General features: G+C 41.9%; 1 protein-coding gene and 3 long non-coding RNA genes across 5 annotated transcripts in view; all 4 read left to right on the top strand.

The window, feature by feature from the left end:
• LOC137163643 (uncharacterized) overlaps nucleotides 1-875 on the top strand; it is a 2,583-nt gene extending 1,708 nt beyond the window's left edge. The window contains exon 2 of the long non-coding RNA XR_010922752.1: nucleotides 744-875. This is a non-coding gene — a long non-coding RNA (uncharacterized lncRNA). The remainder of the gene's footprint in view (nucleotides 1-743) is intronic.
• A 45,577-nt stretch (nucleotides 876-46,452) lies between these two features.
• LOC137163642 (uncharacterized) lies at nucleotides 46,453-53,567 on the top strand. Of its 2 annotated transcripts, none has more exons than XR_010922751.1 (3): nucleotides 46,453-46,525; nucleotides 52,475-52,566; nucleotides 53,403-53,567. It is a non-coding gene; the product is annotated as an uncharacterized lncRNA (long non-coding RNA). The 2 variants fall into 2 exon arrangements; XR_010922750.1 differs by lacking the exon at nucleotides 46,453-46,525 and adding an exon at nucleotides 46,697-46,964.
• A 2,914-nt stretch (nucleotides 53,568-56,481) lies between these two features.
• LOC137163641 (uncharacterized) lies at nucleotides 56,482-63,433 on the top strand. The gene is made up of 2 exons (XR_010922749.1): nucleotides 56,482-56,549; nucleotides 63,173-63,433. It is a non-coding gene; the product is annotated as an uncharacterized lncRNA (long non-coding RNA).
• Nucleotides 63,434-72,010: 8,577 nt separating this feature from the next.
• The window catches only part of RXYLT1 (ribitol xylosyltransferase 1), a 16,135-nt gene continuing 16,056 nt past the window's right edge, over nucleotides 72,011-72,089 (top strand). Inside the window, exon 1 of the mRNA XM_067564116.1 lies at nucleotides 72,011-72,075. The gene's annotated coding sequence lies outside the window, so the exon portion shown is untranslated. The remainder of the gene's footprint in view (nucleotides 72,076-72,089) is intronic.

Here is a 72,089-nt window from a genome sequence, read left to right as displayed (position 1 = left end):
TCTGAGTCTCTGCTTCAGAAGATCCTCATGAAACAGATCAGCAGAACCTCACTATAATCCACATTAAGAATTAGGGGCTAGATCCACAAAAGTAGTTAGGCACCTAACTGCTATTTTGTGCCTAAGCCAACATTTAGGCACCACTGAGCTCCTTGAACCCACATGCAGCCAGCACCTAACTCTGTAGGTGCCTAATAGTCTCCCATTAAAGTCCCCTAGGCATCTAAGCTATTGCTAGTGAACGCATGCACATCTGCCTCAGTCTAGGCACACGTGTCATGTCATAGCCCCAGTGGGACCCTCAAACTAGAAATTCCCTGCCAAGCTTGTCTTTGGTTCCTGCTCTGGTAAGTGTTCTCAGAGCACTGAAAATTATCAGTAGGATCCAAATAGTGTATAGGAAATTCTCACCAATTCTGTGAACTCAAATACTTTTTTTTCACTGTGCTTGTGGAGATGCCTGGAATGAATAAAGTAGGAAAAATATTTGCAAAGGATAAAAGATTTCCCATGAACAAACAGATATTGTGGATGACGCCTACCTGGGTTTCTAAAGTCATATCCCGGTTGCATTATTTTACTGAACCACACATGCAACACAACAATAACTAACCGCTATTAACATTGGACATATGTTTGAGGAATTCTCAAGGTTGTTTTTCCTGAAGTTCCCAATGAGTTATCCCTAAGATCTCTGTCTAGCAACAGACACTCATAAATGTCATCTCAAATCTCCTTTTCAGGATGGGATACAGAGACACATTCCTGGCAACAGCAGAAGTGGATGTGACAGAATAGGAAATGAAGCTAAACCATACACCATGAAATGCATAAGCCTCTTCAGCTTATAAACTCACTTGTAAACACATAGAAAATGGAAGAGATGGATCACCAACTGATATAAATTAACATAGCTTCATTGAGTTGGCTGTTATGCCAATTTAGACCAGTTGATAATCTGAATGGTAAATACATAGTATAAAGGAGCAAAGCATGAAAGAAGTTAGACTTTCTGTTGGAGAAATAAAAAATATTTAAATATGCTGGCCAAGAACATAATGGAACAGTATGTGAAAAAATTATATATAGTAGGTATGGTACTCTACTAAGACATTGCTAATTTGAAGGCTTTATGCCTGGTATTGTTTGAGTCAATAGTGGTGTCTCCTAGTCGATTCATAACAAGAGCTTAAACATGTCCCTTTCCTTGCCTTCATTGTCTAATTCTATAACACTATGATTATACACCTTATAACAAGATAAAGGGAGCATGTACTTATAGTGCTTAAAACTACCTCTCTCATAAAGAATAATATTTCTGTCAACAGATCTCTAGCTGCATCCTCAAGTTCAACTTTTTTCTTTTGCTTAATTGTCCATGTGCTATGGACCCTGCACCCACTGTTGTGAAGCCATAAATCCTCTATTGTCTTCCCTGCTCTTTCAATTTAAATATCATTTGAGTACATTATTTCTTCTGGACCTCTTCTTTTAATTAAATCTTTAATCTCCAGTTGAATCCTTTACAATTAACTTTAATCTCCAATCCTGTTTACAGTATACTGTATTGTATATTTCATCTTTCATGCATGTACATGCATAAATCTTCCAAGCTTTTCTGATGCAAATGTTTGCCTCAAACGTTAGGAGCCTCGGAGCCTGGAGGAAATCTACGAGAAATAGTGGCTAACCTGTGACCTATGATACTCCCAAGTAATCTGCTGATACAAACACACTAAGGGGTATCTGGAGTGTTTATTAGCATATGACAGATACATATCTCACTGGCTGCAACTGTGATGAAAAAGAATCTGACTACAGTCATCGACAATATAACAGCTCCAAGTCTGAGATCGCAAATCAGTTCCTATTTTTATTCAGCATTTGTTTCAGAACTCTGTGCTTGGCAAAGTATTGTATTTTTTTATTTGCTCATAATTTTTTAACACTAACATCAATATGTCACCATCAAATATCTACCTCTTATAGAAGATCTTTCAGCAGTAGATCTCAAAGTGCTTTACAAAGACATCAGTATCACTATCCCCATTTTACAGATGGGGAAAGTGAGGTACAGGGAGGTAAAATGACTTGCCCATGGTCACACTGCAGACCAGTGACAGAGCTGGGAGAAGAATGCAGGGCTCCTGCATCCCAGCCCAGTGTTCTGTCTACTAGGCTGCACTACTTCTGCAATCAAGATAAAAACCACATAATAAAACTGAACTATTTTTAAAAGTTGGACAAAACAAACAGGTCTGGACTGGCACCTTGCAAACCAGCGCCAGTAAGGGGCACTGCCCCAAGAGCAGGGTAGGGAGCAAACTGTAATTTTGAGAGTCCCAGTTCTGTTCTTGATTCCACAAGGAAAGGAAGATCACCATCAGTCCTTCTCCTGGCACAAGCCTACTTCTCCCCCCACTTTGTGCCAACTCAGCTGAGTTGAATGATGCACTCAGGAGTTAGTGCCAGGGCTCCACCTGCTCCCTGCCCATCCAATCTCCATCCTCCTGTGTGGGAAGAGGAATAATAGCCAAGTGACTGCTTTCCCCATCACTCACACACACTGGGAATGCAGGTAACCTATGCAGGCGAGTAAGGGGCCACTTTACATTCCCTTACTCTCCTACTCAGGTGAAAAGACAACCTTGTGACTGAGTCACCAATATGTACCCATGTAATTTAACAGAGCCATCCTTCAGGTTTCTGAGCATTCCCAATTTTCCACCTGGCTCCTTACAGAATCACTCTGGGCAATTAAGCCCCAAAGTAGGATTTCCATATTGTCTCAAAAGTCATGGAGAAGCCTGTTACTCTATAAACAGCTTTTTCCACTGAGAAGCAGTCGAGGATATGTAATCCATTCCTCTACTGATTACACTGATTTTCTCCAGTACAGTATAATATAGTTCCTAGCTATTGATAAGGCATCTCCAATTTATTTGGCTTGGTTTATACCTGTTTAATCCAAGTTTGGATAGATCAATAACAATGCAAACCATTGTCAGCCTAGCATGTCCACAATGCCTTCAAGGATTTCAGACACTGCAGTCCAAAACTTTTTAAAAACTCAGCTGTTCCAGGCATCATGCATCAAGTCACCAACCTCTGTTTTAGGGTAAATATGTGTGTGACTGTTCTATGTATCTATTTCGCAAGGATCCTTTTCTGACTTAGAAAAATTCTACTGTTTTAAGTCTCTTTATATTTTAATTTATTCTGGTTCTATATAATGAGTTATTGCTTTTGAATTTAGAAAAGAGACATTTGTAGCTTGCTCTACCTCAGGTCGTTAATGAATAACATTGCTTCAGTAACTTCTCTCATATTTGAAACATCAGCTAATGTATGAGAGGAAGGTGCTAGATTTATGCTGATATAAATATCTGCTGTGTACTATTAATTAGCATACAATCTCTTTTTTTGTGTTTTTTAAATCTAAACACAGGCTATCAGGTCTGAACTACAATGACTGCCAAGATTAAGCATAATCAGGATAGTCATACAGTCATAGAATTAAAGGGCTGGAAGGGACGTCAAGAGGCAGGACCAAGTATATCTAGACCATCCCTGGCAGTTGTTTGTCTAATCTGTTCTTAAAAACCTCCAATGATGGGGATTTCACAACCTTCTTTGGAAGCCTATTCCAGAATTTAACTACTCTTATAGTAGAAAACTTTTCCTAATGTCGAACCTAAATCTCTCTTGCTGCAGATTAAGCCCATTACTACTTGTCTTACTTTCAGTGGACACAGAGAACAATTGAGCATCATCCTTTTTATAACAGCACTTAACATATTTAATGACTTATCAGGTCCCCCCGCCTCAGTTTTCTTTTCTCTTTTCAGGACCAAATATGCCCAATTTTTTTAACCTTTCCTCAGAGGTCAAGTTTTCTAAATTTTTGCTGTATTTGTTGCTCTCCTCTGGACACACTCCAATTTATCCACATCTTTCCTAAAGTATGGCAGCACCAAAACTGGGTATAGCGATACTGTGTCACCAGTTCCAAGTAGAGCAGAACAATTACATCCTGTGTCTTAGGTACGTCTTCACTGACTGGCAAATTTTGCCACCATCAGATCGATCTATCCAGATCAATTGAGCAGTCAGTGAAGACCCGCTCAATTGATCCAGAAGTCGACTTGTTAAAACCACCCTCTCAAGTGGTGCAGCACAATGAAGATGCCACGCACAACGGAAGTTAAGTCTACAGGAGTTACTCAAGCTACTCTGCGTAGCTTGCGTAACTCCTGTTGACAGCCGCCAAATTTTAAGGTAAGTATAGGCCAGGCCTTATATATGACTCTTCTGTTAATACATCCCAGAATATTTGCCTTTTTCACAACTGCATTACATAGTTGGCTCATAATCAATTTGTGATCCACCAGAATCCTCAGATCCTTTTCTACAATATCGCTGCCTATCCAGTTATTCCCCATTTTGGAATTGTGCATCTGATTTTGCATTTATCTTGTTTGAATTTCATCTTGTTGATTTCAGACCAATTTTCCAATTTGTCAAGGCCATTTTGAATTCCAAACCTGTCCTCCAAAGTGTGTGAAACCCCTCCATCTTGGTGTCATCTACAAATTTTATAAGTGTACTCTGCAGTCATTTGCTGAAAATCATTAATGAAAATGTTGACTAGTACCAGACCCAGGAGAGACCCCTGTGGGGCCCCACTAACTAGGTCCTTCCAGTTTGACAGGGAACCATTGATACTTAGGTCAGGTCTACCCTGCCACTTACTTCAGTATAACTTACTTTGCTCAGGGGGAGGGGAGGAGGATATTCAGACCCCTGAGCGATGTAAGTTACACTGACCAAGCACTGTCCACAATGATGCTTATGTTGGCAGGAGAGCTTCTCCTGCCATCATAGCTACCATGTCTCATGGAGGTAGATTTATTATGCCCGTGAGAGCGCTCTCTTCTGTTGGCATACAGCGTCTTCACCAGATGCAATACAGCAGCATAGCTGCATCGGTAAAACTGCACTGATGTAGCACTTCTAATGTAGACTAGCCTTTATTCTTTGAGTATGGTTTTTCAACCAGTTGTGCACCCACCTTATAATAATTTCATCTAGGCCAGTGTTTCTCAATCTTTTTGATACCAGAGACCAGCTTCCTATACTGTGTCAGGGAGATCTCAGGGACCGGTACTGGTCCATGGACTGGTCATTGAGAAACACTGATCTAGACCACATTTCCCTAATTTGCCTGTGATGGTCATGTGGGACTGTATCAAAAGCCTTAATGAAATCAAGATAAATCACGTTTACTGCTTTTCCCCTGTCCATAGGCCAGTAACCCTATCAGAGAAAGAGATGAGGTTAGTCTGGCATGATTTGTTCTTGACAATTCCGTGTTGGCTATTACTTATCACTCTATCTTCTAGGTGCTTACATACTGATTGTTTAATAATTTGTTCCAGTATCTTTCAAGGTATCAAAGTTAAATTGACTGGCTGTAATTCCCTTGGTCCTCTTTTATCCTTTTTTTAAAAATAGGTACCATGTTAATACTACATAAATTGCTGTGAAGGCAAACACATATGTGTTAATCTGTTAGAAGTTGGATGTGAGCAGCAAAAATTGGGTGTGGATTTCAATCTCACTCTTTCAAAGAGTGGAGATGATGAGTTTGGGGTATTGGTTCAAGCCCATCTCTGGTACCAATAAATATAGTTTCCAAACAGTTGTCAAGACTTAAACCACAGACACATACTTCTATTTTCTAAGTGGTTGCCTTATAGTGATTACTCCTATCTGTCTAAAGAGCAGTAGTCTATGGTAGTTACATGTAATGATCCCACCAAAAACTAGCTAAACCCAGTAAGATTTAATGTACTCTAATTAGCAAACACAAATCTAAAATTCTGTGCTTTCACATTAAATGATTCTGCAGGATTGGGTTTTTTAAAACCTATCATTTATCAATTTTCTTATTAAAATTTTCACATTTTTATTGATCTGACCTTTTTTGAAAGAACACAAGCAGCTGTTTCTTGAAATTTTTTAAGACAGATTTAGAGTATGATGATGCAGAGAACCAGTGAAATATTTGAAACATGCTAGTGTTTTATTAGTTCAAAATAAATGTTGATATACAATTAAAAATATCTGACCATTTAGGAGATGATCCTGTAGGCTACTGAAGGTTCATGAAAATGGTATGGAGAACAGTCAAACCCGAGTACTCAGATTTTGCTCAGCATCTGCAGGCTTCCATATTGTAAAGAAATATGCCTGCAGCTCAGCAATACAGATAAACCTCTACACCCATTCTGCACCAGTAAGCGTGGGGAGGGACAGGGTATGATCAGGGCACAGTGTCTTAAATGCAGTGCTGTGCTGTACATGTGGTGATGTGGCCCTTTTCACTACTTCTGTGCCACCTGAATTAGTTCTTCACCCATGTGTGCAAAATTGTTGCTCTCAGGAGACAGGCAGAGCAGAGGCCAGTGAAAGACAGGAATACTTTTAATTGCACATTATCCTATTGCTCCATCTCTTGTTTTAATGCAACCACATGCAAACAGTTAAATGTTCCTTGTTTGATCCTTGTTGACCTAATCTTCATCTCAGTATTTAATGTACTCAAGTGAAACTAGTTGATATTAGTCACTTGTGACCCAAACAAAAAAGGAGAAGAGAAGGAGAAATGCTTCTGACTGTTCCCATGAAACATTATCCCTCACAGCGTGCTGGTCAGTGCCTCATGACATGTGTTGGACATGGTGTTCTTGCTGACCCATGATGTTGTGGCACTTTCTCCCCTCCATTTACTTCATGTTAGTGAAGCATCACTAGCAAAGCATTATGCTCAGCCCTGCTCTCTTAGGGCTTGAGCTAAAGGCTGTTGGAAACTATGAAAAGATTCCCATTGACCTTAATGGGCTTTGGATCAATCCCTTCATCTGCATCTTTGTATCAGTATCATGAGGGCTTGCACTGAGACAAATGTTTGACAGGCACCTTGCCTGTACAAGCAAGTTAAATGCTTACGTATCTTTCTCAGTATGTCCCAACATTTGCTATACGGTTGCTAAGGCTTCTTTAAATCAAAACAAGATGAGGAGAAATAGGAGATAAGGATGGATTAACAATGGGGCAAAAGGGATTAAATGAATCAGTGAATTTTAAAGACTTTCCCTGAGTGTACCCAGATTTCTATCCTTTGACTGGAAAGTGAATTAGGTCAATTTTCCACTATTACCAACTTCGAATGCTCAAAAATCATGAGTCAAGCCACAAAAAAAAATCATGGGATGGTCTTAAAAATTATGATTATAAAAGTAATGTATTTTGAGAGTTGTTTTGTTTACCTAGCCAACCATGAGTGCTGGAAACTCGCTTTTTTTAATTTGTAAATGAAGGCTAAGATACCCATGTAATTTTATGATTTCAAGAGCTGGAGCTTTAAGAAAAGCACTAAATATCAACAGACTCACAGTAAAATTGTGAGAGTTGGCAACTTTGGATAATTATATATATAAAATTAGTACTGTGTATATATACTACAGTGTTCATCATAGTTTGTGTCTCTATAATGAAGAGATGGTATGTAGTGTTGGAAGTTCTAAGCAGTACTGTTGCCCATATGGCAGTCCAGGAAGACGGCCATAATTTAGACAGGTGCTTATGGCTGCCTAATATTACACCAGGGGTGTCTCTGCCCTCTGGAGTAGACCAGGATAAGGAGGGCACAAAGATGGCTTAAAGCCACCTTAGCTCTCCTCCCCTTCTGGGCTGTGAGTTCTGTGCTGCACCTTGTAGAGATGCAGAACAAAATCTCCCCCATTTTCTATCTATTTTAGGAACTTACCTTAAGTAAAAGATTAAGTTTTGCAGAATTTAAGGTTGGGTATGTTGTTCATACTCCCTGCTGGTATAAACTGGAGCTCTATTAATTTCAGTAGAACTGCGCCAATTTACACTATTTGATCTGTGCCACCATTTCGCCTTTAAACCAGTTTTCCTCTCTCCTTTATTAATATGGTTATGATTTGAAGTTAAGTGAAACCTTGTTACAGCTGGTGGGCAGGACACTGATCCTAGAATGAAAGGCAATGTCAGAAGCAAGTTCCCTTCTGGAATAAGCTGAAACAACAGGAACCACAACATCCCAAAACAGTCTCCATTCAAGGCCAGTCAAAAACAGAGCTATGTGGACAGAGTGGTTTTGCTGGGTGTTTGACGGAGGTGTGTGTCTGAGGGCAGAAGCGGAGAGAATGAGCCTTCTAGAAAGAACGCTGGCTGGAAAGAGGTTTGGAACAGTGAGTAAAGATACGGCCTCCTGTTTGTGATGTGTTCAGGGAAACAGGACTTTGTACGTTCTTTGGGAATAAACAAAGCTGCATCAAAGAAATACCTGACTCCATCATCCATTTCTCCTCCTCAGACACTCAAGGTCCTGAAAATGGCAAGTCACTCAGGTCAAAGGGGGTAACATTATCAATTTGTATTTCAGTCACACTTAGAGGCCCCAGCCCACAGCAACCTCCCATTATACTAGGCAGTATATGGTAGTAAGAGGGAGTTTTTGCTTCAAAACTTGTAAAGCTAAATCTTGCTTTACCACAACCTGAGTGGTTATAGACTGTTTCAGAATTTCATGCAGACCCTCAATCTCTAAGATGCATCTAAAACCTATTCCGTTTGGGATTCTCCATCAAATAACACAGAATGAATGACCATCTCCCATGTGCACAGAAAATGCCTAATGCCTGTGGACAAGTGTTTTGCAAAACTGAAGTTTCATTCTTAAATTTCTCATCTGATAATTCAGATTGGGACAAATCATCTGAGATATTTCCCAGCTGACACTATTTAAAATATGTAGGTTTCTAATGAATACTTTTCAGTAATCCCTTTCTTTGCAAAGAAAATTTAATTTTAAAATGAAGCTAAGACTTTCCTCCATGGACAGCTTTTCATGTATTCTCTCCTCTTTTTGGGTTAGAAAACGGAATACACAATGGCTAATTGTTATACTTTCATATCCAGCAATAGTGGACCTCCACAATTTTGCCAAAGCTTTTCAGAATCCATATGAAACAAAGGAAAGCCCAATCATTCTAACATTCTTTCAACACAACCAAAATGTTGCAATTCTCTCTTTCCACAAGGAAGGAATGCAAGTCCTGTAGCTGTTACTCTTACTGTAACTGATTGAAGGGTATACATTTGTACTCAGAGGCTTTTTTAGACTAGTTCTCCCTCTCAAAAGCATATCTGTTTTGCAAATTGTTCCTTTAAGATTAATTTCACTGCATTGCTTTTAATCTCGTAATTTAAGAGTAATAATGGTCTATTGTGCCTTTAGAATGAGTGCTGGCTCTACTCACAGCTGCATGCCATTCTCTTAATTTTCAGTAAGAATTACATTAAAACCTAGACAAGGTCCATATCTAATATGGAAATATTACACCTAGACCTCTCAAGTATTGGAATAAAGATCACCTTGGTGCAAACTAAAAGTTCTTAAATGGGTGCTACATATTATTGTACTGTGTGCCAAATGATATGAATTAGTTACAACTTGACATTGCTAGTGTCTCATGAAGACAATTAGACTACGAGTCCTTAAATCAGTGGTTTTGAATCCGTGGTCCATGGGCTCCTTGCGGCCCAATCAGCACACAGGTAGGTCCCATGTGACATCCTCAGGGCCATACAGGTAGTATATATATTGGGTGGATGCGGTCAACATAACACAAAGCTACATAGAATCATAGAATATTAGAGTTGGAAGGGACCTCAGGAGGTCATCTAGTCCAACCCCCTGCTCAAAGCAGGACTAACCCCAGCTATACCATCCCAGCCAGGGCTTTGTCAAGCCTCAGCTTAAAAACCTCTAAAGATGGAGATTCCACCACCTCTCTAGGTAACCCATTCCAGTGCTTCACCACCCTCCTAGTGAAAAACTTTTTCCTAATGTCCAACCTAGACCTCCCCCTGCAACTTGAGACCGTTGCTCCTTGTTCTGTCATCTGCCACCACCGAGAACAGCCTAGCCCCATCCTCCCTGGAACGCCCTTTCAGGTAGTTAAAGGCCGCTATCAAATCCCACCTCATTCTTCTCTTTTGCAGACTAAACAAGCCCAGTTTCCTTAGCCTCTCCTCATAAGTCCTGTGCTCCAGCCCCCTAATCATTTTTGTTGCCCTCTGCTGGACTCTCTCCAACTTGTCCACATCCTTTTTGTAGTGGGGGGCCCAAAACTGGACACAATATTCTAAATGCGGCCTCACCAATGCCGAATAGAGGGGAATAATCACTTCCCGCGACCTGCTGGCAATGCCCCTCCTAATACAGCCCAATATGCTATTAGTCTTCTTGACAACCAGGGCACACTGCTGACTCATATCCAGCTTTTTATCCACCGTTACCCCCAGGTCCTTTTCTGCAGAGCTGCTGCCTAGCTCGTCAGTCCCCAGTCTATAGCTGTGCATGGGATTCTTCCTTCCTAAGTGGAGGACCCTGCACTTTTCTTTGTTGAATCTCATCAGATTTCTACATATGCTGTCCACAATGGTAAATAGGTTGAGAACCACTTCGTTACATGAAGACAGAGCATAATTAGTAGTGATTTTGTCTGAATTATTTTTCAGATTAAAACGGGACTTAGAGCTTTCTTTAAAGAGTAGTTCTGCATAGGAAAACAACAGTAAAAATAATATAAATTTGCTGACCTCCTGGTCTATAGGGCACAGAAGACATTGAAACGTGAATATAGCATAGTGGCAAGACTAGGCCCAATGATCTAGGTATGAACTTGAGATAAAGCGGAAGCATGCTAACCGCAAAACTGGTTTGAAGCAGCTAAGGAAGTAAACAATTACCCACAGCTTATAGCGGATCGGGCACTGGAAGGACACCAGTAGTAAGAAGAATAAGTGCCAGCAACCAATCCCTCAGCAAATTAAGAAGTAACCAATAGGTAGATTGTCAGGATGAGGGAGAAGGTTATATCAGGGAAAGGGATGACACACTGCTGCGAAGCTCTCTGTGGACCCTCGGTCCATGAGCGTGCCACATGGCAGGTCCGCTCCTGGGGCAGCACGCTTAGGGGAGAATGGGGCTTTCCTCCCTACTATTGGTAAGCACCTGATCTGCAGTGCTAACAGCTTAAATAAACAGATTTTGTAGACACTGGCTCGTCCGACCGCTCCTTTCTCGCCACCGAGATCTTGAAATACAAACTCTCCGTCTCGGCGGAGTACATGGTCCCACACAGAAAACCTGAGCAAAACCTTACCAAAGGCAAGGGGATGGGAATAGAATCCTCTACTCAATATGGATTCAGAGCATATAAGTGTAAGCCAATTGTCTCAAAAGGGCCGTATTTGGGGAGTTTACATGATATAGGTGTCTGTAGGGTGGGTACAGTATCATTTGAAAGCTTATTTTATGTATGATTAGATTAAATATGTTGTGGCGCTGTCAAGTGGTACCATAAGCTTGTAGGTGAGGTGAAACAACGCAAAATGAGTTGCACAGTTCCAGAAACACTACAACAGGCCTCTGACTACAGTTTTTACTGTTCAAGTTAATTTCAACACCTTAATGTGGTGGTCATAGGTAAAAGCTACCAAACAATGTGTTAAAAGATTTTTGTTTTGTACAGGCAAGTATATTTTTTTCAGAAATGATTACCCTATTTGGCATGTGGCAAAAATGATGAATATTAGCATTTTGTAATATACTGACATGAAATGTTTTCACATCGCATACTCTTAGTTTTCAAAGTATCTCACAAGCGATTATAGTTTTCTATATTTTCAATTGAAATTTGCTGACCACCTACTATATTATATATAATAATATATAAGCATAAACAATGATTACCCCATATAAAATGTGGAATGACTGATGTATGGTCTCTTTTAGTCAGGTCATCTTTAAAATGTTTCTTTAGTTCCAACCACTCTAAGGCTGGACAGACCTGTTTTGATTCTTTAATGTAGCGATACGTATTCTTTGTCCACTATAATTTCACTATAGGTGTCGCTTCTATATAAACACCTAAATGTTAATGTAATGTTGGGCTTTCCCTGCACATTACCATAAAATTGTTTCGCACTACATTAACTTTCAGCAATAGTGACAGGATATCTGCATATATTTTAAGAAAAAAAGTGGGGTTTGTTCCAATATTTAACTGTGAACAATAAGACAGCTCATTATGTAGAAGCCAGATTTAATATAATACAATACATAATAGGATGAAATGGCTAGAAGATATTAGAACTTCAAATTGGAAACAAGATGCAACTTTTAAACAGTGTAAAAACCTAATAGAGCATCTTGCCAAAGGAAAGAGTTAATTCATCATCCCATGAAGACTTTAAATCAAGACTGAATGTCTCTCTAAAAAAAAGGCTGTAGGTCAAACACAAGTTGTTGGGGCTGTCCATGTTCACTTACATTGCAAAGAGGAATAATTCCTCCATTGCAGCAATTACTGAGTGTAACTTTATGACCTGCATTGTGTACAATAGATGACACAGTGATCTTTTCTGGCACTACAATCCATAAATCTAAAATGTTTATACCACAGACAATTTATTATGTTTGTGTACAGTGAAGCCCTGACCCATGGAGTTTTTAGATATTACCATAATACATACAATTAATAATATTTACAGAAAAATTACTATGAAAGGAGACTTTAAATGAAATACCCAAAAGTGCAAAGGAGGGGACATTTCTAAATGTCAGGAGTTCTGTCTAATAATAGTTAAGCTTTTTTTAAAAATTGTAACTATTTCCAGAAGATGCAGCTAATATTCAGCCAAAGACCACTGAGTGGTTAAAGTTCCTGATATAGGACCTGATTCAAAGCCCTTGAAGTCAGTAGGAAAACTCCCATTAACTTTGGTTGTCTTTGGATCAGGCCCTTAATCCCATTTAATCTGGAACCAAAGATAAAGCAAGAAGTTGTGGAACTTTTCTATATGGACTGAAGATATATCCGAGAATATAATTTGGCATGGACAGGTTTTGTAATTCATGTAATGCTTGTGTTCCCAAATTACAATGGTTAGAGTTATAATCATAGAAATGTAGGGCTGGAAGGGATCTCAAGAGGTTATATAGTCCAGGCTCATGCATTGAGGCAGGACCAAATAAACCGAGACCATCCCTGACAAGTGTTTGTCCAGCCTGCTCTTAAAAATCTTCACTGACAGGGCTTCCACAACCACCTTTGGTAAATTATTCCAGTACTTAACTATCCTTACATTAAGAAAAACAGTCTAATTATTTAACCTAAATGTCTCTTGCTGCAGATGAAGCCTTTTACTTCTTATCTTACCTTTAGTGGACATGGAGAACAATTGATCACTGTCCTCTTTGTAACAGCCTTTAACATTTTTGAAGATTGTTCTCAGGTCCCCCCTCAGTCTTCTTTTCTCAAGAGTAAACAGATCTAGTTTTTGTAACTTTTCCTCATAGATGAGGTTTTCTGAACTTTGTCATTTCTGTTCTCCTCTGGACTTTCTCCAGTTTGTTCATATCTTTCTTAAAGTCTGGCACCCAGAACTGGACACAGTACTGCAGCTGAGGCCTCACCAGTGCAAAGCAGAGCAAGACAGTTACTGCCTGTGTCTTACATATGACACTCCTCTTAATACACCCAAGAATGACATTAACCTTTTTCACAACTGCATCACGTTGTTGGCTTACATTCAATTTGTCATCCACTATAACTCCCAGATCCTTTTCTGCAGTACTACTGCCTTGCCAGTTATTTTCCATTTTGTAGTTGTGCATTTGATTTTTTTTTTTTCCTTCCTAAGTGCAGTACTTTCCACTTCTTTCTACTGAATTTTCTCTCGTTGATTTCAGACCAATTTATCAAGGTCCTTATGTAAGTAGTAAAAGTAATAGAGCTGTTTGACTTGCAGAATTTTCAGTCCTACGTACATAACACGGCCTTGCACATTACTCCTCATAGTGAAAGCAGAGCCAGATAAATGCTAAAAAGTCAAAAGAAAACAAGAAGGAAATGAACATAAGCAGAGCAAGTAAAACTTTGGGAGACAAATATGCCAACATGATGATAGGTCACAATAAGACTAAGAACATAACATTGGTATTCACCAAAAAATAGTGTTCTGAACTGTGTCAACCTGAGGCCCATGGATGAATTGCTCTCTTAATCTTGTAACTGGAAAAAGGGAAAAGAGTAATCCCCCTTCAGTGTGACTATTGCTAAGACAATATACATTGTTGTTGCTTTGCATTGCTAGACTCAATGTGCACAGGAGAAGGAAACTGAAAAGAAATTATTTACTGATACTCCCTAAGGGCTAAGACAATTCATCTATTGCACAGCATCAGAGCACCCCATAGACAGGCACTCTCAATGTCAGTGTGCCCGTGAAACACTCATGGAAGTACCTAGAGACACAGCGTCAGCCAGGCTGAGAGGCCAGACTGTCTCCAGAATACACCTTCACAATCAGTGTAATTATGAAGCAAATGAAGCTGAAGAAAGCGTATGCACACACACACACACACATCTGGAAAGCAAATGTTATTTAACCTTCTTCTGTCAAAATTTGTGCCAAAAGAAACTTTACTATGAACAAAACCCCCCAAAAGCAGTTAATTACTAGTATCTACAAAGGATAAAATTTCATCCAACAGAAAACAAAATTACCCTCTGTAAGGCACGCAAGAATATTGTAACACGAGGATAGCTTAGCATGACAAGGCCAGGCCCTAAAATCCATGAAAGGCTTTATGAGCATTAACAGGCCCCTTATGGGCCAGGCTTGAAAATATTCTTTAGAGGATAAGAGGAACTACTTTCCCCGGGTCTGAAAAGGCCCCGGTTGGTATCAGCAGCAGATGTCTGACCACAAGGTGCGCCTTAAAGGTCAACTTCTGCTAAATGCCTAACCATAAGGCCAGTTTTAGACTAGCTATAGGGCAGCTGCTGCTAAATAAGCTAACCACATAAACCAGTTAAAGGTCAGCTTCTGCTAGGGGGTACTAACATCAGCTTATTGGGATGGTCCCTAGCCACCTACCAACAGACTAACAAAAAACAGGTGTTAAGGCCCAATCCCTAAGTGGATTGAGATATACGTCATTTATTGCTGGGTAAAGCTCATTGTAGGGCTTAGAGGAAAAGGGCTATATCAGGGACCCCCGGGAGCCCCCCTGCCTAAGGCTCTCCGTGGATCTGTCAAGGTACTAGCAGATGCCCCGGGTTGGTTGGCTCCCTGGTTGCAATTCGCTTATAGGGTGGAGAATGGGCCTCCCCACCCTCATGCTGGTAAGCACTTGACTGCCTGAATTGTACTCCTAACAGCTTAGCAACAGCCTAAAATCTGTAGCTTAAGTGCTGCATGAATAAACTGCTGTTTGAAGCACTTCCTTGTCTGGCTGTTCCTTCTCGCCACGAAAATCTAAAAATATGGACTGTCTGTTTCGGTGGAGCACACCCTCTTTTGAAAGAGATCCATATCAGAATAGCCTTAATATCTGAGATTAGGGGCAAGGTTGATCTCTGCGAAGGAGATGGCCCCATGACCCTACCCCAACCCCGCCCCTGCACTAGACACCAGAGATGCATGTTGCAGCGGTGAAGTGCATGCACTACTTTCTTTCAGTCTAGGCAGAAGCTGCCCTCCCTAGGAGCTTCCTCTGAGATGAGGCAGTACCAAACTACTCCGAGCAGGACTGTGGCTTAAAAGAAAACCAAAACCGGTTGCCCTACTATTGTGTTTTAATTAAGAAAAATGTCCAAAGGCAAGTGCTCTAACTCTATGCAACATGAATGAAATATTGGCTGCCCCCGGAACACCAGAACTGATGAGTGAGGATTCATCCACCATCGTATCTTCCATGTGATTCCTTTCCGCAGTTCCTGCCAGTGTTCTCTTGCATGTATTCACTTACTCACTCCTACACCATTGAACTCGCATTCACTACAACAATGCATTGGATAAACGAAAGAACTTGTATCTGCCTGCTGCTTTTGGAGCAGTTGATGTACTGTAATAATGCTGAATATCCAAACTGAAAATCTTGTCTAACTTATTAATCTTTCTAGCTTTCAAGTCATCCACAGGGCCAGATCCTCAGCTGGTGTAAATTGGCATGGAACCATTGATGGCAATGACACTATGCCAGCTTACACCATCTGAAAATCTAGCCCAAAGGTATAATAAGATCCACTGACTAGAAGCTGAAGCTAGACAGATTCAGACTAGAAACAGGGCACACATTTTTAACAGTGAGGGTAACTAACCATTGGAAATGTGGTGGATTCCACATCACTGGAGAGGAAGTGCAGTTAGTGGATGGCGTTGCGTGTCTATAAGCCCTCAGTTCTTGCTTCTTGTGACCCTAACAGCATCCCAGTGCAAGGGGCTCACTGGTATCTGGTAGTGAGTTTCAGCTGGCCTGATCAGTAGAATATATCCAAACTTACAAATGTTATAATCTGTATCTAAAAGGTGTCGTGTCAGATATTAATGGAAAGCTAGTATCCTATTGATCATTAATATTAGTGTGTGTATGGAGGAAACATTAAAAAATACAAATGTATTGGGAATTGTGTTCTTAAAGTGTGTCTTCCAGGCAAGGCTAAAGTTACCTCACCCTAAATGAAGGAATGCGGTTCTTCCACCTTGAAAGTATTTCACAAGTACATGAAGAGAGAATGGGAATGCAGTTTACATAGATGGTGAACAGGACCCTCAAACCAACAAAGGGAGGAGATAAATCACTCAGCATCACAGCAGGGGGATGAGATTGAAGAAAACAGATCAATTTGAATTTCAGCAAACACCAGAAGGGGAAGAAGTCAGCATGAAACTTCTGTCATCACAATATTCCAAGTCTTCTTCCTCACAGCTTGAATGAACCTGAATGTGGGGGATAATCTTCAGAAAAATGTATTTCAAAGGCCCAATGAACTATGCAAGAACTTGGGGTTCTTTGCTCCTCTATCTTTCACCCTAAGAAAACAAAACTGAGCACTTTGGATTTTGTGGGAGATCTTGGCTGCGGGGTTGGTCAGCCATCTTGCTGGAAGGTAGTGTAATAAGAATCTTATCTGGAACAAAGGCTCTAGCTTGTTGTGTTATATCTTAGCTACTATAAAGCATTTTTCACTTTTATTTGCTTGTAACCATTTCTAACTCTATCCTTTATACTTAAACTCACTTGAAATCCAATCTCCTTTTGTTAACAAATTTATTTTAATTTTTAATCTAAACCAACCCAGTGCTGTGTTTGACTTAAAGTGAATGTTAATGTGGTAAGATGAAGGGTATTGTATTCTTCAAGAAACAAACAAACATTAGTCTCTCCCTCAATGATCCAGAAGAGGGCTGGACACTGCAGAGCAAATTGTTTGGGGAAAATTCAGGACTGAGAGGTATTGGGATCACCTTGCTTGTTGAAACCAGCTCTGGTTACGTGCCATAGTGTCACTGGGGCGGAACAGGCAGGTTGCTGGAATCCGAGATGCTGAGCCAGAATTGCTTAACACACAGACACTCAGTGTGTGTTTGTATGTTGGCTAGGAGCGTCCAGACAAGGGAACTACTTCAACATAGCATTTTAAGGAACTCAGGGTTATAGGACAAGTGAAGACACAACCCTTCCCTGGTCTGGACTGCACCCCCAAAACTGACACTCTTCAAATGGTTCCTCCTGATGAACTGAGAAATGGAGCAATGGGGTCCTGAGGAACAGGTTGCTCTCTCTCTCCTGGTGTTCCCTCCTGAAAAAGGGCACTCTTTGTACTGGACCCCTTATGTGGCCCAGGGGCTCCAAAGGGCTAGTGAGGAAGGGCACAGAGTAAGGGCAGATAATCCCAAGGGTGGTCATATCAAGGAAGATGTTTAAGGCTTGCATATGCCTAGTTCCTGATGACCTTCTTTCAGAATAGACCTCTGAAGAGTGAAGTCTGAATGGTTAAACGGTGGGATCCTGAATGGAAATCTGCAATAATCCCAGATTGCATCAGTACCAGAGGGAGGAGAGTGTGGCCCAGCGAATTTCTTTGAGTACCAATCAGCAGGGTCCTTTGGAACCTCCTAGTTTCCAAGGTAACCATAATCTGCTCATTACTAGGGAGCCAGGTCGCAGGAGAGCTGATTCAGTTGTTGTTGAAGCCATCGGTAACAAGGAGGGTAAAGGGCCTATTCTGCTTGCGTCGTACTGGAGGAGCAGGCAGCATAGGATTGGGTGCCAGTACTGACCTCTTCACGGTAGAATCCTTCTGCCTGGCTAGATCTGAGCCAGATACCAACATCGGTAGTGGATGGAGCTGCATGTTGAGAGACTTTTCAATGTGGAAAGCACCAGCAGTCTTCTTGGTTGGTGTAGGAAGCTTGGTACCAAGGGATCTGAGTCATAAGGTCCCAGACTGGGACCCTCAACAGTACCCATACCAGGACTGTCCTTACTGACAGATATCTGAGGTAATTTACCCCATTTCTTCAAAGCTTTACCGTATCTTCTTTTCTGAGACTCTAAAGGATCAGAGAGCCTCTTAGAAGAAAGAGACCCATCAGTCAAAGAGACCTGGTGAGTCAGAGTGGCCTGGTTCTTAGGAAAAGTGCAAGTGAGAGTTTATAGACCTGGGCAGCAGCTCTGAAAGGACCTGGGGGTAACGGTTAAAAAGGGATATGAGTCAGGTGTGCCCTGGTTGTCAAGAAGGCTAATGGAATATTGGGCTGCATTAGGAGGGGCAGCAACCAAGGATTATTCCCCTCTATTCGGATTGGTGAGGCCTTGAAGGAAGCTATACAATTTGGAGAGAGTGGTTCCTGGGGGACTTATGAGGAGACTGAAACTGGGCTTGTTTAGTCTGCAGAAGAGCAGCAAGAAGGGTTTGTCAGCTGACCTCCCCAAACCAGAGAGCCATGGCTGAAGGGAATGGGTTACCAGACAGCAGCAGCCCTGGTTGGGATGGCTGAGGTTAGTCCTGCTTTGAGCAGGGGTACTGATTTCTAAGCCAGAGAGCAGAGCTGAGGGCCAGAGAGGGAGCAGCAAGAAGGGTGAAGAGAGCCATGGGCCAGACAGCAGCAGAGGGAGCTGCCTACTGATTTCTAAGCCAGAGAGCAGAGCTGATGGTTTCCAGAGATGGAGAGGGACCAGCAGTGGGACAGCAAGATGGTTTCAAGATGGAGAGTGAGAGATGGGACAGCAAGAGGGTAGTGAAGATGAGCTCCCAGCAGGAGCCTGGCATGATTCCTGCTGAGAACAACAGGGTTGCACGCAAGATGGAATGGCTGGGGTGGCTGTCCTGGCAGAAGGATAGAGGACCAACAACGAGCCTAGGTTTGCTTATTGTGGGTGTGACTTTTTGAGGTTCATGCAGGCCAGCAAGGGGTTTAGTCAGTGTCTGCTTTATAACCCAGGGTGTCTTATGACTGTGCAGCTTTGGTTCACAGCTCTGACCCCCACAGCCTGCCAGCAGTCCACAAGCCTCACCCTGGCTTTGCCCAACTTGGTTACTTCTTGCAGGCTGACCTTAGTACCTTTCCAGCTCTGAAGTCACCCTAAATCATCCTACTGCCGGAACAGTCCCTCTCCCTGCACCCTCACAGAGAAAGCGTTAGATTCGCTGCCTTTACAGAGACCGTAAAACCTGTCAGCTTTCTAGAAGCACACGCTTCACTGAACAGACATAGCACTGATGATTTATAGTGAAAGCAAAACAAGTTTATTAACAAAAGCCCATGGATGAAGTGATACCAAGTAAAAGAGAAAAAGGCAGAGATGGTTACAAGCAAATAAAAGTGAAAAAATGCATTTAAAAGTCTAAAACTTAATCTAGCAAGATACAGTCTTTGTTCAAGATGGTTTCCTTCACGCCTAGGCATCTTTCCAGATTTGCACTGGCGGGGCTGCCCAGAACCCATCAGAGATCAACTCACTTCGTTTTTTTTGTCTCCTTAAATTGAAGGATACCTTATAGGGATTCACTCCCCCTCCCTTTGAAAATGTGAACCTTTGAAATGGATTTATCTAAAGGATATCCCCAGATAGATGCTGAATAAAGGAGCCATGATGTCTGGAAGAAAAGGCTCCATGCTATTTCCTCCTCCACTTGTAATTGCTACTATGCAAATTATTTCTTCCTGGTGCAACCTCTCATGCTATGACTAGACCATTGAATTTGTGTCACACCTGGTTTCAGGTGTGGACCTCTTTCCTTTGGAGAAAAACTGTTTATCAACTCCCCCTGACATGCCTGGTTTAAAACACCTTTTAGTCACAGACTTTAAAGCATAATACTAGTGAGTAACTGCAATTTCACACGCAGCATTGTTACATACATTTTACAATTATATTATTGAGCAGTGTGTTAGTTTTCAAATGATACCGCACAAGGCATATTTTGGATGAAAATCATTGCAGTGGTGTGTAAGGTAGGATACAGGGATGCCTAAGGTCACACGTGGCTACGACAGGCGGGGCTAGGCCGACCCAAAACTGAAGGTACATCCCCACCCCCAACCCAGGGGGAGGAACTATTGAACCCAGGCCACAAATGAATTCTTGGGACAACAAATGAAAAAAGAAAGAGGGTCACTCCCATGGAGCCTTTGTACTGTGCCAGGTACGTGCCTATGAGGACAGCTCCATGCAGGAGCCATCAACAGTATCCCTGACAGGCCATGGGACCAAGATGGAATATAAACTGGCCCACTATGGCTCTCTGCCCTCCATAGATGGCAGCAGGTTCTGCCACTTGTTGTCGGGGCAGGATATGAAGGTGAGGAAGTGGATGATATGGAGCACGAGCGTGTACAGGTGTTCTTGGGGCACAATTCAGAGATGGACCTGCTGGATCGCATTCAGCTAACTCAGATGGCAGGGCAGGACAGGGCCCTATCATGAGCTCTGGAAGGCCAGGTGTAAGGGGTGGGTGGGGAGCACTCTCCTGCAGGACCCACTTGAGAAAAGTGAGAGAAGCAAGGGCCAAGGCTGCCCTCACCTCCCAGAGCATGCAATGGGGGACACTCACAGTGGGCAACCCCATGCACTGGCCAAGCACCACAGAGTTCATCTAGTCCCTCCAGCTGTAGTCCAGGAAATCTCCCATTCTGGTGGCACCAGCAAGGACCATCCTCCGGCACACCAAGAGGGTCTCTCACTTGCACATGAAGCAGGGGTTCTGCTAGGAAATCTTCCCCCTTCAGTGGCGGCTGCAGACCTAGTTATTGCCTAGATGTGGTGGAAGATGCTGGAGTATGGTATGGAAGGACTCCAGGCTGAGTTACTGCTGGGAATAGCAAAGTTATCAGGGCTACTATGTGGGAAATGGACTATGTTTCGGATTTCAGTTAGGAATCATTTGAACTATGTTTTGGTAATAAGTTGGCCCCTAAAGGGTATTATTTAAGCAAGAGAGCCTGAAGTGAAGTTACCAGGTATTCTGAAAGGGGAAACTAAAGGCAGGTGTGCCTGTTGTGCCATGGCCTGCCACAGAAGGGCGCCTTGCAACAGACACTATGAAAAAAGAAAAAATAGAAAAATGAAAAAAAAGAAAATATTCATTATTAATATGGGTTTGACAGCTCTGTACAAGAGGTGAAATGTGACCAACAACCAGTAAGTTCCTAGCTCAAGAACCTTACAATCGCCTCTTTTCTCTCCTTCTAACTCATCAGTCATGCTGTCACCAAATCCTGTCAGTTCTTCCTTGGCAACAGCTCTAAAACCTAGCCATATCTCCCCCCTCTCATTGAAGTCAATGGAGTTACCCTGATTTGCAGCATTACCAAACTACCAATGTCATAATAGTTCCTATTTACAGTACATAATATTGCCACGTATTTGTACTATAAATGCTTCTCTGCTTGTTTGTTACCTGGAGCTGACTTTTCCTAAACAGTAAACTAAGGCCTGGTCTACACTTACAGGCAAATTCAGCGGCAGTCAACGGAGATGCACAAGCTACGTAGAGTAGCTTGCGTATCTTACATCGACTTCCTAAAGTCCACTCTGTGCGCTGTCTCCACTATGCTGCGCCGACGGGAAATGCCTTCCCATCAATACAGTGTTACTCTTCTTCCGGGGGTGGATTTATGAAATCGATTTCCAGATCGATTGAGCAGGTCTTCACTTCCATTCAAGTGATTTGGATAAATGGAGCTGATGGTGGCAAATTTGCCACCGTCAGTGTAGATATACCATAAGAGAATAGTTTCATGTAACTAAAAACTGGTGAAAAATGCTTGATGCAAGTTTAATTTTGTCTCCATGACTTTCAATAGTCTTGGTGAACATCTTACACACGTTTCACACTAACTTAGGCATGGGTACAAAATGTTTTAATTTTTTGTTATGAGGAGCTGTTTTTACTATTTTGCCAGGTTTCTGTTTTCCTAAGTGAATATTTTGTTTGCCACCGAATTATATAAATACAGCGCATTACACGATGTTGAAAGGTAATTTCAATGCAAATTTAATTACCCAAAAACAAGATTTCAAATGCACCAGCTTCTCTGGCTCTGAAATAAATGATGAGCTACTATGCATACTGATGATGCTGTACATTTTATAACAAAATTTTGGCTCTACAGAGGTCTTAAACATTGTGCATTGCAATGAAGTGACAAGGCATTTTTCAGCCACCAGTAATTTGTGAAACTTTTTAGGACAGATTCCAATACCTTTACCCAGATTGAGCAGTAGCTGTCTCCTCCACCAGTCCCAGTGAACTGTGATTCAAGCATTAGAATGTGACTTGTTTGTATTATTTATTCTCTACCATGAGCTCTAACTACTCTCTTTCTAATATAAAGTCTCTTTTCATATTACACTTCCGTAAGGAGCATTTCCTCATTTATTTGTGGTAGCACACTTAGGAAAATCAGTATATAAAAGATTTGATTTTACAAATATTAAAAACAAGTGGGGCTAGGACATGATTTATTAAAATGATTAGGGTTCAAAGCAAAACAGAGATCAAGAAATTAAGTACACCTTGACTTCAAACCAGCTTCTGAATCTTCTTCATTTAAAGACTATAAATGAACTTAGAGAATCAAATCCTACCATCCTTACAAACTTCAAAACAAACCCATTACCTTTAACCCTCCCCTTTGCTTCTCTCATTCTCTTCTTTAACTGTCTTCTAGATCAGTGTTTCTCAACCTTTTAAGTAGCAAGTACCCCCTAACTTCTGAGAACTTTAATGAGTAACCCAACACTCAATTTTCCACGGGATTTTATATTTACAGACTAATGTGAGTCATATATTGGAAGAAAGGCTGAGTATATAAGGCCGTGATATGACAGATGTTGGATCCAGTGTGGGTAGGGTTACCACCTTTACATCAGGGGTGCACAACTCAAATATGTACCTGGGCTAGAGGTGATGTTGGCCAAAGCTAGGCTTTGAGTGGCATGCCAATGCTGGGGAATATAAAGCACCGCACCAAATTTTTTGCCATAGATTTCAGAGAAGGAAGGGGTGAGAGAGAGAGAGAGAGAGAGAGAGAGCTAGGAAAAGAGGCAACTGGTAAAATCTGGGGCTGTCTTAGAGCAGTGAAATTGACAAGTTTTCTGGGCACTGGGCTTTGAGCCAGGGAGAGGGGCTGCCACCTGACTGCCAGCCCGGGAGGTGGGCTACTGTCACCCAATCCGAGCTGGGGTAGAGGAGGCTTCTGCGCCAATTGGGACCCAGGGATGTGGGCAAGTGGCTGCTGCCCATCTTCAAGCCGGGGTGCTGGAGGCTGTCCCTCGGCTTGGAGCCGGGGTGCGGGTGGCTGCCACCCAGCCGTGAGCCCAGTTGACAAGACGCAGGAGGCTGCCACCAGGCTCCCACCTGGGATCTGGGTCCCAGCAGGAAGCAGGGGGCTGCTGCCTGCCTCCCCCAGAAACAAGCGGCTGCTGCCCACCTCCCAGCTCAGAGCTGGAACCTGGCAGGAAGTGGGCAGCTGCCATCCACTTCCCCCAAGAGCCGGCGGCTGCCACCTGCCTCCTAGTTGGGATTGGCCAGGAAGCGGGCAGCTGTCGCCAGCCTCCCAGCTGGGACCCGGCAGGATGCAAGCAGCTGCTGCTCGCCTCCCCCAGAAGCTGGGGGCTGTGACAGGGCAGGAAGCGGGCAACTGCAGCCCAGCTTCCCGGGACTGTGGTCCCTGCCGCCCGCTTCCCAGTTGGGAGCCGTGACTGGGCGGGAAGTGGGGGGGCTGCCGCCCACCTTCCCCAGAAACCAGGGGCTGCTGCACATCTCCCAGCTAGGAGCTGGGACTGGGTGGGAAGCGGGCTGCTGCCGCCAGGCTTCCCCAGAAGTCGGCAGCTGCTGCCCGCCTCCCCTTCTCTCTTTTTTTTCCCCCCGAGTACCCCCTGCCTGTGTCTCACATACCACAGGTTGAGAAACTATGTCCTATATCATCCCTACCATTAGAATTCCCTCCATCTCCATATTCCACTGCGGCTGTAAAATATATTTCTTCCACAAAGCTTTCAATAACCAGGTCCTGAATACATAATAATATAAAATGCAGATTACCTGAAGCATTCTAATTTGATAGCATTTTATACCCTCTGTGTGGAAATGTGGATAATTCTACAAGGTTCAGGTGTAACTGGTGATGGAGGCAAACCTGTACAACTATTATTCCACTCGAGGGAGCTGCTGTGAGTGTGGACAGGGAGGGGCATTTCCATCATAATGGCCCTTCCACGGGCTGTAGCACACAGAGCCCCAGATAGATTCAGGCTGTCTGACGAACCCAGAGAAGGGACTGAGCTGCACCGACTGAGGACCCTGGAAGCCCTGGGGAATCGTGGATCATCAGAAGACAGCGTAGGAAGTAGCTCAGGGGACTTAAACATTGCTATTGGGGAACCGGTCAATATGTTTCAGGAGGATCCCTGCTGACTTGGTGATGAGTACCCTCACTATTGCCAAGGCCCTGGGCTGGAACTTGGAGGAGATCCTCCCTGTCTCTGGCACCACACACCCCTAGGTGGCATCCCACTTCCCCAGCGTGCCAATAGGCCCTATTATCCCACAGAGGTGGGTAACTTTATTGGCTCTGGCCATTGGGCCACATTGCCCTGAGGGAAGGGGCAGCCATATTGGCTCTGGCCATTCAGCTGCACTCTCTGAGGCTAAGTGAGTCGAGACATACAGCCGCGGGGCTATAGCGACCCTTGCTCACCCCAAACAGGGGACGGGCACACTTGCCCCTCAACAGGCACATTATGAATATAGTACATCTGAAGTACAGGGATCCTTTTCTCAGAACTGTGTTTAATGTCCATATTGTATAGCTATTCTGAGCCACTATCTCGAATGTATATTTTACAATGCATTTGGCAGGAATGTATTCTTTCAAAAAGCATTAGATGAAGCACAGTGACTGCATATGCTGTTGGTTTACAAATGAAATTTTTAGGTTAGGGAAAAGGAGGCTGCTGCTTTTTCATTAACACCTGTCAGCCAGATTGGAGCGACATAGGCAGCAGTTGCTCTTGGGAAAGGCAATAACAAGGACTGTCATTCTCAGGATATGCATAGCTCTTGGGATTTTTGTAGAAGAAGAACAGCAGTCAAGTCTCTCTCTTAAATGTATCTTTGATACATGAAGGATTTCTACAGTGAATTTTTGGTTGTCTTTTCTTTTGACATCTACTTTTACCAGGTTTATGATTCTGACATTAGTTTTTACTGGCTTACCAGCTAAGAGAGTTTTCTAAACATAGAGGGCCAAATTCTCATCTATACTAAGGTCACTTTGCACTGCTAGAGCCGTGTAAAATGGCGTTAGCGTAAATGAGAATCTGGCCGAGAAGATGCACTCTCTCACTTAACTCAGGGCTTGTGGAACTTATGTGTAACTAAAAGCATGAGGCCAAATCTTATTCTCATTACTCAAGTGTGCAGCACAGTTGATGTCAGCAGGAGTACTTGTGTGAGCCAGGCAAGCAGGATTTGGCTCATGATGGACAGCAGGGAGGAAACAAGCAAAAAAAAAAAAAAAGACTAAATCTCTTACTCCCTTACTTACTTACTGTAGGTACGGATAGTTTGGATTATTTAATTATTCCACACAACTTTACATGCTGTGTTTTGAAACAGTCATTGGAAAGCCACACTGCAACTTCAATAGTGTAGTAATGCATGAATAACCCTTCCTGTAGAGGAAAGAATGCTTATACAATGATGAAAACTGCAATTACAGTTTTGCTTAATATGCTGCTGGACTTGGCTCAAATGTAAAGATATAAATGTAAAAACCAGCAGAATGTTCATTTATGGTCTGACGCTGCACTGCTTATAAAGGCAAAAGATTCCACTGCCTTGCACAGAGAATTTTGCCTACCTAAGAAGGAAAGGATGTGGCCATCGGGAGCGTGCTCCTGTAAGCTCTTTTTAGACTGACATGAACTTCTCTCTCTTCTGTCCCTCCCAAATGTGCACAAACACGTGAACGCCACGCAATCTGATTCCAATCCTCTATATGTCCATCATTCAGATTACACTAAGGCATCGGGAGAATAGTATATCGCAGATGTTAAATTCACCTCTCTGAAGTAGAAATATCACAAATGGTGTAGTCAATATGAATGGATAATGAAGACATAAATAAACTCCACGTCCTTGGCATAGGTTTTACATACTCACAGCATCCAATTCCTCATTTTAAAACTCTCTTGTAGCTGATGCAGCCACAAGTTCCTGCCAGTGTGACTTGGTAAAAATTAACCCCTTTTCATGCTTACACCCCTCTTGACAGCCAAGGGGAGAAGAGAGGAGGAAAAAGGGAAAGAAGATGAACCTTGGAAAGGTGAAAGTCACAGGAGGAAAAAGGAACACACTAGTTGCATTTCCACTGTGTAACATACTAACATCTTTACTATCCACACCAGGTACAATTTTTCTCCTTATTTTCTCTACACATCTCAGATGCTTTAGTAGAGTGCCATTATTTGGTTAAAATTGCCAGTATAGGACTTATATCAAGATACACCCAGAGATGTATATTACTTCTGAAGCTCATTGCTGATTCACTCCCAACCCTCCAGCTTCTGAGGAAATACAGAGAACACAGAGTTTTGGTAAAGCCTATGTTTCTGGATGCTCATATTTCCCTCAGATTTGTAAGAAATGAACTATGGGGGCCTATAGTTATTGCTACCCATTCCAGAGTTATAAAATGTGTTTAAGTATCAGCATTTACACTTCGTGTTGAGCAGTAATTTTAAATACTAGTTGCTCTTGTGGTTACATGCCCATATTGGGGGAAGTTCTTAGCTGTGTTACAGTAAAAGCAAACTGAAATGTTTTGGCATTCTCCAATTTTCACTAAAACGGTGTAATAAATTTAGCCCTTTGAATTAGAGGGTAAGATCCTCAGCCATGCTGCAGCCTCTTAATGCTGGCTTAAAGGTGGGGGAGCTAGGGATTCCCCTGGCCCAGGCACTGTGATAGTCAGCCATAAGGCTGCTGACCAAAGACCCCCTCACAAGCCTGGGCATACTAGGTGTACCAGGGCACTAGAGGAGTGTCAAGGAAGGGGCCATACACAGCACTGCAAAGTTTCTGGGCAGTGCTACGGTACGATAGCCTGGGGATAGCCTAGTCTAAATTATGCCAGGAACCTCTCCAGCCTCTTGGGCAGCCTCAAATCAGGAGGACATAAAGGTGGCTTAAAGCCCCCTAAACACCCACCCCCATCTTCCAGTGTAGCAGGCACTGGGCTGCTCCCCTTAGTGGCACAGCACAAAATTCCACCCAGAGTATTTTCTAACATTGTGATCCTTTTATTTAGCCCAAATAATACGATGATTTTGCATCTCAACTGTAATGTAAGGTTTGCAGAAGAAAAAAAAAAATCAATAGCAGGAGTTTGTCTACTTTCTAATCTAATCCACAGGCCCCACTCCACCTGAAGACACGTCCACCCTGAACTTGACATATTGTGATTGACGTTCACTAGAATTCAATAACTGGAACAAGCACAGCTTCTTCTCTGACTGCAGCCTGTCAGTATTTTCTTCTTGATCAACAACGTAAATCTCCTCAGGGAGTCTCTCAGACTAGGCTTGAAAAAAAATGCAAGAGTTTGTCTGATCCCATCTCACCCCTCTGTCCTACCTGCTTTGTGAATTCTAATTCCTAGCTGGGACCTTAATGCAGTACAACAGAATTCAAAGGGTCGGTGTACATGAGATGACCGCTAGCACAGAGAACAAACTTCCTGCATGATTTTGGCACTTCTCAAGTTTGACTCTGAAGTTTAGTTCACATAAGAGAACAGGTTTGGGACCACCATCTTTAAAGGTCTTCCAGTCTTCTCAGGACTACTCACAACCTTGCTAATGGCTGAAGGGATGCAACTGAAGCTCAGAATCAAAGGTGAACCTTTGGGAAGCATTGCCCCTTTGTAATACTTAGATTTGTCAGAGGGATCTCCTTCAAGTTAAGACAGTTTTAAGTAAAGCCAGTTTGCAAATTCTAACATCAGTTCTAAAATGATTTGACTACATTATATGTTAAAATAAGAAGAATGTGCATTATATGTTCTCCTCTGCTCTTTTTTAAAAATACTTTTAAAGGAAAATAGATATGGCATTATATAAGCATTGATACCCTATTAACTACGACAACAACACTTAAAGATTAACTCCTGTGATATTAAAATTACACGGTGTACGTGTTAAAAAAGTGACTAATGTAATGTTTGCTAGAAGTTTAAAAATACTTTTCAAAGAAACTGAAAATGCCAATAAAATTTGATTATCAGAAACTGAATATAAAAATAAATACATACTAGTGTGGTTGAAATAAACCCATATACGGCTATAAAATTCCTTGTCAGTGCTATGTCTGTTTTATACATATATGAAATGCACAGTGTTACTTTTAAACAAAATATTTGGGGCACTTTTTTCCATGGCTTGTTCAGTTGCTAAACATCTAATAGTGGCTCAGTTAAAATATATATATCTTTTCTGACATTGTTAGCTCAGTCTATGTTGACATTGGGGGGAAGCACATAAAATGTATCTGACTGATGGCAAATGCATTTTCCTGTTGGATCACAAATATACAAGTTGTATATGCTGTCATGGAGGAACCATCTTCAGGAGCACAAGTTGAAACTCAACTGTCTTTCATTCTCTCTCTGTCTAATTCTTACTAGAGATGGATCTAAGCTGCTAAATTTGATGCCAAGCTTTTGCAAAGTAAATAAATGGACAGTCAGATCCAGAATTTTTGTTCAGCCCATTAAAGAGAGAAGCCAATGGCAAAGTTTGGATCTGAACTTCCTGAAAGGTCAGGAGTCTTCAGATCCAGTGTTTTGGTTTGAGACCGTTTCTAATTCTCACATGCACCCTCAAGCTCTTGCACTGGATCTTAAAAATAGAAAATGTGTGGCAGGGTTCACACAGAAGCCATTCATTTTCTGTAGAGCCAGCAGTACATAAGATCCTTCCTTACTTCAGAACAACCTGCAAGGGAGGGATTCTTCCCATCAACAAAGTCACAGGGTTAGGGGAAGGTAGTGGGAGTTGGACTTGTTCTCATTTTAGTCAAATCCAGGGGCTCTACCCCCTGAACCCATAGCTTCTCCCCAAAATGCAAGTGGATCCAGGGGGATTCTCAGGACTCAAAAGACAACTGTACAGATGACCCCTGATTCTGCTTTGCTGCCCATACCCTGGAGAGGAGCGGCACACACTCCTCTCCTAAAACAGGCTTCCACAGCATGGAAGCATAAGCAAGCTTGACTTAATACAAGTTCTGTATTTATTAACTTTTGTTGCTTTTGCTTTCCCTTGCTGGTTTGTGGGCGGAGAATCAGGAGCACCTCAACCAACTGCAACAGCCTGCAACTGCAACAGTGACTGTGGCCTCTGGCCTGCTTCTTCTAAGCCCTTCATCTCCATGAAGATCAATTCCTGCAAAACGCCCCCTGCTGGAGAGGCTTGCTCAGGGAAGGAAGAAAGAAGCAAGCCCCATATGTGGCACTCTGGACTTCCCCACCCCCATCCCCAGAATCAATCGTAGGTGCCACCCATACTTTGAGAAAGAGAATAAATTATTTGCAATGGAGAAGAAGTGAACATGTTTATGGGAGCCGATACCTAACGGCCAGCTCCCTGGTAGATCAGCAGTCTGAAGGAGCAACTTCTCTAGCATAGTTTACGACAGGTAACACTAACCCTAGATTTCTTCAGGTGGCACTGTCCAAATTCAGCCTTGTTAGAAGTAACTGAATCTGCCATTGGAGTGAATAGCAGCTGCACCCACTTACATCAGGACTCCAATTGGCCCTAATTATTTAAATAAACAATCAGGAAGGTTTTGATCTAAAATTAAGTGACCTAGGTGAAGCCCAATGGATAATGCACTGTATTGCTACGTTAGAGCTCTCAATTCAAGCATAACTATGGCTCTGGCTTTCACAATTGGAAGGGGAGGAATACGTTAAAAGCCATACTTTTCATCCATGGTGTTACCATCTCAAAGGAGTCTCGTTACAGGGTTCTGTAGTATCAATACATTGATTACAGAGAGATTAGAGGGTTGTTGAGTGAATAAGACCCACACACTTGCCCACTCTGTTTGTCACTAGATCACCTTTCTGTGAGTATCTAGCGAGAGATAAACTTTTCAATAGGATCCAAGTTGGAGAAGCACAATTTTCCCTTTTTGAAGCCATGCTGGATTGACTTTATCTGATTTAATTTTATCCAGTTTTTATACTATTCCATCCTTACCCTTCTGAAGTTTGTACAATCAGCTCTCAAGTAGCATATCCAGCACATCTCTATCTGCGGCACACTATATATATATATATATATATATATGTGTGTGTGTGTGTATGTGTGTATGTCTTGGTCAATTGTTAAACTGTTTTCAGTTTAGGAGGCCATATTAAGCAAAATATTGTGAGATTAAATAGGAAATCAAGTGATCATAATATCAAATATTTGCAGTTGCTTCCCCAGTCAAGGATTAACATTTTCAATTTACTCTCTTGTTTTTCAAAAATGAAGGAACATAGAAAAATATTCCACACTCACTCCTACTGTCTGCTGCCTTATCTAGGTATAAGAATGGAATGGAAAATTCAGAGATATAATTCCTAATTCAACATATGTTCCCAGTGGGAACACTTATCTTTCTCATATGTTGTATTCACTATGCAAGTGATTAGAAGGGAGTGATTTCTAGGAATGGGTAAACTAGTTTGGATCAAGAAATAACCAAGTTGAAGGAAGCTGTATCCCATACTCAATGTGAAACTATTCCAGACCTTTATGAGGTTTGAAAAAGTTTAGCAGAGTTCTTTTGCTGGTTTGTTTAAATGTTCATACAATCCTGCACTTTCTATGAAGTACTTGGATTCAGGCATGAACAAGATTAGTTTCCTAATTACATCATATAACATATTATTCCATCGAGCATTCACATGCCAGTTTGCGGACTTAAATCAAATGAAAATTGTGCAACACTGTTGTGCAACCAAACTAGAGAAGAGCTCTCAGCAAGTCAGAGATTGAATTGGAAAGATTTTTAACATTGGAAATTAAAGAGTCACAGGCTCTGGACATGGAAAATAATCCAGTCTATAAGTACACTAAAGGCACCAAAGCCTGCAGACCCAGGACCCACTAAAAGCCCACCAAAGCCTGCAGACCCAGCTTCTTTACTTAAAAAGTAAAGGGTCTCCAAAAACTTGCACAAAGTTTGGTAGGTCATAATCTTTTCCAGGAGGATATTCATCTTAGCCAGCATGTGAAAAGTAAAGTCATAAATATGGCAAGAAAAAGCGCTCCATGGCAAAATGTTCATCCACAGATGACCAAATTCAAACCCAAGAAAGGAAAAGGGAAAGCCTCTACTATGGATGAGACAGAGTACAGCCAGGGTGTGAAACACTAGAGTAGTCAGAAATGTCATACTGATTCAGGGGAAGCTAGTCACATCTACCTTACTGAAGGATAGCTTTGAACCTGCCAGAACTTCTCTTCCAGCTCTGTTTTCAGAGAAAGAGTTCTCCCAAGATTACCAGCAAATCCATCTGATATATCTCTGTTTCAGAGAAAATTGCACAAAACGTTATGCTATGAAGAAAAACTTAGAAGCCAAAGAGAAGAAGCTGGAGGTTGTAATTAAGCAGGATCAAGACTTCAAGAAGTTAGACTGAAAAGAAAATGCTTAAAAAGGAACTCAACGAGGTACATGGAAAACCGGATGGATTTACAAAAACAGTAGAGAAAAATGGTGTTAAACCTGCAAAGACTCAAAATATAAGTAAAAATTTAGTGGCAAGCAGACAAAAAATATATTGCTGTTAGAGGAAAGACAGAATCAGGAAGACAAACACATCATGATTTCAACTCAGAAGCATTCAGGACACCAGAAAAGAAAATAAGTTCTTTATGGAAGAAAAACTAGCACAAATCCACTGAAGTCTGTTTGTGGTAAAATGCCCCCAAATCATAGGGTTCCATTAGAAACCTTTGTAAAGCAGACCTCCCTCTTACTACTGCAGAGCTAAGGACAAGTGGCATCTTACTTGTAACCACAGAAAAGTGAAAACTACTGGAAAAGGTCTGCAGGACTGTAATGACGACTGCCTTTTATGAGAACAAAATTAGAACTACACTGTCAGATTGTGATCTAGCCCATAACCAGAGGCAGCCCCCCGTATCCTGAGTAATATAGCTTTCCTGACATGTTGTGCAGTGTATGCTGTGCTAGATATAGACCTAGGACTGTTTACTCCCTCCCCAGAGCACTCGTGCCCAGAGTGGCAGTTGTCGGCACCAGCAGGGGTACCGAAAGCCCTCTGGTCTTCCTTCCAGTGGTGTGCACACCCTTTGAGAGAGTAGCCATGGAGTAGGTGGGGCCTCTTGCAAAGAGTGCCATGGGCTTCCATACATAGTCATGGTCGTGAACTATGCTACTCACTTCCCTGAGGCCGTGCCCCTGAGAAGTGACACCACCCGGACCATTGCAGCCAAACTTTTAAAGATCTTAGCCTGGGTGGGATTGCCCCCAAGAGGTCCTCATGGACCAGGGGAAAAATTTCATGTCCTGACTTCTCCAAGAGGTTTGTGACCTCCTGGGGATAAAAAGGCTCTGCACATCAGCATATCATCCCCAGATGGATGGATTGATTAAGCGCTTCAACCGGAAGCTATAGAACGTGCTCCATAAGTTCCCCTGAAGGAACTTCACCGCTGGGATGAGCTCATTCTACTCATTACTGGAAGTGCCACAGGCCTCCATGAAATTCTCACCTTTTGAATTCCTATATGGCCGCCAACCACAGGGCTTGCTGGACCTCATGCAGGGGATGTGGAAGCAGATCCCATTTCGGGCCAAGGGTCTACTCCAGTATGTGTTCCAGCTACAGGAATGCCTTGCCCACAAGGGAAAATGTCCAAACGGCCCAAGGGGCAGAAGTGAGAGGCTATAATCGGGGAACACGTGATTGAATCTACGAGCTGGGGGATCGAATACTCGTCCTGCTCCCCTCCAATGAATGTAAGCTCTTCACCCACTGGCAGGGTCCATATGAGGTAATCCACCAGACAGGCCCCATCAACTACAAGGTCTGCCAGCCAGCCCAAAGGGAGAAGCACCAGGTGTATCACATTAATCTTCTGAAGCCATGGCATGAACAGGAAGGACTCCTGATCACCCCATACCCCCAATCCTGAATTAAGTCCCCAGGCACCCTTGGCAACTGAGCCCCAAACCCCCACCCCTGCTCAAGGATGCCTGGCCTGCTTCACCTGTTCTTCTGAGAGGGGTTCTTATTGAGTCTTTCCCCAGGACTTTACAGCTGTGCCTGGGCAAATCACCCAGATAAACCTCACCATCTTCACTGATCCCAGAAAGGTCATTCGGGAGATGATCTGACCACTCCCACACCACAGTGGAAAGTGATGGAACAAGAGATCCAAGCCATGTTGTAACTTGGAGTCATTAAGCAATCTCCAGTGAGTGGCGGAGCCCTATCATGCTTATCCCCAAGGCATATAGGACCTGTCAGTTTTCTGTATCGACTTCCAGAGGGATGATGCAATATCAAGATTTGACGCATACCCGATGACATGGGTAGATGAACTCTTTCACTGCCTGGGGGAGGCACAGATTTAACAAAGGGGTACTGGCAGATCCCACTGGAGCCTGATTCGAAGGAAAAGAAAACCTTTGCCACCCTCAGTGGACTCTACCAGTTTACCTGGATGCCTTTTGGCCTCTATGGAGCCACTGCAACCTTCCAGTGACTCACAGACTGCCTTCTGTGACCCCACACTGAGTATGCCACAGCCTACTGTATTTTACAGCCTGTGCTGGGAAGACCACCTGAACCAGTGGCCGCTGTCCTGAGGACCCTCCAGGAAGCAGGGCTGATGGCGAACCCCAAGAAGTGCTGCATCGGTTGGCAGGAGACCATCTACCTCGGCCACACCTTTGGGCATGGGAAGGTGCAGCCCCTAATCGGGAAGATCCAGGTCATCCAAAACCATCCAGCCCCGATCACTAAAAAGCAGGTGAGACAATTTCTGGGACTGGTTGGGTACTACTGCCAGTTTATCCCCAGGTATGTCTCAATTGCCGCCCCCCTGACAGAGCTCCTGACTAAGGGCTGGCCCCAGTCAGTCCAATTGTCCCCTGCATGTGAGGAAGCTTTTCAGACGTTGAAGGACCACCTGTGGCATGAGCCATACTCTACAACCCTGATGTTACCCGTGGATTTGTGGCTCAAACAAACATCTCAGAGGTGGGACTCGATGCCATCCCCTCCCAGACCATTGATGGAGAGAAACACTTGACCCTTTACTTCAGCCAAAAGCTGTTTCCCCAAGAGTGCAAGTTGAGAAGGAGGCCCTGGCAGTTAAATAGGTGGTTAAGGCCCTCCAGTACTATCTCTTAGAGGCCCACCTCACCATAATCATGGACCATGCACCCTCAAGTGGCTCCAAACCAGGAAGGAGATCAATGCCAGACTTATGAGGTGGTAACTTACCTTCCATCCATTTGCATTTTCCATGCAACTTTGGGCTGGTAAGGAGAACTCAAATGCTGATGGCTATCACAGTTGGGTGAGGGAGGCCTGGCCAGCCCTGAAGCCTGAGAGCTGGACTTGGGCGGGGAGGAGTGTAGCAAGGGAGTATGGCCTCCCTTTGAGATGGACAGGGAGACACCCACACCTCCCCCCTTGTGGGCGGTGCCTGGGCATCCACACCCACCCCATTGGAAGCAGAGGGGAGGGGCAGGAAAGGGAAGTATAAAGGGCAGGCCCTCTAGCTCAGGAAGCTGTCAGAGGAGAAGGATGTCTCTCCCCCAGTGCCGGAACTTGAACCCAAGATGCCTCTTGCCTGGGATGCTGAGGAGCTGTCGGAGCTGCCGCTAGCTGTCTACCCCGGGGAGACTGGTGGGGGTACCTGAGGTTTCGTGTTGTCAAAGACCTGAGTCCTAGATCGCTTGGCACTCAGCCCTCCTGGGCCCCTAGACTATGTTTGGTGCTAACCCCTGCCTGTGAGCCCTAAACCGTGTTTGCTGCTCACCCCTGGCCTGTCCTACCTGAGGGCCTGGGGCCGCAGACTGCTTGCTGGCCCCACCCTGCCTGAGGGCCTGGGCACTAGAAAGAGATTATTGCCTGCTCTGAGCCTACCCACACAGATGCAGCAGCGTAGGGGCATGGCCTCCCTCACAGACTGACAAGGGGGCAGCCCTGCACCTTTACATGGAAACTTATTCTGCAAACAGAATGAAGGATAGATGGCATCATATTTTATTTTAATGCCCTATTTTCTGCAGTGTTGTACTCAAATCTAATTTAAATCATAATTGAAATGGTTTATTTCTATTTCTAATTCAATTTAGTTCCCAATGGAATCCCAGTTGCTTTATCTAGTGAAAGACAATACATGAGGAATTGGATTGTTTCCATCTCAAATCGACCAATATTGAAATATGCAGCAATCTGACCACTTTAGAGTACCCTCATATTAAAATTGATCAGGCAGCTTCAAGTTGGCTTGGCTAGTCTAGCCAGATAGCTATAGGGATTTTGTATGCATGTTTCTCAAACAATCCTGCCTGATGTAATGTAACAATAACTTAAAATGGCAATGCTGGAGGGCTGCACTTGATTGGACATTTATTAACAATATGGGCCTTCAACAGGAAAACTTCACTTTGGCACACATACAAACACTTGCACGTTCAGGTGATAAAATTTTCATAATTGAAATCCATTTGTCCAAATACATATGCTACACTGATACATAGATATATGCACACACATACATACATTTCTGCTCCTTCATTGGTATTTATACCTCTCAGTTACTTTATACCAGAAAGTATAAATACCATTGAAGGAGCAGAATTGTATATATAATATATATCTATATAAAATCATTTTGACAAAAGGGTTTTTTGTTCATGAAAATTTTATCAACTGGATCATGGAAAGTTGCATATGCAAAAGTAGAGTTCTCCTTTTGAAGATATATACAAAGTATTTAAAAAGTATAAATACCAGTGAAAGAGCAAAATTGTTCTGGGTGATCCAAGGGACATAAATTGGAGTAATAGTATGAAAATAAAGTAATTAAAATCAGAATAAATATCAGAAAAAACTAACAGTACAATCTACTAGACCATATAATAGTCTGCTATGGTGAATGCCCCCTTACTTCACTTATTTAAAACTGGACAGGACAAACAGGAATATAATGGAAAGAACCCTTCTGTATTGACAGGTTTGTTCCATCTCTAATTCTATAGCTCCTTCTTTATCATGTCTGGAAACACACAGAAAACTGAAAAGCTGTCTTTTCACTAAGTAATAGTCTTAACTTTGCATTTCTGTTTGTCAAAATTAACCTCTATGGTTCAAGTTTTTTAAAAGTCAGTTGGCTTTACAGAGCTGGAAAGAGAATGATATAATTAGGCAATGAACCTTTTGAATTCAGTCTGCTGGTCAAAGCAATAAAAATGAAGATTTATAGTAATGTAACAAGAAGAAAAACAAACCTAACTGGAATATACTAAAAATACCTAAACTTCATGTACTTTTACTTTTTCATGTACTTTTACATTAAGTTTATGAAGCAATGGGAGTTACCCACCTAAATACCATTGAGAATCTGGGCCAAAGTGCATATGGCTTTTGAAAAAGGCTTTTCCTGCTAATTAAGGATCCAGTCCTGCAAGCTATTATTTATGCAAATAGTTCAATAGGACTCCTCATGTAAGATGGGACTATTCACATAAGTAAGTATTTTAGAAGACCAGGCACTCTGACAGCAATGTCAATAAAGAGCACCCTGGCATGTCATCTTTCAATAGAATGTGAGTGGTGAGGTAATCTTGACTTTTCCATTGGAATTAGTCCCACAGGAAATTCAATTATTCACTTGACACTTTTAAAAATTCTCATTGTTCTATTCTAATTTTAGCTCTCCTGCTGTACAATAAAACTGCAAACTACAATGTACTTTTCTTCATAATAAAAACGAGTTCTGTCAATTTTGCTCTACTCCTCTACATCCTTAGCTAGTGTACCATGAATATACTAAGGATAATGAGTTCCTTCCTGCTTTTTTAATAAGTCTCAAGGCAGCTATACTGAATGAGCGTACAAAAGAATGGAATTGTTAAAATCCTAATGTTACACTACATCGAGTTTGAAATTCTAGAAGCAGACACTTTTTTATAGGATTCTACACAAAAGAGCCTGTTCCTTGATAGCTGTTTAAATACAGCAATGCATTTAGATAGTTTTAGGATTAGGACAGAAAACAACAAATAATAATAAAGCTTTTGATACCGTCTCCCCCAGTACTCTTATCAGCAAGTTAAAGAAGTATGAGTTGGATGAATGGACTATAAGGTGGATAGAAAGCTGGCTAGATCATCAGGCTCAATGGATAGTGATCAACAACTCGGTGTCTACTTGGCAGCCGGTAACAAGAGGAGTGCCCCAGAGGTCAGCTCCGGGGCCAGTTTTGTTCAACTTCATTAATAATCCGGAGGATAGGATGGATTGCGCCCTCAGCAAGTTTGCAAATGACACTAAACTGAGGGGAGCGGTAGATGTACTGGGAGGGTAGGGATAGTATACAGAGTGACCTAGACAAATTAGAGGATTGGGTCAAAAGAAATCTGATGAGGTTCAACAAGGACAAGTGCAGAGTCCTGCATTTAGGATGGAAGAATCCCATGCACAGCTACAGACTGGGGACCAATGGGGTAGACAGCAGTTCAGCAGAAAAGGACCTGGGGATTACAGTGGACAAGAAGCTGGATATAAGTTAACAGTGTGCCCTTATTGCCAAGAAAGCTAAAGCATATTGAGCTACATTGGTAGGAACACTACCAGCGGATTGAGGGAAGTGATTATTCTCCTCTATTCAGCACTGGTGAGGCCTCATTTGGAGTATTGTGTCCAGTTTTGGGCTCCCCACTACAGAAAGGATGTGGACAAATTGGAATGAGTCAAGCAGAGGGCAACAAAAATTATTAGGGGGCTGGAGCACATGACTTATGAGGAGAGGCTAAGGGAACTAGGCTTGTTTATCTGCAAAAGAGAAGAATGAGGTGGGATTTGACAGCAGCCTTTAACTACCTGAAAGGGGGTTCCAGGGAGGATGGAACTAGGCTGTTTTCAGTGGTAGTAGATGACAGAATTAGGAGCAATGGTCTCAAGTTGTAGCGGGGGAGGTCTAGGTTGGACATTAGGAAAAAACATTTTCACTAGAAGGGTGGTGAAGCACTGGAATGGGTTACCTAGGGAGGTGGTGGAATCTCTATCCTTACAGGTTTTTAAGATGCAGCTTGACAAAGCCCTTGCTGGGATGATTTAGGTGGGATTGGTCCTGCTTTGAGCAGGGGGTTGGACTAGATGACCTCCTGAGGTCCCTTCCAACCCTAATCTTCTATGGTTCTATAACATGGGTCAGAAAGTTAAAGGTGAAGACAGCTTCTCTGTCTGTCCTACAACTCATATCATTAAAGACAGACAGACATTGTCAGAGAATGAGCCTTCACTGTGACTTCCCCTGATTTTGTTTTTGTGAATTTCCTTTCGTTGGGGGGTTTGGTTTGTGTGGATTTTAGTCTTTTCTTTAGGGCTATGTTTTTATCCAAGGTAGCTTGTGACAGGGTTTATGAACTCTACATCAGTGAGGCAAGGGTTAAGGAATAGCTATGGGCTCAGGCAGCCAGCCATACCCTGCCACAGCTGCAATGCACGTCAGGCCTGGAAGAAGGGACTAAAAGAGGGGGATCAGGCACCATCAAAAGTCTGACAGTCTTGACATCAAATGACTGGCCTAAAAAAACAAAACAAAACAAAAAAAAGATGGTTGTCAGTGATTTTAAGACCAGAAGAAATGTAGTTTGATCTCCTGCATGACACAAGCTACAGAATCTCACTCAGTAACTTCTGCATCAAGCCCATCATTTAATGGAGGTTGTCTGTAAATAAGATGGCAGAGTAACTAGAAATTACTGATTTCTATTTCCTATTCCATATGCGTGGCTCAGCTGATGACTGTGAAGTCAGTATGTGTATGACAATGGACCACTTACAAGGATTTTTTTTACCATATACAGGTTTATCCAAGTATTTCAAAACATCCTAAAGGAAAATTATTTTGTACTCTTTTATTTATTATTCGTATTACAGGAGAGATCTCCTCAAAATCAGAACCCCGTTGTTCTAGGTACTGTATACATAATAAAATAAGAGACAGTCCCTGTCTTGAAGAGCCTACAATCTAATTAGACAAGACTCATAGACTGACCGGGTAAGGCAACCGGATGAAACATACAAGCCAAGTGAACAGAGTGATGGTTAGCAAATGGTATGTAGTGCCATTTTGTTGTTGTTTTGGTTTGGGAGAGAAACAAAGGGAGGAAGCAGTGGGTATTAGAGGGCATGAAGAGCCAATGGAGTGGGGCTGACATGAAGAGACTGTGAGCAAGGGGGCAGGAGGGAGTCGGAATGAGACACTAATCAAGAGGAAGGGGGAAAGGGTCACTTCTCACATTTCATTTAAAAACTAGCATGGAAAAGGCCCACTTTATCCTTTTAACTTACTTTCCCAGTTACAGCTTATTACTGTAGGGTCTTTTGTTGGCCTAGCAGCAGTTGGGGTAGCAAAGTGGGGCAGGGGAGCACAGAAGGAGGAGGGTAAAAAGAGACAGCCGACAGCTTCTGCAGTCTGGAAGAAACAAACAAAGGTAGTAAAGTATCCAAGTTAAATCCAGATTTTCCCTATTCGATTAGTTCTTATTCCCTCCACTGGTAATTTTCTTGTGAGATTTTAAACTCTTCAATACATGAACCATTAAGTCATATAAAGGTTAATTAAAGGATAAATGAAATCAAGTGGAAATGAGTTAGAAGTTAGAAATACAAATGAAATCAAAGTTAGTTGGAAACCTTGGCCCAGAGTCTTCCCTCTGTTAAGGCAGCTGTGAGCCACCCATGTGAGATTCACCTCAGGTTAAAGGAATCATGGAGTGACACACGTTGCAGTGGCTTTATGTCTTCACCACCACTGCCAGCCTCTGGCACAGGGAGGGTTGGATGGGATGCAGCATCACTGAGGATTCCTGACACTCCTGCAATTCCCAGTTGCTTGAACAGCCTCTTGGAGTCTGGCCCTGATCCTGCTCTAGAAATGGTTGATCAAGGATGACTGTGCTGTCAATATGATGCAGCCATGAAAAAGGCTAATGCAGTCCTAGGATGCATCAGGCAAGGTATTTCCAGTAGAGACGGGGAAGTGTTAGTACCATTCACTATACAAGGCACCGGTGAGACCTCATCTGGAATACGGTGTGTAATTCTCGTCTCCCATGTTTCAGAAAGATGAATTCAAACTAGAACAGGTGCAGAGAAAGGCTACTAGGATGATCTGAGGAATGGAAAACCTGCCTTAGGTGAGGAGACTCAAAGAGCTTGACTTGTTTAGTCTAACCAAAAGAAGGCTATGGGGAGATATGATTGCTGTCTATAAATACCATCAGAGGGATAAATACCAGGGAGGGAGAGGAGTTATTTAAGTTAAGCACCAATGTGGACACAAGAACCAATGGATATGAGCTGGCCCTCCATAGGTTTAGGCTTGAAATTAAGCAAAGGTTTCTAATCATCAGCAGAGTGAAGTTCTGGAAAAACCTTCCAAGAGGAGTAGTGGGAGCAAAAAACCTAACTGGCTTCAAGACTGAGCTTGATAAGTTTATGGAGGAGATGGCATGATGGGACTGCCTACAATGGCATGTGGCCCACCAGTGACTGACAGTACAAAAATCCCCAACGCCTGGAGATGGGACATTAGATGGGGAGGGCTCTGAGTTACTACAGAAAATTCTTTCCCAGGTGTCTGGCTGGTGGTTCTTGCCCACATGCTCAGGGTCTAACTGATTACCATATTTGAGGTGGGAAAGGAATTTTCCACCAGGTCAGATTGGCAGAGACCCTGGGGGGTTTTCACTTTCCTCAGCAGCATGGGACATGGATCACTTGCAGGTTTAAACTAATGTAAATGGTGAATTCTCTGTACCTTGAAGTCTTTAAGCCATGATCTGAGGACTTCAGTAACTGAGCCAGAGGTTAGGGGTCTATTACAGGAGCGGGGAGTGTGGTTCTGTGGTGCGCAATGTGCAGGAGATCAGACTAGATGATCACGATGGACCCTTCTAACCTTAAAGTCTATGAGTACCAATGAGGCATGAAGTCCTCTTTGCGTCTGTACCTCCCGGGCTGGGCTGAGCACTCCTCAGCCACAGGTCAGGCTTGGAGCCTTTATTTTCCTCTTCTCATGATAGCAATGAAGAGAAGAGGCACAGGAGTTTCCATCCAGCAGTAACACACGGTTCTTTGACAATAATAACTATCCCCTCCCCTCATGAGGGGAATGAAGCTCAAATATGTTCATATCACATCATTTGCATATGTAAAACCTGTACAGAATGCCCTTAGTATGTGCTACATCATAAAGATTGGGTAATGTTAAGGTGATATACAGCAAATAAAACTTAACTGAAGCGCTGGCTCAGAAAATGATAAAAAGTTCCATCTACAATTTGCCACTCCTGCATCATTTTAATGTAAGGAAGGTATGTTTAGCATTCTATATAGAAGATGTGTTACAATTATTCTTCACACAGTCACTTTGGTTATTGCCCAGTTATATTGTTTTAGCTCAATAATGGATTCTCTGATTTTCTAAGAACATATGTTATTATATGTCAGTTATTCTGACTAAAATGTCAGCAGTGACTATGGTTTTTGTCTCCATTCAGATATGATGAATATCATCTACAGTACCAGCTCACCCCTTCCAAACAGTAACTTAGAGATGCAATCTAACCATTTTTTCCCAGGCAAGCCAAACATAGCAGGGAAAAATAAAGAGCTAAATTTAGCAATATGTATTTATAGCACAGTGCTTATCAGCTAATGGTAAATTTAACTCATATTTGAGGGTTTATCAATGAATCTGGACTTGAGGAAAAAACATTCTAGAATAAATCACAAGACTGGCTGCTTCACACTATCATTAAGTATTGATTTAAACTAATATAACCAGCAACATTTAACATGTGGGGACCCAAATGACTTAACTACTGGACTCCTGGCAAATGTCTATAGCATAAGGCACCTGCTATGCTGCTGAATGCACCAAGCAAACCTTACCCTTCCATCAGATAGCTCAATGCCACAAACACAGAAGATAACCTGAAGGACCAGCAGCATACAGGATTAATGTAGATGTGTACTGGTTTATGTACTCCTCTATAGACACATTTATAGTCATATAATCACTGGTATTTCTTGGGTGGACTCTTATTGCCACATCTACTCTGGACTAATGTACAGAATTAGAAAAAGTGTTGACTAACATGATATTAAACACAATTTAGCAACTTGTGGAGCTGATGATTAATCAATGGCTACACAACTCCATTGAGAGTCATGAAAAGGGGAGCGTCACAGGCTGGCACTGGCCCTGTAGGAGAGAAGAGGCCAGTGCAACTGTGACTGGTCGATTGAGCCCCAATTAGGCTTAAAAGAAGGCCCCTGGGTCCTAGAGCAAATGACACTGTGAGCGTCAGGGCCTGAGAGAGCAGGGAAGAGGTAAGTGAGAGCTGCCAGTGACCCACAGGAGGGAGAAGCAGCAATGAAAAAGCTGTCAGGAGTTGCTTCGGAGAGAGCTGAGTGTGGAAGGAGAACAGTAGCTGTGAGCTGCTGGTGAGGGGCCTGGAAGAAAGCAGTTGGTGAGAATTACCAAAGCTGGGGACCCCTGATGAGCAGATAGCTTGGGCCATGGCCCCTAGGAAAAGGGGATGATCCAGCTTGGTCCAGAAAAGTAGAGCACCAAAGCAAAAGGGCTGTTATGGGAGGGTGGATCCCCTGAGCAGGAGTAGGAGTCACAAGCAGGGAGGCTGGAGGAGCGGAACATTGCAAGAGGGGAAGCCCTCTGAGGGAAGATCTGAGGGAAGGGCTGTAGAAGACTGGTCACCCTCAGGCAGGGAGGGCTGGAGAGGAAGGCTCTGGCTCAGAGGCCAAAGGAATGAGAACAGGAGTGCTGCTATTGACTCTCCGGTGAATGATTTGGAGGCCTGGAAGAGGGGAATGCAAAAAACCTGCTTTGTGTTTGTTTATTGTGGAAGTTGGAAAATAGTTGTACCGTACTGGTGTATGTAAATGTCTTCTACCCAGAGGTGGGCTTTTTTCAGACCGTGGAGACTGTTCCATTTGCATAGGCTATGCAAAGGGGAAACGGAGGCAGACACACTTGCTATGCTACCACCTGCCAAAGGAGGGTGCTCCAGATGCGGGGCTGCCCTGAGACGGGGAGAAATTAGTACAAACTGTTCAGCAGAATTCTTTGTAACAAGCTCTCTTTATGTTTACACAATATATATTGTATGGAAAGATAAGTGTAACTTAAAGCTATTCCAGAAGTGCTGTAAAACTTACTCTGGTGAGAGGGAAATCTCACTGCAGGTGGAGTGAAAGCTTACTGGAAACATCAGCATTCACAAGTAGGAAAAAAATACATTGTAAAGTATGTATGCATTGTAAAGCTTCTCACAGTACCCAGGAATCGTATTAGCAAGTATATAGACACAGAGAGAGGTGGCAGTAATAATTAGAAACGTGTGAAGACTTCCACAGGAGGAGAGATTTAAAAGATAGTGGCTGTTTAGTTTAGAGAGGAGATAAAAAATAGGGGATATAGCAGAGGTATGCAGAAGAGCTCCTTGTGTGGAGAAGGCAAGTCAGGTGCTCCTATTAAACCTCTCTCATAATACAAGTACAAGGGGAGATTCAGCAAAACTGAAAAAAACAAATGTAAAATTAGTCAAAGGAAATACTTTTTCTACACAACTCGCAACTAATCTGTGCAAGTCAATGTCAAAAAGTACCCATTTATATAGGTAATAGGAGTGTTCACAATATTACATAAGAAAAAGTATAAGGGCTATAAACCCTCATACTTCTGGGCATAAAACAGTCACCAACTGACAGAAATTAGGAAATTTCCCCTGTGGGTTGGTTGTTCCTCTTTGGAATTTCATGTGCCTTCCTCTGGAATATCTGGTACTGGCTGCTGATTTCAATATGCCATTTTCACCGTTCAGCTTATTGTTTTACCTTTCTCTTTCAAGGCTTTGGGACACAATTCTAACACTACCTCTCTCCACCTGTTCTCTGTCTTGGCTGTATAGTTTATATTGCTGTCTTTTTCTCCTTGCTCCAATCTTTTGATAGCTTTTTTTAGTTCAGTGTCATAACCACTGGATTTCTTTTTACCAGACCTGCAGCCATGCCATGCACATAGCTCCCACTAACACTTAAGAAATTCTGAATGTGAAAGGAGTCCAGAATTCCACTTAATACTTTAACATTATAGTCCACTCCTCTCTAAGCTATTTTGGTAATGGTGTGTTTCCACTCTATAACATTTTTGTGTAGCAATCCTTGTACCAGCTATCTGAGTCTAGCAATAAGGAAAGCTTGCCAAAGGGGTTATGTGCTGCTTATGCATATAAGTGTTGGTTGTGTGTTTCTTTGAAAGATTTCTGTTTGCTGCTGTGTTTTGGAAGTGAAGAATAATCGCAAGATACCTCCTGTCTTGAAATAGAATACCTGTCTCTTATAGCACTCTTAATCAGTAGATTTCATCTACTGTACAAATCTGTGAACTATCTTAGTACTTCGCCTCTTGACAAAGGCATTACTCATACTTAAAGACCAATTCAAAACAACAACCAGTTTTGAATTGATCCCCCAACAGAGACTTAAGAACCAAAGGGGTTTCCAGACTGCCTGAGTGCCAGGACCAGCTAAACCAGCCAATTATGAGGGAAAACCTGCTCACTCCACTGGCGCTGAAACTAACACTCTCTCCATAGGCCAGAATTGAGACTCAGGCAAGAGGAGTTAACTGACTGCCCCCACCGGACTGAGTGAACCCTATGTAACATTTCATCAGACCCAAGGAGTACTGTCACATCTGCACACCAGCTCCCAGGTTGCTTAAAATACTATTTTAAAACACAATGCCTCTGTAGAAAAGAGATGGAGTCACTTGCTTATATAGTTAATTTCCTCTTTTCCATCCCTGTTCCGCCAATTTCCTTAGCAACTTCTGATGGTAGAACTCCTGCTCCAGTCCGCAGCTGCCAAAATTTGAAACATACAACTAAAGACATTTGTGGGAGATAATGGGACACCCTCTTTAACTCTATTAAAATGCATTGGACTAAGCTTTTGTTAGGAACAAAGTGGAAAAAATTAAAAATACTTTGCTAAAAAAAACTGCCCATCTAAACTGAGCCAACTAGCTCCTTTAGTTATCTACCAAACCTTCTGTGATAGTTACCAAGTAACAGGGGGAAGAATGATGACCTCACTTCAGCTGAATAAGGACGGGATGAACCTCAAACTATCTTTTAGGGTTTGCAGGGTTCACAAAAGGAGACTGAGTTTGCAAACTTTCCCTCCTATAATCTAAGCTAGTTTCTTTCCCAATGGTGAGTCAGTCAGTCAATTTTAAAAACAGAGATTTTTTTTCTAAGCAAAAAACTAGAACAGCCTGCAAATTCAAAGCTGCTGCAAATAGGAGATCCATATGTCCATTAGGCTCCATTCTTCACTGTATTGCACAATACACAAGCATTTGTTCATCTACTACTAAATTAGTATACAGTGGACATTAAAACTTTCCATTAATGAACTGCACCCACCTTACACTTCTGAGATGATTGTCTCATCATGTAAAGTAGGTGTCACCTGCCTGGCTCTGAGCCAAGATATAAACTCTAAATTAGATCTGGCTGAGCCAAAAGAGTAGGGTGCAAAATTCATTGCACATGTTCTCTGGCTGGGGGACTAGATAAATTGGCTTAAGGAGATATCTGTCTACACTAGAGTTTTTAATCTCAAATTAATTGATTGCTAATTATTTTGATGTAGTTAACAACTTCATAAAGATCAGTCTGGATGCTCCTTAGAGGTTTGTTCCAGGCTATACACACTTGCTGTTTACTGTGGGGATAACCTCTCTAACTCTAAACTGAGCAAATTTAATATGAAAGTCACTGAGCATGAGTGGTGTGTTTGGTCTGTGTGTGGGTTTTCTTTGATTGTTCATTCTCTGTGTAAGTACTGGGCTATGGGCCCTTCAGTAAGCCTTTGGAGTCTTGATCAGTGCCTAGCTAAGGGCTGTGAGGCTTTAGCCCTTGGAATTTTGATCAGCCCATCTGTTTGAAGTCTGCTTAATCACTTCCTTTTGGTAAGGGGTGGAGCTGAGCTAAGCAGGGAAGATTTGGTATAAAAAATCACTTGGTAGGCAAAGTGAGGAGTTGTGAAGAGGGGTAGCTAACAGGAAAGTTTTAGAAGGAGTAGCTCTAGCTGCAGACTCTGTGCTTGGAGACAGGGGGATACAATGAGCGGTGTGTTTGGGTTGTTTGACTGTTTGTTGTTCTCTGTGTACATGCTGTATAGCTGGCTGGTAGGCCCTCAGTAAGCTATTGGAGTTTGATCAGCGCCTTGCTAAAGGCCATGAAGTCCCCTTCCTTGGAGCTCTGATCAGGCTAGCTTTTAGAAACTCAAATCATTAATCATTCCCTCGTGGGTTAATCATTCCCTCATGTGGTCTATATATCTAGCAACGAAGAATGTAGGCCATTCTTACAAGATGGGTACTTTAATAGGGCCAACTTTACAAAACTGAAAACAAATGAGAAAAATCACATGGAAGGAAGAACTTGCACAGAAAAATGTGACTAATAATTGGGAATCACTAAAGAAGACCTCACTACAGTCTGGAAAAGCATATCCCACAACTGAGGAATGCAGCCATGTTGGTTTTGGAAAAAACAAACAAACAACCAGACTTAGAGGTGAAGTAAAAGCAGCTGAAAAAAGTAATAGAACAAATGGAAAAAAGGGGAAGCAACTAGTAATGAATATAAATCAGATGAACGGAATCTTAGAAAATTGAAAAGGGAAACCAAAGGACAGAGGAGAAACCTATGGCCAGCAGAGTTAAAGACCATCTGAAGCAGTTTTTAAAATAGTAGGAACAAAAAGAATCCACACACTGGTATTGGTCCATTACTGGATAGAAATGGTGAAATTATCAATACAGAAAAGGCAGAAGTGTTCAATAAATATTTGTTTTGTTTTTGAGGGGAAAAAATAAGTGAGACTCATGAGGGTGATAAAACTCCTTTTTGTTCTACTAATATCTCTGGAGGGTGTTGAACAGAAGTTAGATTATTAAATCTGCAGAGCCAGGTAACTTGCATCTAAGAGACCTTAAAAGAGCTGGTTGAGGTGCTTGCTGGACCAAGTCTTAGAGCACTGTGGAAATTCCAGAAGACTGGAAGAATCTGTAACATCATACCAATATTTTAAAAGGGTAAATGGGATGAGCTGGATAATTCTAAGCCTGTCAGTATGACATTGCATGTGAGCAAGATAATGGAGTGGGTGATACAGGAGTTGATTAATACAGAATGAAAGGAAAGTAATATAATTAATGCAAAATCAACATGAGTTTATAGAAAATAGTTTGACAGGATCTAACTTGATTTTTTTTTTTTTTTTGACAACAAATTTGGTTGATAAAAGTAATAATGTTGATGTAAAGATACTTAAGACTTCTGTAAGGCAGTTGATGTGACATTTTTGATTAAACTAGAATGATATGAAATTAACATAGCACATGTTAAATAGATTAAAAACTGGCTGATTGATAGATCTAAATGTCCCTGTAAATAGGGAATCAGCATCACTGAGCAGGTCTGTTTCCAGTGGGGTCTCACAAGGACTGTTTCCTGGATCTATGCTATTTTAACATTTTCCCAACTATACATTTAAATGATGGGGTCTAAATTAGCTGTTACCACTCAAGAAAGAGATCTTGGAGTCATTGTGGATAGTTCTCTGAAAACATCTGCTCAATGTGCAGCGGCAGTCCAAAAAAGCTAACGGAATGTTGGGACTCATTAGAAAAGGAATAAATAGTAAGACAGAAAATATCTTATTGCCTCTTTATAAATCCATGGTATGCTCACATCTTGAATACTGCATGCAGATCTGGTCACCCCATCTCAAAAAAAGATATATCAGAACCAGAAAAGGGCAACAAAAATGATTAGAGGTACAGAAAAGCTTCCCTATGAGGAGAGATTAATAAGACTGGGACTTTTCAACTTGGAAAAGAGATGGCTAAGGGGGGATATGATAGAGGTCTATAAAATCATGACCGATGTGGAAAAAGTAAATAAGGACGTGTTATTTACTCCTTCTCATAACATAAGAACTAGGGGTCACCAAATGAAATTAATAGGCAGCAGGTTTAAAACAAAAGGAAGTATTTCTTGACACAACGCACAGACAACCTGTGGAACTCCTTGCCAGGGGATGTTGTGAAGGTGAAGATTATAACAGGATTTAAAAAAGAACTAGATAAATTAATGGAAGATAGGTCTATCGATGGCTATTAGCCAGGATGGGCAGAGATTGCTGTTTGCCAGAAGCTGGGAATGGGCGACAGGACAGATCTCTTGATGATTACCTGTTCTGTTCATTCCCTCTGAAGAACCTGGCATTGGCCACTATCAGAAGACAGGATCCTGAGCTAGACTGACCATTGGTATGGCTGTTCTTATGTTCTTTTTATATTTGGAATATTTAAACATCTTTTTTTTTGAGCATCTAATCTTTCCAGTTTAACTCTTAGTCTTTTCCCTCCACACACTAAAGTTTTGATTACGTGCTGAATTTTTAAAAGTAACTGGATGGTAAGTGGCAGCCATATAAATTAGTGATATAGCATCAGAGTTACTAGTATCTGGATCGTTTGAATTTGACTACATAATGAAAGCACTTTGCTACTATTACCAGATGCTTGCATACTGCAATTACCACTGCTCGTTTACTTGTTCTGTCACTTACTGTAAACTCTAAAGTAGGTTATTTGAAGCGGAGGTGATTGGCTGTGTTTTGCTGATACCTAGTGTGACTTATACTTTAAAATTTTACTTTTGACAAGGATAAGTTGTCATGATGGAATTGCAGGATCTGCCATTCTTTGACAAAAGGCATGTGGAAATGTACTCTGTCAAAAGGGAACAAACCAAAGCAATTTGAATGTTTATATTTTATGTAATCTCACAAATCCCTAATGATTCTGGAGGAAAGGAGGGCTATCTAGATCAGAACAAAATATTTTTCTTTTAATATGGGCAGATGGGAGGAATAAGGGAGGGCAGAATAGCTGCAGAAAGGATCTCTCTCTCTCTCTCTCTCTCTCTGGGGAGATCACAAAGCCTGTGAAACAACAACAAAACAAAAACCCAGGAACAGAGTTACAAATCTTTGTATGAACATACGTGCTGAAATGAAAGATGTAAACATCAATGTTTTCATTAAATGTAGTTGGTGGTTATTATTGTTTTAATGAGATTTTGTCAAGATGGATGAAAATTAATGGTGCTCCTAATATTTTTGGAGGCGGAGCAATAGAAAGGATTGCTTTTCCTTTAAAATGTTGTATTCTGAAAAACAAACAGAAGCGTTTAGAGAAATATATAACAAATTCTTTAGTCACTATGGCACAAATTTTAAAGGTATTTAAGTGTTGCTGTGCTCAATATTTAGGAACCTACGTCTCATTTTCAAAATAGATCGGGGCATTTAAGCGGCTATATCTCCCCAGTGGGGAGGAGGAGGGCTGAGGTGGGCTAGACTAAAAATTGGTGGCAGCTGTGCCATACATCTTGTGGACACACATACTTATTTATTTTTTTAACAATATACCCTTAAATGTGTGTGTTTTTCTCTGTTCTCCTCAAAAGGAAAATAAAAATATATACAGAAGATTGGCTTTAAACATAATCTATGGCAGCTCACTGGCGCAACATTGATTCACAGAAAATCAATAGGAAGAAAAACTAAGTAAATTAATAAACAAATGCAGGCTTCTGGGGGAAGATTACTGGCTAAATAACTAATAGCTGATTACTTTAAATTGGAGAATGTGCTGTATTATATCTTAAAATTTGCCATGTGCAAATGGCAAAGTAGGATATTTGGAAGATTTTGAGACTGGGTCAGAATACAGCAAATCACACTGCGGTCAATCTGGAGCAGGGGACACAGTGCTAGAGAGGGTTAACGGAGCACAGATGCTGTAGGAGGCATTACCCAGACAGGGTGGATGCTGGGTCTGTGCGGCTCCTGAGCCCCAGCCAGTTTGCAAACCTAAGCATCATCAGCCTGGGCTGGAGCATGTGTAGCTGCAGCAGGCCCATGGCAGGGAGCTGCAGCTGGGGGTGTGAATCAGGTGGGGAGGAACAGAAGGGTCTTCATTTCAGATGGGGAGGGGGGGCAACTTTAACTGTGATTCCAGGGGCTACTTAGGCACCTGAAAACTCTGGGGGGTTTTGCAGCTAACTGAGAAATTGGCTGAAAGAACATTGTATCTAATTCCTATATAAAGAGAGAAATATATATATATATATATATATATATATATATATATATATATATATGCACACACCAATTAAAGACATATTTTAAATGTATATGTAAATTTAGAACAGTCAAGAGATAAGATAGCAAGATACCTCAAGGTCTGGGTTTGGAAGGATCAGTTCTGGAACCTTAACACAGATATCAAAAACATAGGTTTGATACTTTGTACACTAACTTTTTTGTAGAGATAAATAAAATCTGCTTACTTTCTCTAACAGACACTCTGTTTTACTGCCATTATCTACTCTATTTTAATCAATTATTTTTCACTCCACTAAAAACATTTACTTAATTTTAACATGTGATTAATTTTTTTATTAAGAAAAGGAATGTATTCTTCTAATTATTTTGATATTTGTTTTACCAATCACAATCATGTACATGTCTCACTAAGATTTGACTCCATCGTTACTATTAGTATCAGACTTGGAACTGTATTTTTGTATGAATTTTAAGTTATTTTACAGATATAATTAAAAATACAATTGAAAATAAGCAACTTTCATCTCCTCAGTGTCTAAAGTTATGTGTTTAGTTGTGGGGGTTTTTTGTTTGTTTTTGTTTTGTTTTCTAAACTGGCACTAAGGTGAGGATAAGATAGATTTACATTCTCGAAGGATACTGTTATTTGATTGTACCATTTTAAATAATGAACGACAAAGCACACTGTGGTAATAAGTAGTAATGATAATTACCCCAGCCCAGACAGGTTAGGCATTTTAGAATTCATTACTCAAAGAATTTTAAATTTAAATCATCAGAGAAATAAAACTCAAATGCACAGACCAGTCAAACTAATATAACAGTACTGTAATCCTTAACTAACTTTGAAAGAATAAAATTAGAACATATATGTGCATTGCGCATTTCAGTAGGAAGTACTGAGAAGTAACAACAACAATAATAATACAAGTATGTGATGGGGGCGGGGGAGTGAGTTTGTCAGCACCCTGTCTCTTTAAGCCAAGCACTCAGGAGCCTGCAGCTTGTTTCATGCAGCCACAGCTCCCACTCCTGAGTCAGAGGCACCAGTACAGACAGGCTCTCTGTTCCCACCCCCCCCCTCAGATCAGCAGAGACCCACTCGGGCATGGCCACCTGTAGCATCAGGTGAGCTCCCGCAGCACCCCACTATTGGCACCACCGTGTTGCATGAGATAATGGGCACATTTTCTACTGCTTGACAATACCTATCCACTTGTGCTCTCTTGATCCAATATCACATGTGGGCTCTTTACTGAGGTCATAATTAACCAGGTTTATTGATCCACTGGCTATACCTTACCATCTGTATGGTCATTCTGGTGATTCTGATCTCACTGAGTCTTTTTTCAATCTTATTTGCGTTCTGCTTTATGCCTCCCTTCGTGACCTTTAGCTGTGTAAAAGCACGTTTCTGTATTTCATTCTGTAACAGGTGGCTTGTCCCTTATGGGGTAGAGGCCTAAAGCCATCCAATTCACTTATGAATAATGATACTTGGACACATCCAGTTTTCTGGTTTCAAAGGTTTGTACAAATATTAACTAGTTAATAAACTGCACTTAATCACAGGGTGTGGGTTTTTTAAAAGAATATTTGAGTGAATCCCAGACCCCCATTCCAGCTGCTTTCCACCACTCCAGCAGTGCAAAGTAGCTGGAGACCTGATAGATCTGGTCCCCTACGGATTTCCCCATTATGGGGGGAATTTCTGAATAATGCAGAGCTGGTAGTTCTATGCCACTCCATTGTGACCATCAGGGTGCAGCCCACACCCCCTGGGAAGAGAAGGGGCTCTGAACACCAAAAAATAAGCAACTGAATTAACTGATTGCATACAATGTTATGTATAAAAGGTCAGGTGAGGTCTTTTATGAAAGCTCAATGTTCTGAATGTGTGATGGTCATAAGGTGCATAGACTATGACTAGGAATCTATGTATTTATGTAGATATAAACCTGTGCTCGTAAGTTGTGCTATAATGTTCAGCTCCACCTCCCAAAAGTGAGTTGGTCAACCAGGCAGGGAGCAGGTGCTTCCCCAACCAAATGAAACTAGCTCCAAGCACTTAGCATTGTGCATCCCAGGAAAAGACAAGTAATGGGTCATTAAGTTTCACAGAAAAACACTGAAACCACTTGAAACTGAAAAGAGAATCCCAGTTTTGGGAATACTAAAAGGAGGGAATTCCTCCCCCACCCCAACCCCATGAGTCACCATAGTCTGAAACAAAGGGGGTGGGGGAACCCTGCAAACCCTGTTAAAAGGAAAGGCATTTGAAATGGACACCCAGAACTGAGGGACAGTCTTAAAGGCAGGGGACTGCCTATGAACACTATTTTCTCCCCTTTCCCACTTCTTAGGGGTAGGAGGCATGCTGAGAAACTGAGCGAAGATTCTATTGAAAAGGACTTTTTTTAATGTATGTGTAAAATCTGAAGTTGCCTCTTTATATTCGCTTCCCTTTACTGTTTCAACTTTGAATCTTCATTATTTCTATTAAATAAACTTTTGTTTATTTTATTTTTTTACCCCAATTGGGTCTCTGTGCAAACTGTGTGGAGTATATCCTGCAAAGTGAACTGATAACTGAGGACCAGTTTCATTCCTTTGGGGTGACAAACCAGAGAGGAAAAGTTGAAGTTTCTAGTAGCTAAGAACTTGGGGTAGAATTTGGAGAAACTTGGAACCAAAAGGGCTGTTGAGGTCACCCTGGAAGGAATAACCAAGCCAGTGGCAGCCAGGGTGAGACCTTTATGCTTGTAGACTGGCTATTGGTACCAAGGCTTTGAGCCATAGCAGCATACATAGCATTAAGGCACTCAAAGTTACTAGGCAGATGGTGAGACAATCCTTTACTGGTCCGGGTAATCCCCAAAACATCACACCCGCCTCACAGCCCCCTGGCATGGGGGTCGTGGCTGGGTGGTAAGAGTGCCCCTGTGCTCTGGTAATCCCTAGCTGTCAGAAAACTGTGAGCAGCCTACCATAATCTAAAGTAGCCTTAGAGTTGCTAAATCATGGGGGTGTTGAGGTGGCCCCTGGACAGGCCCGGAATCAGGGAGCCATGAAGGTATGTGAAACCACTTCTGCGCTAAACCCCTGTGCAGAGTATAGTTTGGTCTGGCTAAGGATCAAATCCAATATCTTTACATTCTACTAGTGCTCCAAAGTCTCTGCTTTAATCACATCTACATCTGTTCACTATGGAAGGGAGCTTTCAAGAGATGTGACAGCATTTAAGTCTGTTAGGGGGAACAACTGCGAGTATTTCTAAGAAGATGAGTGTTCAAATGAAAAATAGAACCCATCTAGTTAGTTGGGGGAACATCCTATTCACACAAAGAAATGATCACCTCAAAACTTTCCCTCCAAAGTTTAATTCACAATACAATTCTCAAAAATGTCTCCTTTAATGGTTGCAATGATCAGAAATGATATGAAATAATTATAGCATATTGTTGCCTGATCTATTTGACATTATAGTATCTGCTTGATGTTGCTTCACTTGTCATGATTTGGAACTGTGATAACAGCTTGTACCGTTTATAGACCATTAAAGGATGTTTTCCTAAGGAGATTATACATAACAGGATTAGGTTTATATACACTATATAAAAACATTGCTCCTATACTGCCTTATCATAAAGAACCCAAAACCATTTCCATTCAGTTGAATGACTAGGTACAAAAGAAGGAGAAGCAAATAACTGCATGTCATGGGGTGCACAGGTCTTGGCACCCTGTGGTGTGGACCTCAAAATCTGCCGATATCTTCCCTAGGGGAAAGTCCCACTCAGTCACACAATAGCCTGAGGCTTTGCTGGAAATTAACCCCCAGGAATGGAGGCAGTTTAGGGAGGCACTAACATATGGGAGCTAATCAAGTACAGATGATTTTTTTTTTAAACTTGACACTTAAAGAGAAAGGGTTCTACCTCTCCAAAGGGAGAGAAATAAGGGGGTTGTGGTGACATGAGGTCTGGGGCACAGAAACTTCCCTGAATGTCTGATTGTCTTTGTTTTACTGCTTGGAAAAGCTGTGGGGAGGGAATGCAGCTAGAGACTATGGCCAAACTGGTGTCAAGTTGGGATAAACTGGAACCACTGTAATGAAGCCATGGCAGAAGAGGGGTTCCTTGCGTTCAACACTGAGCCTCTCTTAGAATCTTCTCTCACTGTCCTGTCTCTGGGTGCTGCTGTATTGCAACACATAGTAGTTTATTAGTGTTCTCTCTTCAAATATTTATTGTTTTTAGTAATATTGGGAATTACATTTTTTGTATTTGGAATACAGCCTAGAAATAGTGTCATTATTTTATTCTCACTGTTAATGTAACACAATTCACCAGCTGTTCATTTGTTTACCATTCCAGGCTTTGCCAGCAAGGCTAACACACTTCTGCCAATCTTAGTTCTACATGAAAACTCCCAATATTTGATCAGCATAGATGTCAGTTCACTTTTTCATAAAACTGCCATGTAAACTTGCAGGTGTGGTCAGTCTCTTATAATAAAGGGGTCAAAATATTATAAGACCAGACAACTCTAAAATGTTTATAAACTGCGCTTTCATTATGATTATGAAATATAAATCTTTTTTTTCCAGTCCAAATTTTGCAGCTAGTTGTTTGATAAAAATTCAAAAGCATCTAAATTATCACCCTAAGTATCACAGAAAGTCAGTCGGATTTAGGCTTCTAGTCACTTTTGAAAATGAGTTAGACTCTAACTTGGGCACTTCTGAAAATGTTACATATTGCCTATAGTCTCTTTAGATTATTTGTTCACTGTCTCAATGGCTCGCTTTATGGTATTTTTCTCTGTATTATCATATGGCATCCACAAAATCATATTGCACACATGAAGAGCAGATGTGCTTGATTTCAGAGCCGTCCTCCAATTAAGGCATCTCCAAATGGTCTAGCTCTTAAAAATAATGAATTGATGAGCTAAACCTTCTTGAACTGAGTATTCTAGATACCCCACACACATCACTTAAAAACAATCACCTTTAATGACCTCTCGTTTGTGAAAGAAATTGGGGCTAGAACCAAACTCCTAGCCCAAACATGCACTATCAAAGTCAATGGATGCAGAATTATGTCATAAGCCCAAACTAAAACATCCACAAACTTTGGTCAAGATCAGGGCAAGGTGTGGATGCAGATTTCACAAAGAGGCCCCTACCTTGAAAGTGTTCCATAATTATACCAATAAGTTGTGGTGGTAGAAATTTATAATATAATTACAGAAGAACTTATTTGTCTTTAAAGAAACCACAGAATTTGTACATAATTTTAGTGCAGTGTTGTACTTGCAACAACTTATAGTGTAGATCTGAGATGGCCCCCTTCTCATGTCATGTGGTGGATCCCATGCTATTTATGGGTTGATTCTAACCACTTTTATAATGTCTGATTGTAATACACTCGTTTCTAGTTTTTTGACAGACCCTCAGCTGGTTGCTGCATATTTACATGAGTAAAGATATGCCTGGAATCTCTTAAGTGAGTGTACATCATTCATAATATAATGCACACATGTTGGTGTGTCTGTGTATGCAACTAAAAGCAAAAATGGCTAACTCCAAAAATGGATAACAGACAACTCTTAATGTAATGGATTGGACAGTAGCATTGTTATGATCCCATTTACCCACAAACCAATTATTTTTATAGTTAAAAAGGGTGTGAAAATCTTAAAGGTGGAAGTACTCTCCACTGTTGGACTATCCAGATTCATCTGAATGGACACATTTTGTTCCCCAATCCAGACTTGATTTTCTAAAATCATAACATTCAACAAATGTGTTCTTGAACAATTTTTCTAAGAGGTATGTTTTATATGGTATTCATAATCTTTAAAAGATCGTGGAAACAAAATACTGCCTACTTTCTAGTTGCACTTTGCTAACATGCAAAGAGGGACACTAAGACCTTTACAAAGAAATTAACTTTTCACAAAAAGTCAGCACACTACCTAGCTAATTCAATAGTATTAGAAAATATGTGACAATAATCAGTGGGTCTCCGTTTGCAACTGATTGTCATCACAGACAAGGGATATAGTAAAAGGTCTATCACACACAGTAGGATTCACTAAGGCTTTTAGTTACCTAAGTCTCAGGTTTTGGCTCCACTGTGCTCCACAAAACTACTGCCAAATCTTGCAGGTGCCTAACCTTGCTTAGCAAACACATTTTCAGGTAATTCCCTTGGCACCTACATTTTGGCCTCTGAGCACGTACACTTCTGACTCCTTCTAGATGTTCAGGGTAGACTGAAATAAGACTCCTGGTTGACTTGGACTGTAAGGCTACAAATTACTGTGTAGATGTTCAGGCTTGGGCTGGGACTCTCACTCGAGTCCCAGTGTCTACACAGCAATTTTACAGACCTGTAGCCTGAGTCCCGTGACCCTGACTCTGCTAACCCAGGGCAGCAGCAGGTGTTAATTGCTGTGTAGACGTACCCTTGGACACCTAGCTTCCAACTAAACCCCAGAGCAAACCACAAACCATGGAAAAAGAGGCATTTGGCTGCCTATCTTGTGTGTGCAGCCCAATCCACTAGGCAGTCTCTGTACACCTACCTGATTGGGGGGAGAAGGGGTGGGTGGTGGTGTTGCCCACCTTCTAACTTTTAGCCCAGGGGTAAGAGACCCAGATTCAATTCCCCCCTTTCTGGCAGAGGGGCAGAAATGATTTGAACAGGGGTCTCCACCTCTCAGGAGAAACCGCTGAGCTATGGGCTGTTCTGATGTGGAGCTCTCTCTAGCTTGTTGAAGCTGTTCCATTGTGGATTAGATCATTAAATGGTAAGTGGGAGAGAGGGGGAGAGAGAGAGAGAGGGGGGGGAAAAAATGATTCTGTAGTCCAGGTGCTAGGACACGCACCTAGAAGGGGGGAGATCTGGGTCCAGTCCATCTGCTCCAATCACGCTTTCATTATTTATCCACGATGGAACAGATTCAACAGGAGAGAGCGGGAGCCCCACATCAGAATAGCCCATAGCTTGATGGTTTGCACATGGCCTCCTGAGAGATGGGAGGTGACCTTTCAAATCTCTTCTGCCAGAGAGGAGAGAATTGAACCTGGGTCTCCATGTCCCGGGCAGGTGGTCTAACCACTGGGCTGAAAGTTACAAGGTGAGCATCATCACCTCCTCTGGCCATTTTGTGTGGAGCAAGGCCAGTACCTAATTCATGCCTGTAAAAAATGCCTTAAGCTCCCAAGCTGCCTGACTCCAGGCAGCCGATTACTGTTTGTGGATCATGAAGCTGAAATAGGCACCTCCCTGCAGCCTGAAATTAGGCATCTAGCCCTCTGAGAAGGGCAGGCTTAGCACATAATCCTCTCATCAATATCTCCCATGGGCTAATTAGGGTGGCACCCCGCCTAGCATGCTGGCTTTTGTGGATCACATTGTAAAGTATCTATTGCTCCGTATTCACTGTACGGGGAGCATTGGTGCCTAATTTGAGCATTGTTGTTGCGAGTTTTCTAGGTGCCTAAAAGGTAGGTGCTGTGATGCTCAGCGTTGCAAGGTGTAAGTTCTTTGGAGACGAGGTCTTTTCTACACTCGCACTTATACCAGCAAAACTATGTCGCTCAGCAGGGTGAGCGACAAAAGTTTTGCCAGCATAAGAGCTTATGTGGACAGCGCGATGTTGGCGGGAGATGCTCTCCCACTGGCATAGCTACCACTGCTCATTTAGGTGGTTTTATTATGTTGGTGGGAGAGCTCTCTCCCATCAACATAACTCGGCTACACAAGCGCTCTTACAGCAGCACAGCTGTACCAATACAGCTGTGCCACTGTTAGTTTTAAGCATAGACTAGCCCGGAGCCAAAGTATCAAATCCCTTCAGAAGGGGCAGTAACAGCTGTAGCTTTTTTGTGTTGTCATTTATTTGACCATAGTCTTAAAATGCATATTAAATATTTAATTGGAGGGAATCTTATTGTTTATGGTAAGCTTGAAGACAAACTGCTGTGATTCAAACATCTGAATCATTTAAAGACTCTTCTGTTATGAGGCTGAGCGCTCCTCTCCAGCCATTTGCTGGTTTTGAAGTCCTCCTGCTCTTCCCTCCCTGTGTCTAACATCATGGTATAAAGTAAATAAAGGAGATGCTTTCAAAATGTTTGGTTCAGCTGGATAAAGAGAGGAAGTAGTTCAATGGCAGTGGCAAAGACTCATCAACTGTGGAAACATCCAGTTTGCCTTGGATTTGTTCCTCAACTTTTTTTAAATATAAAAAAAAAATTTTTTTTAAATAGTCCATTATTAGATAAGGGCTGCTTAGCTTGTAAGTTTCTTGAAGCAGGGGCCATAGAATTGAGGCAATTGTTGGCACTACACTAATCAAATAATGAGGAGGAATTGTTTGAGATTTAACCAAAAATGAAGTATGTAGTTAACACTATACTTTCAGGAGATGGGCCCCAAAGTATGCACCTCTTGAAGATTTTATCCACAGTCATTTTCAGCAGCTGACTTTGTCAGCTCTTGCATTCATTCTCAACCATTAACATAAAAACCTGTCTTTTTCTCATTTTATCTATTTTGTACAATACATTCAATACAAGACCATAATCCAGCAAAACACTTAAGCATATACTTAACTTTAAGCACCTAAGTTTTCCCATTGAAGTCAACAGTAAACATAGAACCTTCCAATGAGTGTACATATAGTTTAAAATTGCTCCTTCTAATGTGCATTACTTGGTATTTGTCTATAATAAATTATCCTCTGCTATTATGTTCCAAATTGCCTAGGTTTCTTAGATCCCTCTTTAGTTCCTCTGTTTTCCCTAATTTGGAGTAATCTACAGTTACTTCCAATTTGCTGTGCACCTTATTTTACATGATCTTCATTTCTTGGTATATCTTTCAAAAATAACATACTATATTGAAACCCTCCCTCTAGTAACAACATCTCACTTAGCCAAATACAGCTTATCTAAATGTGGGAAAATCACTAGTCATTGTGTACTATAGGTGATATGCATACAGAAAATAAAAGTCTGAGTCTCTTTCCACCCTGCCCCCCTCCCCCGCATCTTCAAGTTAAGGAGAAATAACTTTGTCAGTTAAACTATAGAAAACAGTTGGCCTTTAGAAAACATGATGGACCACTGAGACACCAAAGCTCATTTGGTTCAATGACTACCTGTATGCTAATCCACCTTTAACCACTGAAAAATAGAATGAAGAATTTAATTTTTACCCTGTGGGATGAAAACTGGGTATGGACATGGCAAACTAACATTCAACATCCACTCCCAATTTATTCCTGTACAGACACTTAAATAGATAATGTTGGATTCCAGCAAGACTCTTCTCATCTGAACTATAATTCTGAAGTGTTAGAGGCAGCAGCACTACCCAGCTTCTTTTACCATATTTAGTTAGTTTAGTTCTGTGGGAAAGCTGCCTCCCCTAGGGCCCAATCTATAACCTTACTGCTCAAAACCTAAGGTTCCCCATTCCATCCTTTCCCAAATTGCCATTTGGGCTCAATAGCAATGACTCTCTTTGAAAGATCTCCTCTCTGCCCTGAGAAAGGCCAAGGCCTTATCTCATCAAACTAATGGAGTCATTCCTCCATAAGTGCTGAGGGAATGATCATCCTCACAAGAAACAATAGCTTTGATAAATGCTTCTCTAGAGAAGATCTATAAGAAATCCTATTGTTTCCATAAATCACACCTACCAAGGAATAGATACATCACATGTACATATCTCTCCATCCACTTGCCTTTCCTACCCAATTTTCTTTTAATCTTTGTCTCTTCCTCTATCCCCTCTTCTATCCCCTCTTTTTCTATTTCTTACCTTACTCTAATATATTTACTTGAGTAACCCACTCTACAGTAATAAAAGACAGAGTTAATGATGTCATACATAATCACCTAATCCCAACTTCCTTCTGCTACCCTGCAAAAGAGAAAGGGAGTCTGGCTTTGATCCTCATGGATTTTGGGAGACCATCAGAGACCAGGGATGACATTGTTATCAAAAACCCTCTGGTTCTCCCCTGTTCTTTGTCAGCCCTGATTTCTTCCTCCCTATTACTACCCATTATGCAGAAGGCTATGAAAAAGATAATGCTTTAGTGCTTCCCTCTTGATCCCATCTCCTTCTCCAGCCCACTCCTCATAGACTTTAAGGTCAGAAGGGACTATCATGATCATCTAGTCTGACCTCCTGCACATTGCAGGCCACAGGACCTCACCCATCCTCTCCTCTAATAGACCCCTAACCTCTAGCTGAGTTACAAGTCCTCAAATCATGGTTTAAAGACTTCAAGTTACAGAGAATTCACCATTTACACTAATTTAATCCTGCAAGTGACCCATGCTGCAAAGGAAGGTTTAAACCCCCAGGGTCTCTGCCAATCTGACCTGGTGGGAAAATTCCTTCCCAATCCCAAATATGGCAATCAGTTAGTCCTTGAGCATGTGGGGAAGAACCACCAGGCAGATACCTGGGAAAGAATTCTCTGTAGTAACTCAAGCCCTCCCCATCTAGTGTCCCATCTCTATGTAGTGGGGTTTTTTCCTACTAGCGGTTGCCGATGGGCTACATGCCATTGTAGGCCGACCCATCCTCTTCATAAAATTATCAAGCTCAGTTTTGAAGCCAGTTAGATTTTCCTCCCTTCCACCCTCCCCCGTGCTCCCCTTAAAGGGCTGTTTCAGAACTTCACTCTGCTGATAATTAGAAACCTTCACCTGATTTTGACACTAACTTGTTGATGGCCAGTTTATATCCATTTGTTCTTGTATCCACATTGGCACTTAACTTAAATAACTCTTCTTCCTCCCTGGTATTTGTCCCTCTGATGTATTTATAGACAGCAATCATATCTCCCCTCAGCCTTCTTTTGGTTAGACTAAACAAGCCAAACTCTTTGAGTCTCCTCTCATAAGGTAGGTTTTCCACTCCTCAAATCATCCTAGTAGCCCTTCTCTGCACCTGTTCCAGTTTGAATTCATCTTTCTTAAACATGGGAGACCAGAACTGCACACAGTATTCCAGATGAGGTCTCATCAGTGCCTTATATAATGGTACTAACACTCCTCTGTCTCTACTAGAAATATCTCAATTAATGCATCCTAGAACTGGATTAGCCTTTTTCATGGCCACATCACATGGATGGTTCATAGTCATCCTGTGACCAACAAATACACCCAGGTATTTCTCCTCCTCTGTTGCTTCCAATTGATAAGTCCCCAGTTTATAGCAAAAATTCTTGTTAGTCCCTAAATGCATGATCTTGCACTTTGCACGATTAAATTTCACCCCATTTTTTATTACTCCATCTTACAAAGTCATCTAAATCATCTTGTATGATATTCCAGTCCTCCTTTATATTGGCTATCCCTCCTAACTTTGTGTCATCTGCAAATTTTATTAGCACACTCCCACATTTTTTGCCATGGTCAGTAATAAAAATGTTAAATAAAATTGGTCCCAAAACCGATCCCTGAGGAACTGCACTAGTAACCTCCCTCCAGCCTGACAGGTCAGCTTTCACTGCAGTCTCCCATTGCAGTCTCCCCTTCAGCCAGTTCCTTATCCACCTTCCAATTCTCCTATTAATCCCCATCTTCTCCAATTTAACTAATAATTTCCCCATGTGGAACTGTATCAAATGCCTTACTGAAATCCAGGCAGATTAGACCTACTGCATTTCGTCTGTCTAAAAATCAGTTATTTTCTCAAAGAAGGAGATCAGGTTGGTCTTGCATGATCTACCTTTCGTAAAACCATGTTGTATTTTATCCCGATCCCCGTTCATCTCTATGTCCTTAACTACTTTCTCTTTCAAAATTTGTTCCAAGACGTTGCATACAATTGAGGTCAAACTGACAGGCCTGTAGTTTCCTGAATCACTCTTTTCTCCCCCCACCCCCTTTCTTAAAAATAAGAACTACATTAGCCAGTTATTGGGCTCGACCCAGAAGTTTACAGATTCACTAAAAATCCTTGCTATTGGGCTTGCAATTTCATGTGCCAGTTCCTTTATTATTCTTGGATAGAAATTAGCCAACCCCCCATTTAGTCCCATGAAGCTTTTTGAGTTTGACTTTTACCTTGGATGTTTGTGTCTTTTAACACAGCCTTCCCCCTTCTTGCTGATCCAGCTGCTCAGAAGCCAGATTGGTGAAGAGTATCCTAGCAGTCCCAGTCAGAATGGTGATGGTGTTAAAGAGGTGACTGATTCTCTGCCCCCTTTTCCTTGCACAGGCAGGATGAGACGTGCATGCAGAAGAGAACCTCACTGCATAGATATGGTGAAAACAACCACCCCAGTGTGCAAAACTGAAGAATGGAACATGAATTGTGTTATATTCTATTTCTTAAAATTCTTGTCAACTTGCCTTCGTGTTCTCTTTGGACTGTGAAAGATTTTGGGTGGGAGGGTGAAGCTCAGAGGGGGAAGAAACATTTCTCCTCCAGAAAACATAAAGCTCCCAGATCAGTCATTACAGTGCAAAGTTGATTCCCTTTGTCTACAACATCCAGCTACACACTCTTTGCAATGGGTTCTCCAATCTTCCCCTGAAACGGAAAAAAAGAAAGGGTTTGGCTGCATCATCAACAATAGTTTATATTTCCATAGCACTTTTCATCCCAAAACACTTCTACAAAGGGATCTCTTCATTCAGCAATGACATATAACTGCTAGCATGGAGCATCACAGCTATTTAACCACATTAACCTTTGCAGCAATTTGGGATATAGAATACCCTAAGTAGTTGAAGCAGCAAAATTCTCTGAATTTGGCTAAAACACTGGGATTAACATCTCTCCTTTTATTAAAGCATTATGGGATCTTTATTGATCATATGGGTCAGGGACTCTGGAATATGGCACTGTCTGTCGCATAGCAGCCCTGAGCGCCACGCTAGTGTGTTGGTTATTGACTCAAAGGAAAAAGCACCACCTACAGTTTTACTCCTGCGGCACACTGGATTTTCCTTGAAGGTGTCATTCAGTTAATGCTTTGTTTACAAGAGTTGATAGGATTACAGTTTGAGGGATTATGAGATTATGGTGGAAGGCCTGACTGACACACAGACTGTCTGTCTGTAGGCAGACCACCAAGAATGTAGTGCAATTAGAAATTACTTAAATTCTTTACTTTAATTATTTAAACTCATTTAAATACCTTAATAAATATAAAACTGTTCATCGTTCCTACTCCATAGAGTAAAACTCAAGTGACTCCACTGAAGGCAAAATTACTTCAGATTTGGGTGATGGAAGTGAAAACTGATTTTGGCCCATTATATTCATAGTGCACTGCCTGTATTCACTCACTAACAACTTTTAGAAAACCCCCTTTTGTGGTTGAAATTATCAATGCTAAATCTCATATATGAATAACAAGAACATTCAGAGTCACCTTGGTATGAATTAAAAACAAAGTTTCAGGGAATATAAACCCTAAGGGCATAAACAAACTTCAGCTAGAAGTGGTTAGGAAGAAACTCTTCCGATGGGCAGGTTGTTCCATAACTTCCCACATCAAGTTTTCTTGCACTCTTTTAAAAGCTCCAGGCTCTGGCCACTGCTGAAGATAAAATAATGGACTTAATGGACCATAAGTCTGACGGCAATTCCTATGTTGTAGTTTTAACTCCTCCCTCCCATCCCCCCCAACTTGATGTTTCACCTTATGGAATTGCAACAGGGTGGCTTGCCTTTTAAGGGCTAGAAGCCTAAGACCAGCCTAGTTACTACAAAGACACACCTGAGCAGGGATCAGGTAATTCCCCATAAAGAGCAGCAGGAAGTTGCAGAGAAGATCATGCTCAGGGAGTCCTGAGTGGCGGCAGAGAGGCTGCTGGAAGTGAGACTACAGGCAGGAATGACTTGGGAGCAAAGGATAAATGGACAGACTTGAGGACGGATTTAAGAATTTTATTTTGACCTATTTGTATTAATAAAACCCCAGACTCCAAGGAGGAGTGGTATTAGACATGTGTGGAGTTTACTTAAGAAGCCCCTTGAAGTAGAACCTGAGGCAGGCTGCATGCAGGATTGCCCTGAGGCCAGGAGGGAGTGGGTGAGAGATGGCTTGCCCATTGACACGAATATTATGAATGTCATGTTGGATCTACCCTGGTTTTCTGAAAGATTCATTTTTGGATCTCAGAAGCCTTGTCTAGATTGGGTTTTTAACCACGAATGTAGCTGTACTAGAAACTAAAACAATAAGTAAGTGTAGACAAGGCCAGAGATAAATATGCTGTATGCTTTCTCATCGTTTAACAAACAGATCTTTTCTTCTAACTATTTCTAGGGTGTTTGAGTTAAATAGTTAAGAAAAACAATGTATTACGTCTTCACCTAACTAAAAAACACTTCAGATCTCAGACAAGTTTCATTTCCATAATACATCTAATGTCACAATCCTACCTGTTCTCCACCCATGTATAAAACTCTAGGTTAGATAAAAATCTGTAACTCAAACAAACAAAACTGTTTGTCTCAGGCATTCTTGATACATCTGCCCTGTGCTAGTTCAGTGACAGCAGCCGAGCTAACACATTTCAGTGAAAACCCTGGCAAGAGCTTTCTTCATTCCATACTTCGTTTAAATGAATGACTGCTATTTTTTCTTACTCCCCATCCCTAGGCATGCCTTATTCTAGAACCTTTCCTCAAGTCTGTAAAGCATCGCTTACGGTACATCTACACTACAAATTAAGTCAACCTAACTGACATCGGCATACAGCCACCAGAGAAATTACACTGCTTGTGCGTATCTACACTTTGCTCTAAGTGTCGGCAGCATGCGTCTTCTCCAGCATTGCTTTCATTGATTGAACTGTCAGTGTGGGGCATTGGGGGATGGCTTCTGAAAGCCAGCAACAGTCAATGTAAGCAACACACTGACACTGCATTGACCTAATTACAATGACATTGACTCTACACTTCTCATGGAGGTGGAGTTAAGTTGGTGTAGCAGTCGAGTTATGTCGGCAGAAGCAAAATTTTAGTGTAGACACTTATAGTTAGATCAACGTAAGCTGCCTTGCATTGATTTAACTCTGTAGTGTAGACCAGCGCTCATTGACTATTATGCTCTTCTAGAGCCCTCCCCTGTGTCATCACCCTTGACAGTCAATGTGCCAATGAACAGCTTGGATAAATTATGAGTAAGATGTGGATAGAGTCTTAACTGCTTACAAATATTTGAATGGTATAAACATTGAGGAGGCAGAAAAATTATTTCAGAGTGAAGGCTTAAAAGTAATATAATTAAATTGAATAAAGAAAAACTTCAGCTGAATAGTAGGAAGCATTTCCTGTATCATGCTCTGAGCAATATGTCACAAAGGAATTGGTGGAAGTCCCATAACTGGTGTAATTTAAAACTGGGAGACAGAGTTCCAACACAGGTAAAGGAGAGGGGAGAGAATAGAGATCCATCTAGTTTAAATCAGTGTATTTTAAATCAATTAGTTAATTAGATCAAACACTAATGTAGATGCATTTGAAATGGTTTAATCCTTACTTATATCAATTTGGCTTGTGTTGGTAAATAATCAATTTAAGACAAATCAGTGCATAGGTTAAACAAATAAAATGCATCTACATTGGGGGCTTTCTAATACAGACAAAGCCAAAGCTAAACCAAAATAAGCCCCTTTACACCAAAATAAGTGTCTATATAAGATTTTGCAATGGTTTAACACAGTTTCTTTTACTAAAGAGAAATAACTTTGCATGTAGATGTGGACTTAAGAACAGGTTTAAGCTAACTTAAAATAACTTACTCCTAAACTGAAGTAAGTGAGCCCACAGAGGTTTGCACCAGTTTAAATAAACCATCTTAACTCAGCTGGTGCAACACTGATTGTTGGCAAGGCCTTTTAAGGGAGGAGTAAAGATGGAAGGGGGAGTGAGTAAGATAGCAGGGAAGAGCAGAAGAGAGAGGAGAGGGGAATGAAAATAGTCCATGGATCTGAAATTCTCATGTCTCTCTCTACATTCATTCACAGAGATTTTTAAAAAATAAATAAATAAAATCAAAAGTATAAAAGTAGTGAAATCTGAGAAACCACCACAGCAATCCCTGGAATTTCAAATGTTTTGAAAATATGAAAACAAAATGTAGACATTTAATTCACCACAGATCAATTGTCTATCCTGAATCTTAGAATAACTCTTGGTAGTGCAGCTGAAAAGTGTTACTGCTTTTGATGTAATGGTTACCTGGAAACACTGATTACTTATCCAAGTCTGAGTCTGCTTTCTAAATATTTGGAAGGATACAGTCACCTCTTGAGAGCACAGTTCATTATGATATGCAGTATCTGTATCAGTCTTGCTGATAACACTTACAGATTGGTTCTGAGTAGCCAGTTACGATTTATGCCTGAATATGTCTTGGCTATAGTACACCTACCCTTTCTGTAATCTCTTGCTTAAATTCATAACCTTCATTTTAAGTTTCCAGACTGGTTAATTTTTACTGTTTGTAATGGATTCTTGGACAAAACAGACATCTGTCAAATTACACTGGCACTTTTTAGACCATATGTTCTCCTTTTTATGTCCTTTATTCCATCCTTATTAATACTGCTATTCATAGATTCCAAGGCCAGAATGGACCATCGTGATCATCTAGTCTGATGTCCTGTATGACACAGGCCATAGAACTTTCACAAAATGAGGGCTTTTGAACTACAGCATGTAATTTAAAAAAAAAAAAATCCATTCTGATGGAGAATCTTACACAACTCATGTATAAGTTGATCTATTAAGCCCCTCAAAATAGTATTAGAAGTCCTATTGAATTTGCAAATACTCCTTTGCTTTTTAACCAAAGCGTCTTTTTTACTCTACTGAATGCTTCTTTGTGAGTATATGTTTTCATTATATACTTTTATACAACTATTTAGGAAACCAAGATATATGACTGGACAAAAGTCCTTGATCTGAGGCTAAGGAACATACTATGGTAAGGCTTGAGGTTGTTTTCAGCTAACAAGTTGTAGGTTGAAACTCATTTAAATGGCTAACGAGTATACCTGAGCCTCAAGGACAATGGCTAGTGTAAACATCCGATGGCTCAGGAAGCCAGATGTCCTCTTAGTGATTCTAATTCCAATGAGAACAGCACATTTGCTTTTAGAATTTCTGTCTCACCTGCCACCTATCTGTAAGGACCACCCCACTTCTTCCTCCACCCTACCTCCACCCAGAGTGTAGCCCGAGGATCCTTGATGTAAGTAGAGTGATTAAAGTGTCTCTGCGTGTATGTAACGACCATTATCACTGTTGTTCTCTCTGGATGGGACAATGTCTGTATTTGTAAGTGAATAGATAAAGAATTTAAAACGTACTATGTAATCAATAAGAAAGCGTATATAATTGACCACTGTAACACCATGAAGTTGAGGCTGATTTATCAGACTTCCCAGTATCATGAATAAACCCCTTCAGTATTGTCTGTGCTGCCTGATTCTTGGAGAAAGAATCCTTCATGCTTTACACTATGTTACATGGTTAACTACAGCAATTTAAAGCTTAAATATCTACGAGAACCCAAAAGGATTTGGGGGTGCAAATCAGAGAAGTGTTTGGCTTAGTGAGCTCATTTTTATTTGAGTTTGTGATCACAATTTAAACACAAGCCTTCAAAATGCAGACCCATTGTGCAATTGATCCTCAGTTGTGTGTGTCTGAAAAGCATGGGTAGCCATTAGTGGACCTTCCAGTAATATGTGGGGATCTCACCTTTGGGCAGCAGCTGGGCTGGAGCTAGGATTTGTTGCTGCATAATTCCCAGCATATGTCCACCCCTCGCACCCCCACCCACTTGGTGCTAACAGTAAAACCGTGACCTGACCTTATTAGGCTGCAGCTGTTTTTGTCAGCATTTAGTTGTTATGCTGCTACCCCCCCATAAGAACATCGCCTACGCACCCCAGTGCCTATGTTGTTCTCAGATAGCTTTGTTGCCCACCGATAACGGGCTATGTATCCCGTGCCATAACAGCTCTACCCAAGGCCACAGGCCTCGTCATAGTCTGGCATGTACTAATGTATATCCCTCCCCCAATCCAGAGCTACCAAACTTGTGCTGTATTCTCTAGTATAAAAAGGGGTACGCCCCATGCCCAAATTGAGAAAGCGTTCGCCAGCCTGATCACCTGGACCGCCCCACTTCTCCCGTTCCCGTACTGAACGCGAATCATGAAAGCCGGCCCGTACCTAACGATATGCTACGACTCCTTCTCTGTTCCTAGTGGTGAGATATGAAAAGTAACTGCTTTGCCTGTTTCTCTGCCTGCTTTATATGATAATCATTTAAGCTACGTATTAAGTATTACAGCGTATACCCCATATTCCTTAATAAAATTTTGTTGTATTATCCAACTGACTGATTATTGACTCTGGGGGATCCATAACCTGTCGAGACAGGATTTAAGGCCAGGACCGTGTAACTCTGGGTGCAGTGGGCGGCCCCTGTCCCATCCCCTCCCTGCCTGCAGGAACGGGAAGCTCCCTGCCGCCTTTGCCAAGACGTATTTTCTTCTCTCCGAAGTTGCTCAAAGTTGGTCGAGCCGAGGCAGTAAGTCACCAAGTGGTGGCAGGCAGCAGCGCTGCCCCAGGCGGGCTTCTGCCTCTGCCGTGGCAGGGGGCTCAGTGGCCAGCGGGGTTTCTTTCCACACCCCTGGATCACATATCCCCCCCCTTTCCAGGGGCACGGATGATTGTGTACAGCAAAGTCGGAGGCGATGGGCGCTTCCTCTCTCCTCACACTTCCCCCATGTCTGGGCTCCGGAGAGGAGGCAGAAGAGGAAAAGGGAGATGATGAGCCAATGCAATTAGCCTAACAAGGGACAGGTGGCGGCAGCAGCGGCAGCAACTTTACCCCCGCACTGACACATCTCCCCTCTCCCTTCCTCACTAGCCCTGAAGGGGGAAGCTGGGGAGTCCAGCTGAAGTCCAGCAGGATCGTCCTGCCCTTCGGGAAGGGAAGCATAGAGTGCACTTTTTTTTTTTTTAATTGGGTGCTTAACAAACAGACTGATTTTATTATTATGAATTTTAGCTACTTCTTTCTCAGAATGTAACTGAGAACAGCTGTGAAAAATCGCTAGATTTGTCACTGGTCACGTTGACACTTATTTTGTCTCCAAGTAAATTAAAAAATAGTCAAATCTAGCTACAAAGTTGCCAAGTTGGCAACACCGTGGCCTGCTCTGCCATGAGCTCTGCTGTGTCCCCGCCCCTCAACCATGGCTCCAGCCCTGACTGCCTGCCCCACTCCCAGACGCGGCCACCATGACCCATGGTGCCGGCCACAGCTCCTGGCCGCAGCCTTGACCCCTAGACACTATTCCCCACTTCTGGCCGCTGTGGCCCTGCCTCAACTATCAGCTGCTGTGATCCCACTCCTGTGTGTGGCCTCGAACCTTGGCCCCCGGCCACTGTTCCTGACTCGGCCACCGACCGCTGCAGCCTCGCTTCCAGCCACAGCCCCCGGCCCATATTTTGGCCCTAGCCCCAGCTGCAGGAGGGGGAAGGTGTGGACAGGGTTAAGTATGGGGACCACTGTTCTATGGTCTATTGTGAGCTAAATGCCCTTTAATGGGTCATTAACTTACATAGCCCATTCACAATGGGCTATCTGGCTATGATACTGGTGGGTGTTACTCAGGAATGCAGCATATGCAGAATGCCAGTACATAGTCAGTCAGTATCTATAACTCTAGATACAAAATCTATGTTTCAGATACAAAATATTTGCATATAAACAGGATAATCATACTTTTCCATTGACACCTTACATGACATACTTTGCATAAGTTTTGTTGCAATACATAGATTTATAACAATGGTAGCAATAATGTTATACATCTGTTTTCCCTCCCACCCTTTAGCTGTCTTGTTTATTTAGAGCATAAACTCTTCAGAGTAAAGACCACCACTTACTAGAAGTATGGACAGCACAATGTGTTTGTGACCTTTCCGTGCCTAGGGTTGCCATCTGAAAATGCCAAGGTCAGGGGAGGCTACAAAAGGAGAGCAGATTCTCCCAACACTGGTGGGTGACACTGAAGTCAGACTTCCCAACCAGCCACAAATTGCTTCTGATTCCCCACACCCGTTATCAAGAAGCCAATATACAAATATACACAGCCCCCTTTACTGCATTTGTCTCTGACTCCCAATCAGCCACTAGGTCCAGTAAAGAGACCAGTTATTTAACACTCTATGCTTTTTACCCGAAAGGTTCCGCCTGACCCCAAAGGGTCAGCCACATTACCAGATCAATATAAGTTTGGATCTTACCCAAAATACCATGCTGCCAGCCAATCCTTTAGTAACTAAAACTATAAGTTTATTATAAAAAGAAAGAAAAACTATAAGAGAAATGTTAAAGGATTAAAGCAATCAGATACATACAAATGATTTGAAAGTCCATGTGCATCAGGTTTCTAGAAGAATTGTGGAGTTTGCAGGCTTGTATAGTCCCTCTGGTATACATCCAGTACCTGGATGAGTCTCAGTCCTTTGTTTCACAGCTTCAGTAGATGAGTTGATCTAGAGGTAGGTGATGACTGAAAGACAGACTAAAGACAAAATGGATCCCAGGCATCTGCCTTTTATGTCCTCTGGCCTTTGCCATGCTGCTTGTGAAATTTCACAGGAACCAAAATGGAGTCCAGAGTCACATGATTTTGACATATTAATGTTAAATAATATAATAAATGCCCCCGCAATCCAGTCAGCATGACACCCCCAATGCCAGATTGGTGTAGAAGGGAGTAATCAGAGCTCCTGAATACACCTCAAGGACCCCCCTAATCCAGCCAGCATCCCTGTGTTCCCATAGGCAATACTACTATAATACAAATGATCATAATGGATAAAGGGTGCAGATTCATTAAGGCAGGGGACTGCTTGAGGGAGAATAGCTGAGGGATATTTGGCAAGGGAGGCAGGATTTTGAGTGCTCTTTCCATCTGCCAGGAGCCTGGATTTTTCTGATCAAGTAAGATCAGCAAT

Source organism: Emydura macquarii, unplaced genomic scaffold, assembly GCF_026122565.2.
Source record: "Emydura macquarii macquarii isolate MOO-44397 ecotype Brisbane River unplaced genomic scaffold, CSIRO-AGI_Emac_v2 contig_2636, whole genome shotgun sequence".
Classification (NCBI taxonomy): domain Eukaryota; kingdom Metazoa; phylum Chordata; order Testudines; family Chelidae; genus Emydura; species Emydura macquarii.
Note: the sequence above shows the minus strand (reverse complement) of the source record. Positions and strands in the feature narration are given on the sequence as shown.